Consider the following 72,089-nt stretch of genomic DNA (forward strand, 5'->3'; position numbering starts at 1 on the left):
TGTTGACAGAAGTTGGGCTCCACAGAATGTTTTGTAAGTGTAATGTTAGCATAATTTTAGCAAACAATAAAGCAACATCTGCTATAGACATGGCCAGAGAAATCATTTTTTAAAAAAGCACAAAATGACCTGGGAGAGAAGAGGTAAATCTGAGAACTATGAGCCCTATGGTTGCTAACATTTTTATTGGAAATTTACAGAGAAATGAATGTTCAACCAACCCCCGACTCCCCTTACCCCGACCCCGAAGAGTAACTCAGGGAACATCTGAGCCACCAAAATTATCTAGCATGAAACCTCTATTTCTTGCTTCTGAACAGCCCAGGTTTCTTGTTATCTGACAGGGACACAGCTTTACTGAAATGATGGGATCCATGTTTTACATCGGGGAAGGTATACTGAAATAAACACTGAAATAAGCACTGAAATTTTTTTTGTTTTACATGGGGGCAGGTATACTGTAATAAACTCTGAAATAAAAAATAAGCCCGGTATTAAGAGGGTGGCTTAAAGAGTGTTCCCCCACAATGTTTCTATGTAAAAAAAGTAAGCATGCCATTTAGATCATGACTAGAATATTGAATTGCTACCATTGCTTTTCACAATTTGGATAAAATATTAATATATGACCAAATCCTAATACTCATTATAAAAACACATATGGAAAATCCTTTTCATTCAGAGCAGACAACCAGGAAGCACTGTCTTAGCCACAAGAATGTGTCCCTATTAAGACACCAGAACCCTAGACTTCAGGGCTGCTGTAATTTGCCACACAAGAGCTATTATTTTGCTTCACATTTCTCACAGGACTTGAGTTTGAAGCTCTAAGGCAACAAGTGATGTGACAACAGCATTGTCTTCATAAAGATTTCAAATACGTGGAGGTTCCCACTGTTTGACCTATTTTTGCCTCGCATGTATTATATACTGAGAAAGTTTCAAGCATACAGTGAACTCATTCATGCTTAATGGTTCTTATCTCTGTGCATTCTTATGTGTAAGTATATAGACATACATATATTTTTTGTGTCCAAATGCATACTTCTTCTTAGATGACAGGATGAATAATCTAAATATTATCAATTATTTCAGCATTTTGATATAAAATTATAGTCAGATGTCTTGAAGAATTTATTTTTTTTTTCTAAAATGTTTTTATTGGAGTAGAGCTGATTTACAATGTTGTGTTAGTTTCAGGTGTATACCACAATGAATCAGTTATACATATATCCATTCTTTTTTAGATTGCTTTCCCATATAGACCATTACAGTGTATTGAGTAGAGTTCCCTGTGCTATACAATAGGTTCTTTTTTTTCTTTTGATTGAAGCATTTAATTCCATTTATATTTTTTATTTATTTTTTAATGACACAGCCACTGTGAACAGTATGCATATTCCTTTAAAAACTAAAAATAAAACTACCATCTAACCTAACAATCCCACTACTGGGCATATATGCTGAGGAAACCATAATTGAAAAAGACACATACCCCAGTGTTTATTGCAGCACTATTTACAATAGCAAGGACATGGAAGCAAACTAGATGTCTACCCACAGATGAATGGATAAAGAAGTTCTTAGTATATATACACAATGGACTATTAGCCATAAAAAGGAACACATTTGAGTTAGTTCTAATGAGGTGGAAGAATTTACTTTTCAAATCCAGAATTCTTTACGCAAAGAGAATTAGGTTTAAAATCCAAAACGCAAAATCTAAAACATAAAACCTCCTCAAACCAACAGGATTTAATGTATAAAATACAATGTGCCAGATTCTCTCTATCACCACCCTCTAGCTAGTCATGAGAAATGTACTTCGGAAGCTTTGTCAATTCTTTCAGGCCACTAATACATTAGTGTACTAATAGCCTAAGAATTGATACGACTATTAAGAGTGCCTAATTTACAACTCAGAGTAAGTTATCTAGTGACTGAATCTCTCTCAAGCATAATGTTATTGCCTGAATCTCAAAAAAAATCAGATAATTGTTTTCTTGATGAATTTAAGGCAATAACAGGGGGATAGGCTTCACCTACCCATTCTCCATCATTAATTGATTCTTTTATTTGACACGCTTTTTTGAGTGACTACTCTGGGCTCAGCACTGTTTTGTATTCTAGTGTGCAATGGTATGTTAGTTAGACAAATTCGTCTTTTAGGAGCTTATATTTTATCGATGGAGCCAGAACAACAAATAATTAAATAGACAAATAGGAGATGATCTCCACTAGTGCTGAGTGCTATGAGCAAAATAAAGTGGGGCCACTTTTTGTTGGGGGGATTAGGGAAGTTTCCCAAGGAAATAATATTTGAGCTGAGCTCTGAATGTTGGAACTAAACCAGCTTCATGAAGGTCTGAGACGGTGAATGGTTCTAAGCAGCAGGAATAGTAAGTTTCAGGCACCTGGGGGAACAGCCAGGCCTGAGTGGTGAGCAGGACGGGGTGTGGAGTGTAAGGTGAGGGCAGAGAGATGGACAGGGATTTGGCTCTCTGAACCATGGTGAGGAGTCTGGCCTTCTGTGACAAAAAGCCATTGGAGTGTTTTAGTAGGCCACAGGCTTGATTTATGTTTTGAAAGATTATTCTGTCTATTGGGTGGAGAAAGCAGTGTGTGTGTGTGTGTGTGTGCGCGCGCGCGCGTGTGTGTATGTTTCATTATGGTTTATTGCAGGATACTGAATACAGTTCCCTGTACTATACAGCAGGACTTTGCTGTTTATCCATTCTCTATATAACAGTTTGCATTGGCTAATCCCAAACTCCCAATCCATCCCTCCCTAACCACCTCTACCCCTCGGCATCCACAAGTCTGGTCTTTATGTTTATGAGTCTATTTCTGTTTCATGAATAAGTTCATTTATGTCATATTTAGATTCCACATGTAAGATGAATCATATGATGTCTTTCTCTGTGTGACTTGCTTCACTTAGGTTATAATCTCTAGGTCCATCCATGTTGCTGCAAATGGCATTATTTAATTATTTTTTATGGATGAGTAGCATTTCATAGTGTGTGTGTGTGTGTGTGTACCACATCTTCCTTATCCATTCATCTGTGAATATACATTTAAGTTGCTTGCATGTCTTGGCTATTAATAGCACATGTATCTTTTTGAATTATAGTTTCATCCAGATATATGCTGAAGAGTGACATTACTGGATTATATGGCAACTCTAGTTTTAATTTTTTGAGGTATCTCCATGCTGTTTTCAGGGGAAAATAATTGACATTCCCACCAATAGTGTGAAAGGGTTCCTTGAGAAAGCACTGTTAAGGGACAGAAGGATAAACAAAAATTTAAGTGACAGTCTATTGAGGTTTGCACTAGGGGAACAGCAGTAGGAATGGAGAGATGGATCAGTGGGTGGCATGGGTGTATTTTGGAGGTAAAGCCTGTGGGATGTTCAGTTCAGTTCAGTTGCTCAGTCGTGTCCGACGCTTTGCGACCCCATGAATCACAGCACGCCAGGCCTCCCTGTCCATCACCAGCTCCCGGAGTTCACTCAAACTCATGTCCATCGAGTCGGTGATGCCATCCAGCCATCTCATTCTCTGTCGTCCCCGTCTCCTCCCGCCCCCAATCCCTCCCAGCATCAGAGTCTTTTCCAGTGAGTCAACTCTTTGCATGAGGGGGCCGAAGTATTGGAGCTTCAGCTTTAGCATCAGTCCTTCCAATGAACACCTAGGACTGATCTCCTTTAGAATGGACTGGTTGGATCTCCTTGCAGTCCAAGGGGCTCTCGTGTAGGGTGTTAGGTTAAGGGAAAAAGCAGAATCTCATATGGCTTCAACAGCTCTGTGCATGGTGCTGCCATTTACTGACAGGGTAAGTTGGAGAAACAGTAGCTGGAGTGGGGGAAGATGGGGTCGATGATGGGTTGGGTGAAAATGCAGAGTTGTCTTGATTAAGTTACACTTGAGATGCTGGTGAAACCCTCAAGTTGAGGTTGGTGATCACAGGGAGAAAGCAGGACTCTTTGTTGCTCATCAGATCAGAGCACTGGGGAAAATCAGTGGCTCTCCCAAAGAGATTGAGGCTATCCTTACAAAGTTTTGGAATCAGAATTCCTAAATCAACTTCCCCCTCTGCCTTTTCTTTAAAATCTTTTTATCTTTAAAGTCCTCTCCTTTGCCTTACCTTTAAAATCATCTTGGTTCCCAAAGTGGCGTGAGTACCTGGGGCCAATGAATTAAGGCCGAGTTGGAAAGGTTTGTAGACTTAAATATAAAAACACAATTTCAACACAGTGTCCCCACCCATCTCTTCCAGAGCGCTTCCCCTACCAGTCGGGTTTTCTCTAATCCGTTTTGATCCACATGCCCATGACAAATGTGCAGCAAAGAGAGCTGGTTGTACGTGTATTGCTCATTCCACTCATCCTTCCAGGAGAACAGGCTGTATGTTTATAACAAGCCAGTAGAACTTTGGGTGGGAAATGTTTTTTCCCCTGTTATCAGAATGCAGCCAGACTTAAAGAAGACTGGTTATCTATTAGTCATTTGGTATTCTAAACACATGGGTGTGGGCTCCCCACCTGGCTGTGGCTTTCGTGATTTGTAACCAAGTTTGTTCCAATTAGGTTGTCTAAGTGCTGGAGAGATTAAGCTTTTTGGCAGTTCTACCAGAAGCCCAGTGCTTGGGCCAGAATCTTGATAGTGTTGTAAATTCATAAAGGACAGAACTGACTTCTATGAATGTAACAATGAAGTAACGTGAGTGCTTTAAAATGAACATTAACAACAACAAAAAAATAAACTCAGAAATGAGCTTGATTCTCTAAAGGATCATTAGGAGAACAAATGCAAATCCAAAGTGTGCTTTCAACTTCTTTTTTTTTAAAAAAAGGTTTTTTAGTAATGGTTTGGGTTGCAGGCATGAAAATTCTTTTTAAAACTGACATCTCTTATTTTTGATTGAAGTTTATCATTGTGGAAAAAAGATCACAGTCTTTAGAGAGTCATAGACCTGGGTCAAATCCAATCTATGCTACATTCTGGATTTATGACTTCTTTGTTCAATGCACTTCTTTGAATTTTTATTTACTCATCTAAAAGTTGGGGAAATCATGATAGCCACTAAATATATGTATGCATGTCTTGATTTCAGCAATTCTACTTAGAAAAATTATCTGAAGGAAGTGATCACAGGACTCCACAAAGACTTCTCTGTGAAGAATGGTCATATGAAATATTGAAATACTGGAGTAGTAAATACCCACATAAAAGAATACAGAATAGTAAGTAGAGTCCACAAAGACTTCTCTGTGAAGAATGGTCATATGAAATATTGAAATACTGGAGTAGTAAATACCCACATAAAAGAATACAGAATAGAAAGTAGAGATGATTTTGTAGAAGAAATTCAGTGTCTTGAAAATCTGTTCAGAATATATTATTAAGAGAATAATTATAAAATTATGTACTGTGTGATTAGTTTTGGGCGAAAGAGCATATTTATAGACTCAGTCATAGAAAAAGTCTCGACCAATAAGCCTGGTAATGTCAATAGTGGTTAGATCTGAGTGATGAGAACTTGAAGGAGGTTTGGTTTCTTTTTGCTACTTTTCTAGATTTTCCAGACTTCCTTCGGTGAACATACTCTAATTTTATAATTATTAAAGAGGTATTAAAAACCAACACTAATATCCATCTTACAGATTTGTGGTGAGGATTAAATTAGGTGAGATGATTTATAAAACACATTTAGCTTGCTGCTGCTGCTGCTGCTAAGTCGCTTCAGTCGTGTTCGACTCTGTGTGACACCATAGACAGCAGCCCACCAGGCTCCCCCGTCCCTGGGATTCTCTTAGCTTAGTGACTGACATTCAGGTGGCATTTTCCATTATTTTTATCCAATTTAATCACTCATCATGGATTTAGCTCAAAATGATTTTTGACCTAACACAAAACCAAAAATATTACATTTCTACCAGTAAAAAGTTTCCATTATTAAAGATATTCAAAAGAATGTATTGCAAACTATGAAGGCAATTTCAAAAGAGTTGTACCTGAACTGCTTTGAACAATGGAGGTAGGGGGTGGAGATGGACACTGAAATCAGCGTTTATACTTAAGGTGACTAACTACTTTGGGATGTTCATTTGGACATACTAGCTTTGTATTGTTTGTTTAAAAATCTGTCATTACTACATAGCCACATAGGGTACCTAGATAGATAGAACAATATCTAACTCAAAGTGAGCAATTAGTCTGTCATGATAAATGCCCTCTCTTCTTCAGGCTGATAAAAAACATCTTGTCAGAGCCTCTGTGTCTTTCCAGAAACACTGTGCTTGAGCCCTGCTGCTTTCTCTTAGCAACATTCTTCATCCTGCAGAAATGTAGAGGGAAGCTTTTGTGGGTATGGTTGAAAGACAGCTCATGTTGTCCATATCTCTCTTCTGAGACTATTTATCTTCCTTGTGTGCTGGGCTTCTCTCCCTCCACGCACGTCCCTCTTCCCCTCCCTCACACTTCTTCTTACCTTCCCCAATTCCTTCCTATCTCTCTTCCCTTACGCTGAGCCCCTCTTTTCTCTTTAAAAATCTCTATTTTGGTATTTACCATAGGATATCATCAACATTAGGTTGTTTATCTCAGTCCTGCACTAGAGTTCCCTGAGACCAACCACTTTCATGTCATCTCCCAGAGCCTTCCTTTCTTCTTCCTAGTCTTTCATTGGCAAAATGGAGCTTAATGCTTCATTTAGGGGTGTGTTGTGGGCCATTCCATTGCATAATGGAAGCAGAGTTCCTGGTACCTGTTAGGTACCCAGTAATAAAAGCTATTATAATGATCAATTATATTACTTATTTACTTTTGTACCCTTAGGGCCTGGCACAGTGCCTGATGTGTGATGGCTGCAAAAGAAATTTCTGGTGAATTAATTTAAAAGCTTACAGAATATGGCTTTAAAATACAAAAAGAATTCTCTTTGTAGCATTTATAGACTTGGGCAATAGTTCCATGCATTGCCCCTTCTCACATTTTTTCCCCCAAACATCCCGTCTGGTATCTATCCCAGGGCACTATCTTTCCTAGCCGTTGAGAAAATCAATGGCTACCAAGTCGGACATGACTTAGTGACTAAACCACCACCACCATATAGCTATAGAAAGTCTATTGACACATAGACGTAGATCAAGAGAGTTAAAGAGGAATTTTCTGCCTTGATCGTCACATCCTTCTTCTACATAATTTATTGCTTAAGGACCAGGGTTTTTAGTTTTGTTAACCTCTACAGTCTCTCTAAATCCAACAACTAACTCCTGGCCACAAATAATCTGATTGAGAAGAAATCCATTCTACTGATAACTCCAGACTCCCCCTGTTCTGTTAGTTCCAGTCTAGTCACCTGTCTCAGTGTTGACAAAACCTGTCAGCTCATTTGCATTCCACCTCCTATCTTTCTCCTACTTCCTTTGAGGAAGATGTTTGTGAATTATTTTAAGCCAGTTGAATCACTCTGAGAGTTAAGTGCTATATTTAAGCCTTTGAGGAACAGTTGAGAAGGAATGATTTAGGGATGTGAACCATTTCACAATAATATCCCACAGAAACTTCAAGTTTGTGGTAAGTTTCAGCATATTAAGATACTAGAGATAAGTAGGTCATTGTTCTCAGATGCAAAATACTAAGGTGCTGCTGCTGCTGCTTTGCTTCAATCATGTCCGACTCTGTGCAACCCCATAGATGGCAGCCCACTAGGCTCTGCCGTCCTTGGGATTCTCCAGGCAAGAACACTGGAGTGGGTTGCCATTTCCTTCTCCAATGCATGAAAGTGAAAAGTGAAAAGTGAATGTGAAGTCGCTCAGTTCAGTTCAGTCGCTCAGTCGTGTCCGAGTCTTTGCGACCCCATGAACCATAGCACTCCAGGCCTCCCTGTCCATCACCAACTCCCGGAGATCACTCAAACTCATGTCTATTGAGTCGGTGATGCCATCCAGCCATCTCATCCTCTGTCGTCCCCTTCTCCTCCTGCCCCCAATCCCTCCCAGCATCAGAGTCTTTTCCAGTGAGTCAACTCTTCGCATGAGATGGCCAAAGTATCGGAGTTTCAGCTTTAGCATCAGTCCTTCCAATGAACACCTAGGACCGATCTCCTTTAGAATGGACTGGTTGGATCTCCTTGCAGTCCAAGAGACTCTCAAGAGTCTTCTCTAGCACCATAGTTCAAAAGCATCAATTCTTCGGTGATCAGCTTTCTTCACAGTCCAACTCTCACATCCATACATGACCACGGGAAAAACCATTGCCTTGACTAGATGGACATTTGTTGGCAAAGTAATGTCTCTGCTTTTTAATATGCTATCTAGGTTGGTCAAAACTTTCCTTCCAAGGAGTAAGCATATTTTAATTTCATGGCTGCAATCAGCATGCACAGTAATTTTGGAGCCCAAAAAAATAAAGTCTGACACTGATTCCACTGTTTCTCCATCTATTTCCCATGAAGTGATGGGACCAGATGCCATGATCTTTGTTTTCTGAATGTTGAGCTTCAAGCCAACCTTTTCACTCTCCTCTTTCACTTTCATCAAGAGGCTTTTGAGTTCCTCTTCACTTTCTGCCATAAGGGTGGTGTCATCTGCATATCTGAGGTTATTGGTATTTCTCCCAGCAATCTTGATTCCAGCTTGTGCTTCTTCCAGCCCAGCGTTCCTCATGATGTACTCTGCATATACGTTAAATAAGCAGGGTGACAATATACAGCCTTGACGAACTCCTTTTCCTATTTGGAACCAGTCTGTTGTTCCATGTCCAGTTCTAACTATTGCTTCCTGACCTGCATACAGGTTTCTCAAGAGGCAGGTCAGGTGGTCTGGTATTCCCATCTCTTTAAGAATTTTCCACAGTTTGTTGTGATCCACACAGTCAAAGGCTTTGGCATAGTCAATAAAGCAGAAATAGATATTTTTCTGGAACTCTTTTACTTTCTCCATGATCCAGCGGATGTTGGCAATTTGATCTCTGGTTCCTCTGCCTTTCTAAAACCAGCTTGAACATCTGGAAGTTCACGGTTCACATATTGCTGAAGCCTGACTTGGAGAAGTTGCTCAGTTGTGCCCTACTCTTAGCGACTCCATGGACTGCAGCCTACCAGGTTCCTCAGTCCATGGGATTTTCCAGGCTAGAGTACTGGAGTGGGTTGCCATTGCCTTCTCCGATGGTGAAGTGAAGTTGCTCAGTCGTGTCTGACTCTGCGACCCCATGGACTGTAGCCTACCAGGCTCTTCCATCCATGGGATTTTCCAGGCAAGAATACTGGGGTGGGTTGCCATTTCCTTTCCAGGAGATCTTCCCGACCCAGGGATTGAACCTGGTTCTCCCGCAGTGTAGGCAGATGCTTTACCATCTGAGCCACCAGGGAACTCAGTAGCAAAATGAAAGCAGTGGTATATGGCGCAGGTGAGACACATCAGAAGCCACCTGCTCCTGAAGGGAGCGCATCCTTCCCAATATCTCTTTGCTCTCTCCTCTGCCTGGATGTAAAACTTTGTCCTTTTATTGGGACCACTGTCTCCATATTCCTGTCAGACTTCTTGCTCTCCTATCAGTCCGTGCCAACAGGTAGTCAGCTGCTACACCATCCTCTGCTCCAAAGAGTGTTCGATGGGTCTAGGGCCCCAGGTGGCTTTACCGGGGGAGTAGAATTCTGTCAGCCTATCATAAGGGGTGAGCCCTCTAGGCTGATTATCCCACTTGTTTTTATGATTTTTTTCTGAGCCCTCAGCCTACCAACCAGAGAACAAAACCCTACTGAAAAATCTAGGATGTCTTCTCAGATTCAGAGCTCAGATGCTTTATGTTATCTCAGAATTTCTAGACCTTTATATGGTTCCCATCTCAGTTATGTGTATAATTTACTGCACATCCTTGTGTGCCAGTCTATACCTTCTTGATGACTGGTGCTGTTTCGTGTTGCTATCTGTATGTCCCTAGCACACTGGCTCAGTGTATTATTCTAGTAATAGACTGTGTGCAGTTAGAAGGGAAAGGCCATGTTACTGTTGTTCTTTCTTTTTTCCTTCTAAGGTGATCAGTGAAGCATCAAGTCTAATTATGACTTAATAAGAGCTTTTTTGTTGTTGATGATGATGAAATGTTCTTTCATAGTTACAAACTGTACCTTCCTGTAATCCAGGTATTGGAGGTCATGGAGAAGCATGAGTGGAATATTAAAGTTGATGAAATCTGGAGTGATATCTTTGTTATTAACAAGCCTAAAATTTGGATAAATTTTTAAACAATTTCTTTATATACACTGAACCAGCTACTATCAGGGGTTGAGGATGAAAATAAGTCCATAGTTTTCACCATGGATTGTGGAGTTTGGATAAAGACAAAGGAGTTTCTAAAATGCCAAGATTCCTCCAACCTTCAGGGAAATAATCTACTCCAAGGTGGTAATTCTTTCCAGTGAGGGTACTAGATACTTCTCTAGACATGCAGTTTCTTCTGACATGCAGAATAATGGGAAAATCTCCCACTAAATTTTGGGGATGTTGCCATACTCACTAATTTCATAGGGAAGAAAAATGGTTGCAATAATAATTTTTCTTGTGTTGGAGCTGTTGTTCCTGGTAATAATTCGTACTTTTGTTGAATTAGGAGTTGGTATTTTATCCAGAATGATCAATAGAAATATGAGTATGGGGAATTTTAAATTAAGAGCTAGAAAGGAGCCCAAGAGTACTTGGGAATAAGGAAGCAGATGCTTAGAGAGATGACATTTAAGAATAGGTGGCTCACAGAACCCATCACCCCATGGGGGTGAAAATAAGTCCACAGTTTTCAGATTCCAGTCTAGTGCCCTTTCTAATGAATGGTGCTACCTTTATGAGCTATTGGCACTGAAAATAAGGTAGGACATATAAATGTTGAGAAATTGCTCCCAAGTTTTATCTGTTTGTATAGAAGTTTTCATCATATTTCACTGATGGCTTTACTTTTTACCGACATATTATTATGGACACAATCGCTATGCTTGTATATACAGAACATATATGTGTGTGTGCATGCTAAGTCACTTTGGTAGTGTGTGACTTTGAGACCCTATGAACTGTAGTCTGGCAGGCTCCTTTGTCCATGAGATTCTCCAGGCAAGAATACTGGAGTGGGTTGCCATGCTCTCCTCCAGGGAATCTTCCCAACCCAGGGATAGAACTCGCATCTCCTGCAACTCCTGCATTGACAAATGGGTTCTTTACTACTAGCGCCACCTGGAAAGCCCATGACACATATATGTTCAGTTGCTTCAGTTATGTCCGACTCTTTGTGAACCTATGGACTGTAGCCCTCCAGGCTTCTCTGTCCAGGTGTTTCCTGTCAAGAATGCTGGAGTGTGTTGCCATGCTCTCCTCAAGGGGATCTTCCCAGCCCAGGGAACGAATGTGCGTCTCCTGCATTGACAGGAGGATTATTTACACTGAGCCACTGGGGAAGTTCATGGCACATATATACCTGATGTGTAGTATGATGAGACACTATAATGAAAGCTTTAGTTTCAAATAATGCTGAGCCATCACTCGCCTGGCCTATAGGTCTCCATGAGTAAGTAAATAAATAAATATTATAGCAGCAAATATTTGGTGTGGGGTAGAAGGATTGAAGGACTTTCCAGGTGGTGCTAGTGGTGAAGATCCTGCCTGCCAATGCAGGAGAGTAAGAGATGCAGGTTAGATCCCTGGGTCAGGAAGATCCCTTGGAGGAGGAAATGGCAACTCACTCCAGTACTGAAGTGACTTAGCACACTTAGAAGGATTGAAGGTGGGAGAGAGGTGGAAAGAAAGGCTTTTAACTTTCTGTGCCTGTTTTAGGCCAGGTGACTCTAGCTGGGTGGCTCTGGGCTTACTGGCAAAGAAAGGGTGCCCCTTTTCTTTCATCCTCCTGTTCCCATGCTCTACTCCTCAGAATAGTTTCCAAAGCTCTTGTCTGCCGTCTAAGGGAAGAGATATATCATCTCTTCCTAAAAGGAAAATGTATTGTTTTATTTGTAGGATCTAGGCTATGGTGACGGTTATTGCTGTTCAGCTGCTCAGTGGTGTCCGACTCTTTGGACCCCATGGATGGCAGCACGCCAGGCTTCCCTGTCCTTCACTATCTCCCAGAGTTGTTCAAATTCATGTCCATTGAGCCTCTGATGCCATCCAGCCATCTCATCCTCTGTCGTCCCCTTCTCTTCCTGCCTTCAATCTTCCCCAGCATCATGGTCTTTGCCAGTTCAGTTAGTTCAGTTCAGTCGCTCAGTCATGTCCGACTCTCCGCGACCCCATGAATCACAGCACGCCAGGCCTCCCTGTCCATCACCAACTCCCTGAGTTCACTCAAACTCATGTCCACAGAGTCGGTGATACCATCCAGCCATCTCATTCTCGGTCGTCCCCTTCTCCTCCCACCCCCAACCCTTCCCAGCATCAGAGTCTTTTCCAGTGAGTCAACTCGTCGCATGAGGTGGCCAAAGTATTGCAGCTTCAGCTTTAGCATCAGTCCTTCCAATGAACACCCAGGATCGATCTCCCTTAGAATGGACTGGTTGGATCTTCTTGCAGTATAAGGGACTCTCAAGAGTCTTCTCCAGCACCACAGTTCAAAAGCATCAATTCTTCGGCGATCAGCTTTCTTCACAGTCCAACTCTCACATCCATACATGACCACGGGAAAGACCATAGCCTTGACTAGATGGACCTTTGTTGGCAAAGTAATGTCTCTGCTTTTTAATATATTATCAAGGTTGGTCATAACTTTCCTTCCAAGGAGTAAGCGTCTTTTAATTTCATGGCTGCAATCAGCATCTGCAGTGATTTTGGAGCCCCCAAAAATAAATTCTGACACTGTTTCCACTGTTTTTCCATCTATTTCCCATGAAGTGATGGGACCAGATGCCATGATCTTTGTTTTCTGAATGTTGAGCTTCAAGCCAACCTTTTCACTCTCCTCTTTCACTTTCATCAAGAGGCTCTTGAGTTCCTCTTCACTTTCTGCCATAAGGGTAGTGTCATCTGCATATCTGAGATTATTGATATTTCTCTGGGCAATCTTGATTCCAGCTTGTGCTTCTTCCAGCCCAGCATTCCTCATGATGTACTCTGCATATAAGTTAAATAAGCAAGGTGACAATATACAGCCTTGACGCACTCCTTTTCCTATTTGGAACCAGTCTGTTGTTCCATGTCCAGTTCTGACTGTTGCTTCCTGACCTGCATACAGGTTTCTCAAGAGGCAGGTCAGGTGGTCTGGTATTCCCATCTCTTTAAGAATTTTCCACAGTTTATTGTGATCCACACAGTCAAAAGCTTTGGCATAGTCAGTGAAGCAGAAATAGATGTTTTTCTGGAACTCTCTTGCTTTCTCCATGATCCAGCGGATGTTGGCAATTTGATCTCTGGTTCCTCTGCCTTTTCTAAAACCAGCTTGAACATCTGGGAGTTCACGGTTCACATATTGCTGAAGCCTGGCTTGGAGAATTTTGAGCATGACTTTACTAGCATGTGAGATGAGTGCAACTGTGCGGTAGTTTGAGCATTCTTTGGCATTGCCTTTCTTTGGGATTGGAATGAAGACTGACCTTTTCCAGTCCTGTGGCCACTGCAGAGTTTTCCAAATTTGCTGGCATACTGAGTGCAGCACTTTCACAGCATCATCTTTCAAGATTTGAAATAGCTCAACTGGAATTCCATCACCACCACTAGCTTTGTTCGTAGCGATGCTTTCTAAGGCCCACTTGACCTCACATTCCAAGATGTCTGGCTCTAGGTCAGTGATCACGTTATCGTGACTATCTTGCTCGTGAAGATCTTTTTTGTACAGTTCTTCTGTGTATTCTTGCCAATGAGCTGGCTATTCCCACCAGGCGGCCGAAGTATTGGAGTTTCAGCTTCAGCATCAGTCCTTCCAATGAATATTCAGGACTGATTTCCTTTAGGACTGACTAGTTTGATCTCCTTGCTGTCCAAGAGACTCTCAGGAGTCTTCTCCAGCACCACAATTTGAAAGCATTAATTCTTCAGCTCTCAGCCTTCTTTATGGCCCAACTCTAATGACTTATCTATAAATTCAAGACAAAAAACAGAAACAAGGCTCCTAAACCTTTTGTAAACTCTCCTTCTTTCTCTTTGTGTATATATCCTTTTGAGTAAATCCCTCTTGGCCTTGGCTGTGTCACCTGGCACATTTCATGTCACCACAGAAGTACGAAAGTGAAGCTAGCTCATTTCCCTTGAGCTAGTTAGGCTAACTCACTAGCTTTAAAACAAGGCTTTCTTCTTTGTTCTGATTTCAGGGCAATTCATTTCTCTGAAGCATAGGTCTCCCCTTCCCAAGAGACTTTAAAATGTATGTCTCCCTTCCAAAATTAAGGGAATCCTAATTTGTAATAAAATCACATGAATGAGTTGTGGTAAGTTTTTGGCAGGATCTAGAAAATAATGGTTTCACTTAAACATGAATCACTAAAACACTACTTCAACACAATTAACTCAAAGCAGCCCTTACTGTTAGAATTAAGAGATTTCCTCCACAAACCTCTCTTCCTTACACAAACTTCCAGTACGGAGGTCTAGGCACCATTGCACAGTAAACTGTTTCAACAAATCTTTTCCTCCAAAACAAAATAAAGATCCATTTCTTCTCACTGTCTTCCTGAGGACAGCTGCTCAGGTTGCAGAGTATTCATAGATTGATTAAGACAGGAATAAATATATCAAAAGTGAAAAAAAGGAAAAGTTGAAAAATGTTATTTCCTTTGAGGGGGATTTTTCAGTAATCACAAGAGGGGCATTGGGACTGCTTTCAGGTAGTATGGAAGGCACTTTGGTTGGGAGCTTTGCTAAGACTGGAGCTTAGAATGTGTACCCAAGTTGTCTCATTCTAAACAGAACTGTGCTCAGATGCATATGGCGGTCTTGAGCCCAGGGACACCCTGGGAATGTGAGGTTGTAACAAAATATCAGTGAGACCTTTGCTTTGCTGTGCAATCAATTGTTATACCAGATTGCTTCTGAGTCACATAAAGGATAACATTATTTTCCAGCAACATTTCTTTTAAAACATAAGGTAGCCTTGACAATGCTGAAGATGCTGAAGAAAATTGAAACCCTCTCTGCTTCAAGAACTTAAAGTCTAAAAGACAACATGTTTGCAGCCTGAATAATAACTTTTCTTTTCCAAATGAAGGACATGAAAAAACTTCAACTTTTTATCCTGGCCCCTTTCTTTCTTTTTGTTGCAAATTAGTGTTTGGTGATGAGGAAAGGGGAGGAGGAGGATGACCATGTTTCAGTGTAGAGTAAAACCATGGAGCTGACTGGAGAAAACAGAGCTGATTGGAGAAGAAGGAGGGGAAAGTTTGTAAGTATTTTTTGTTTTAGGGTAGGGTGGACCAATTATAAAATACCAAGGTACATTGACATATACCAGGTTTCCTATTAAGAAAATTTGTAATAATTGTTGAGTTTGATTTCTTCTTTCAAGTAGGAACCTGTGATCTAGTCTTCCTGGGGGAAGCCTTTCACACTAGTAACATCCAAGGAGCTGAGAAAAATTCTAAGTCACTCTTACTCCTATGGGAAAGATGAACACACAAAGTGGTATGGGTTTCAAAGGCACTTTAGAAGAGTAGAGTCACATTTTTTTTTCTTTGATTATATTTGTTGTTGTTGTTCACTTGCTAAGTCATGTCTGACTTTTGTGACCCCATGGACTGCAGCATGCCAAGCTTCCCTGTCCTTTACTGTCGCCCAGAGTTTGCTCAAATTCATGTCCATTGAATCGGTGATGCTATCTGAGCATCTCATCCTCTGTCACCCTCTTCTCCTTTTGCCTTCAGTCTTTCCCAGCATCAGGGTCTTTTCCAATGAGTTGGCTCTGAACATCAGGTGGCCCAAGTATTGGAGCTTTAACTTCAGCATCAGTCCTTCCAATGAATATTCAGTGTTGATTTCCTTTAGGATTGACTGATTTGATCTCCTTTCAGTCCCAGGGACTTTCAACAGTTTTCTCCAGCACCACAATTTGAAAGCATCAATTCTTTGGCACTCAACCTTCTTGATGATCCAACTCTTACATCCATACATGACTGCTGGAAAAATCATAGCTTTGACTATATGGACCTCTGGCAGCATAGGCTGTCTAGGTTTGTCTTGATTAGATTAAACTTACACAGCCTCAAAAAGAAAAAAAAAATTCCCTGGCAATCTGGTGGCTAGGACTCCATGCTTTCACTAATGAGGACCTGGATTCGATTCCTGGTCCAGGAACTAAGATCCCATAAGCGATTCCATACTTCCATTGCAGGGGGCACAGGTTCAATCCTGGTTAGGGAAGTTTCACATGCCATCAATGTGGTCAAAAACAACAACAACAAAACCCCCAAAATCTCTTTTTATTCTTCTAATAGCATCAGGTCATGGGGCCCAAATATTTCCCACCAGGGAAATGTGTTTACCCCTTTTCAGCAAGAAGGATGGGTGTGCAGTGCCGTACAATCTGAAAGCTAGGTATGGCCAACTCCATTTTCCAGATGAGAAAAACTGTGGTTCCAGAAAACCGTGCGATTTGCTGGGCCAAACAGGTTGTTACTGGTGGAACCAGAGTTCCCACCCAGGTGGTTTAAGTTCCCGGCCTTCCTCTTCCCACCCTGCATCTGAGTTTAACCAATCCTAGAGGTCTCCTTGGCCCCAGTTAGCCTTCTCCAGTGTGGGTGCAAATCTGTTTTACTCTTTTGAAATCGTGCTCCAAAACAGCTTATAAGGAAACTGTAATATTTTACTGACAAGCTCCAGAGTCCCAGCAACACATTGGGTACTTGAATACAGACACACACAGGTCCGCAACCCTTCCTGACCTCCTTGCGTCTCCCTCCCCAACTCTGATGACAAGTTTAATTGCTGCCGTGATTCACAAATATTTCTAAGGAAGAGGTTGAACTTGTTTCTTCTCTTCAGCCACAGGAAAACATCAAGAAAGAAGGTGGTTTCAGACAGACTTGCTGCAAGTGCCAGGCAACTGGTCTCCATTGTTGGTGAATTTTATCTGCAAAGTTGGCACACCCCACCTCCCAACTCCACCTGGAGGGCACCCCATTTCATCCTCAGGGTAGTGTTTCTGGCTACAAAAACCTCCAGCCATTGCTAGCTGTCAGGGACCCTGTCAGTTTCCAGTTGGGCTGCATTGGTTTGAGCATTCTTACTTGTGCATGTCATGATCTGGTTATCCATGGCCCAATTTCTTTGAGCTGCTCTGCAAATTTGGCCATGATGGATGCACAGCATCTATTTTAGACTCACTTTTTAAATCGTGATCATAAATAGTTTCGGAAGCATTAATAGGAGGACATGCTGTTCCTCATTTGTATCACTGTGTCACTTTGGAATGTCATTAATAATTGGCTTGCATTATCCGTGTACTACCCCCTACTCTCCAAAAGTAATAATTTTAGCTTTATTTTTAGTCTGTGCACATAGTTCTGAAAATGACCAAGGAGACGAGGAGTACTGTTTGAAGGAGATTCTTTCTGAGCATTAGCTTATCATCTGTGTTCACAAAGAATGAAGTATTCTGCCATTTATTCCTGATCTTACAACACTGAAACGTCCCTTATAGCTCAAAACAGGCACCTAAAAATCAAAGCCCATGACTATCAATGTATGTAGGATGTACTTTTCTTTTCTTTGTCCTGTTAAAAGCACAGAAACATGTCTGACCCAGATTAGTATTCCTCAGGATTAGAATGAATAAGATTTTTCAATTGCTTTGTAACTATATCAAAGTTAATTGGAACACACTATTAAATTTTTTCCTCTGTCCTCAGTTATGTAAGAAAGAATGTGCTTGAGAGTAATATTCCTCATTTTCAATATTGAAAGAGAAATTGTATACAGCATTTCAATTCTCCCCCTTTAGGCAGGAAACGTGCCTTAAGATAACATGGGATTTGTCATAGAAACTTGGACAGCGGTTCATTGGTGGTTGAGGCTGGGCAATGCTGGAGACCTCTCTGCATGCTGTCATGAAACTGGAGTCCTGGGGAAGAGGCAAAAACCACCTTCACCCCTCGAGCCACCTTCACCCATGACTGTGGTAGAAAAACTCTGGTCTCTGTGCACAGGCCAAAGCATGTCTAATGTTCACACCAGCTGCCATGGACTGAGGGTTTGTGTCTCCTTAAAACTCGAACGCTAGAGCCTCAGTGTGATGGTATTTGCAATACCATCACCAAAAAATACCTGTCTTCCAAAGGCCTTTGGAAGATACTTAGGTTTAGGTGAGGTCATAAGGGTGGAGCCCTGTGATGGCATTAGTGCCCTGATAGGAGGTGAAAGACTGAAGTTTTTTCTCTCTTCACCACGTGAGGACAGAGTGAGAATCCGACTGCCTGCGAGCCAGAAAGAGGGCCCTTGCAGGGGAACCGAATCACCTGGCACCTTCTGCTTGGACTTCTTAACCTCCAGAACTCAACTAAATAAATTAACTAAATGAATTCCTGTTGTTTAAGCCACCCAGCCTATGGTCCTCTGTGACCATAGCCCGAGGTGACTAAGAGAACTGCATACTTTAATGCTACCCTGACACTGAATGTTTTACTTATCATTTTATCTTTTAACTCAGCGCTGCCCTGTACTTTGATCTGGGCCAGTTCTTGCTTGTAACCTGGAGAGCCTCTCATGTCAAAAGTCAACGTGTTGTTCAGTGGAGACAGTTCCATCTCCAACATTTCCACATTCAAAACCTGATGGTAGATTTTCCTAACCATGGGTATTTAGTTTTCTCTGGTTTGTTTCTTTGATAACTCAGTCATAGCACTTAATACCCGAAACTGGGTAGAAATTATTACATTCCCCTCTATCCCCACCATCTGCGCTTCTCCACTAGGATCCTAGCTCTGTAAAGGTCAGGATGTGTTCTTTTTGTTCTTCATACCGTAACATGGTACGCAGCTCCAACAGGTTCTGACGATTGAATGAGGAGCATTGCTGGGTGTGATGAACCAGACAGCACCTCAGATTCAGTGCTTACTTGGTCCCTGGAAAGAATTAAAGAATTCTTTGGATGATGTATCTTTTCGAGGGTATTTCTTTCAATCCAACTCTCTGTTCTGGATACCTTCAAACTCATTTCCTTTCTTTGTTTTAACCTGACCATTCTAAACAACTTGTGACAAGAAGACTGAACTAGGAAATGGGATTCCCCAGAGCTCTGAAGGAGTTAATGGAAGCAGTAACTGAGGGACTGTTTGGCTAGATCTGTAATTTCAAGCAAGTGATTATTTATACTCAGAACCAGGAAGAAATCTCACCTGGACCCAGAAGATTATATTCTCTGTTTATCCTCTGTTTTAGGTAGACTATAAAGCTAGGATCATTGAATATTTGTGTGTAGAAAAGAGGGAGAAAAGATTTCTCCGATAGGCAATTCTGAACCCTTAATAATTGCCTAGCTTTGTGGTGTAAATTTGCATGCAGATAAGGAGAAAGCTGTGGGTGGAGTATATGTGGATTTTTACAATGTATTTGACAATTCATTGGAGTTTTTAGTGGAGTATCCCAATGATTTTCTCACTGGGGGAAAGAGGATGATTAGTCACACTTGGGGAAAAACAGGAAATGAAGTGTATGGTAAACAGACAGTTTCTTTCACATGGGGAAATATAAAGGAGGCAATGTTCAAGCCTTTGTTTTAACCAGATTCCTTATAAGTGAATTTTAGTGCCTAAATTTGTGAATGACACAAAATTTTAGGGGTTGGGAGGAAAGCTAAACAAAGAGATAAATGCAGAAGTTTATAAATGTTGGGCTTCACTGGTGGCTCAGATGGTAAAGAATCCACCTGCAATGAAGGAGACCCAAGTTTGATCCCTGGGTTGAGAAGAGCCCCTGGAGAAGGGAATGGAAACCCACTCTAGGATTCTTGCCTGGAGAATTTCAGGGACAGAGGAGCCTGGTAGGCTACAGTCCATGGGGTCGTAAAGAGTCAGACATGACTGAGCAACTAACACACACACACACACACACACACACACATCTGTTAAGTAGGGATAAAAATGGCAACTAGAACATGTGAGAGGTTTTTAGGTAATAACCGAAACCAGCATTTGTCAAGAGTCTGCCATGTACTGGCCCCTTTTTTAAAGCACTTCACATGTATTATTTTACTTGGCCTCTTTAAAACACCATATGAAGTTGGTTCTATTATTATCCTCATTTTATTAATGATGGAACTCAGATCAGAACTTACTAGAAGTGAAGTGAAGTTGCTCAGTCGTGTCCGACTCTTTGCTACCCCGTGGACTGTAGCCTACCAGGCTCCTCTGTCCGTGGGATTATCCAGGCAAGAGTACTGGAGTGGGTTGCCATTCCTTCTCCAGGGATCTTCCCAACCCAGGGATTGAACCCGGGTCTCCTGCATTGGAGGCAGAGGCTTTAACCTCTGAGCCACCAAGGATTGTAGAGCTGGACTTAGCCTAGGGAGCCTGACTTAGAACCTGTGTACCTTACCACCACTCTAGAGGACCGACTACATCAAATACATAGAAGATGAAGGGAATAGAAAACAGAAAAAGAGACTAAAAATATTGTTCAAAGCAAAACTTCTTCCAAGAGAAAAAAAAATGCCCAGCAGGAAGAGTGATGAAAACCCAAACCAAATATGATCCTATCACTTTATAATTAGAATGCATTTACACTTGCATTTTTGTGGGCAGCTGTTTAAATTAATTTAAGAAGGAACTAACCGACCAACAGAAGATTGGCAATAAAAATGGTAGAACAAATGAAAATGGAAGTTTGGGAGAAAGACTTTAAGAATAAAGGTTGAGAAAAGGCTGAGATTAATATCTATGAAATCGTAAGTGACATAACTAAAGTAGATACAAAAATTACTCATGAAATCGCTGGCAAAGTAAATACACAGCACTCATTTAATAATAAACCTATGGCATCACTACCCCAAGATTTAGTGTAGGAAGAATAGACAATATCTATCGCTGTGTTTAAAATTACTAAGAATAATTATAAACAACTTCTGAAAACAGAGATAGATCCAGCATACAAATGTGTGATGCCAGGAAGAGTAGTCGTGAGCCTAACCCAGCCAAAAAAAAGAAAGAGAGAAGTTGTACTGCAGTGGTCAACTGTGGCTTTGAAGTCAGACAGACTTAGGTTTAGATTCTGACTCTACAGTTCACTGAGAAGTTATTTAATCCCTCTGAGTCGTAGTCTCATCACCTGCCAACAGCAGATAATTATACCTCACTGGGCAATTGGGCCCGGCACATAATTGGCACTGAAAAAATGTTGGCTGTTATTATGATTAATATGACCCCATGTATCTCTGTGCAATGTGCTCAAAAAAACTTCTTTCTTCCGTTAGGCTGAAGGATGTTGACGGTTTCAATTTTATTTTACTCTGAGCTGAGGTTCTTAGGCTCAGCTTTGAACAGAAATTCAGGTCCCTCCATGTAAGCTGGGTAATTACTGTGACCTCCCTTAATCTTGGGAAGATATATACTTGTGTGGTATGCTCTTATAAATTAAAACAGCTTATACTTTCTTGATTACCTCTTCTTAAGAGTTTACAATGATACAGTGATCTCTTATGTATCTCTTTTGAATTTTATTTTCTGGAGGCTTGGTTTGTTTTTGATGATCTTTTTCTGCCTATCCTGTGAGAGGGGAAGGACTTTGTGTGTTTGCTCTTCTTGTGAGAGTAGATTCCTTTTGCTTGCTGTTTCTTATCTCCTGGATCGAGAACCTTCCAGTCCAAGGACCAAACATACTGTAAGTAACAACAACAATACTCAAATAAGCCTTCTGCTCTGAAATGACAAGCTGAATAAAAGGCAAAGTAGTGTGTGCTATGACTCACATGTTGCCTCGAACTTCAGAGCCTCTGCCCTATTTTGTTTAAATCAAACACATCATGTGATCTGGCCACAAGGGCTGAGTATGACAATGATGTGCATTTTGCTGAAACAAGGTCAGCAGTCAGAACTGGAGAGCTACACCCTGGGGAATTCAGCTGTGACCATTGCCCAGAAAATTATAATTTAGGAAATTATTTTCTAAATTCCAACAACATTTCATGTTTCTGGGCAATGTCATTTTATTTTATATCTTTTTTTTTTTTTCCTATTTGCCTGATGAGTAGGTAACTCTTTTTCAGTGACAACAGTCAGGCTTGACCTAAAAGAGAAACAGGAAGAAAGAAATTGTCCAGAACTTTGAAATTATATATTTCCATTATATTTATAGTGCCCAAGAAATAAACAGAAAATAATTTTAAAAAGGGAGCACCAGCCAAAATAAATTTATAAGGGGGAATTAAATAGTTGATTAGAATCTGAGATTATGAATATTGCTTTTTATTTTAAAATGGGCATCCTCCTTAAAGACATAGCATTAGAAAAATGTATAAAATTGAAAACACATTGACAATAAAGCATCTCACCCCATCCTCCCTGTACTTTTAGCTCAGCTTCAAATTTTCTGATTATAGTCACAAACAGGAATGAAAGGTCAAAGGAGAACTGTAGCATTTCATTTAATCTTTAAAACTTCTTTACATATTTCAGATGGCATCTACCTGGAGCCTGGGGCCACCACCATAGTCTCCTTGCAATTGTTGCTTTGGCATGTCTGTCATCAATGGTTTCTGAGATGTAATCCTCTCAGAAATGTAGTCGACATTCTTGTTAGCTTTAGAGTAGAAAAACCTCTAATTCGAAAAAAATGCATGTATCTCAATGTTCATAGCAGTGCTATGTACATTGGCCAAGACATGGAAGCTACTGTCTGTCAACAAAGGAATGGATAAAAAAGTTGTGGCATATATATATATATATATATATACACATACAATGGAATATTACTCAGCCATAAAAATGAATGAAATAATTCTGTTTGGACCAACATGGATGGATCTAGAGGTTATTATACTAAGTGAAGTGAGTCAGATAGAGAAAGACAAATATTATATGATATCACTTATATGTAGAATCATAAAAATAATACAAATAAGTTTATTTACAAAACAGAAACAGACTCACATAGAACACAAACTTATGGTTACCAAAGAGAAAAGGGGTGGGGATTGATGAATTAGAAATATGAGATTAATAGATATGCGCTACTTTATGTAAAATAAACAACAAGAACCTATTGTATAGCACCAGGAGCTATATTCGCTATCTTGTAATAACATATACTGGAAAAAATCTAGAAAAAATATATATATAAAAGGGAATTCCCTGACTGTCCAGTGGTTTGGACTCTGTGCTCTCATTGTGGGGCATGGACCTGATCCCTGATGCTGGTCTTCCTGGGTTGCCTTAGTGGTAAAGAATCCACCTGCCAATGCAGGAGCTGCGGGAGAAGCAATTTCGATCCTGGCTCAGGAAGATCCCCTGGAGGAGGAAATGGCAATCCACTCCAGTATTCTTGCCAGGAAAGTTCCATGGACAGAGGAGCCCTGTGGGCTGCAGTCCATGGGGTCACAAAGAGTCAGATACAACTGAGTGACTGAACATGCACGCATGGGGAACTATGATCACGCATGCATGTAGCATGGCCAATATATATATATAAAACTGAAACTTTGCTGTATACTTGAAACTAACCTAATTTTGTAAATCAATGAGACTTCAGTAAAAAAATTTTAAGAACAGCAAAAAAAGCTAGATATTTTTCATCAATCAGGTAAATATATCACAGAAAATTTCAGCTACAAATTAAAGTGTATTTATTTTGAGAGCAAGAGGTATGTTCAATTCAGTTCAGTTCAGTCGCTCAGTCGTGTCTGACTCTTTGTGACCCCATGGACTGCGCATGCCAGGCCTCCCTGTCCATCACTAACTCCTGGAATCTACTCAAACTCATGTCCATTGGGTCACTGATACCATCCAACCATCTCATCTGTCACCCTTTCTCCTCCCACCTTCAGTCTTTCCCAGTGTCAGGGTCTTTTCAAATGAGTCAGTTCTTCACATCAGGTGGCCAAAGTATTGGAGTTTCAACTTCAACATCAGTCCTTCCAATGAACACTCAGGATTGATCTCCTTTAGGATGGACTGGTTGGATCTCCTTGAAGTCCAAGGGGCTCTCAAGAGTCTTCTCCAACACCACAGTTCAAAAGCATCAATTATCTGGCACTCAGCTTTCTTTGTAGTCCAACCTCTCACATCCATACATGACTACTGGGAAAACCATAGCCTTGACTAGATGGACCTTTGTTGGCAAAGTAGTATCTCTGCTTTTTAATAGGCTGTCTAGGTTGGTCATAACTTTCCTTCCAAGGAGTAAGCGTCTTTTTATTTCATGGCTTCCGTCACCATCTGCAGTGATTTTGGAGTCCCCCAAAATAAAGTCTGTCACTGTTTCCACTCTTTCCACATGTATTTCCCATGAAGTGATGGGGCCAGATGTCATGATCTTAGTTTTCTGAATGTTGAGCTTTAAGCCAACTTTTCACTCTCCTCTTTCACTTTCATTAAGAGGCTCTTTAGTTCTTCTTCACTTTCTGTCATAATGGTGGTGTCATCTGCATACCTGAGGTTATTGATATTTCTCCTGGCAGTCTTGATTCCAGCTTGTGCTTCCTCCAGCCCAGCATTTCTCATGATGTACTCTGCATATAAGTTAAATAAGCCAGGTGACAATATACAGCCTTGATAAACTCCTTTTCCTGTTTGGAACCAGTCTGTTGTTCCAGTTCTAACTGTTGCTTCCTGACCTGCATACAGATTTCTCAAGAGGCAGGTCAGGTGGTCTAGTATTCCCAGCTCTTTCAGAATTTTCCACAGTTTGCTATGATCCACACAGTCAAAGGTTTTGGCATAGTCAGTAAAGCAGAAATAGATGTTTTTTCCTGAAACTCTCTTGCTTTTTCAATGATCCAGCAGGTGTTGGCAACTGGATCTCTGGTTCCTCTGCCTTTTCTAAAACCAGTTTAAACATCTGGAAGTTCATGGTTCATGTATTGTTGAAGCCTGGCTTGGAGAATTTTGAGCATGACTTTGCTAGCATGTGAGATGAGTGCAATTGTGCAGTAGTTTGAGCATTCTTTGGCATTGCCTTTCTTTGGGATTGGAATGAAGACTGACCTTTTCCAGTCCTGTGGCCACTGCTGAGTTTTCCAAATTTTCTGGCATATTGAGAAGTATATGATTAGGACTAAATGTCTGTATTGAGACAGTAGGCAGCTGCACTACCTGACCACCGCCTCTGGATTACTCAATGCATGCAACTACTGTTTTCCTTATTCTCTACAATTACCAAAAAAAAAAAAAAGCCAAGGTTACCCTTTTGCCTTCTTTCTCCTGGATTCACTCTTCTCTTTTTTAGGCTGATTTTGAAGCATATTTGCTACACTTTCTGTCCAGCAACGAGAAAGGGGGAAACTGGATAACAAAGAGCAAACGCTCTTCATTCAGTGGTGCTGGGTCTAGTCTTTTGTAAAAAATGTATTACACCCATTCACGTAATGGGTGAAGCATTTGTAAATCAAGGCAAAAAATGCCCGAGTTACAATGTTTTAGCATTTTCACACTTATTTTTTAAAATCAGTGTTGATTTTGGAGAGAGTAGATAATATTGCTAGTGTTCTTTAGTAATGAGGGAAGGTCCTGGAATGGTCCCTGACTGCTTCTTTCAGAGAGGACACCTGCTTGGGGATGGTATACCAGTTAAGTTCAACTTCCCATTTCCTTGTGCAACTTTTGTGTGTGTCAGTCGTTCAGTCATGTCTCACTCTTTGTGATCCCATGGACTGTAGCCCGCCAGGCTCCTCTGTCCATGGAATTCTCCAGTCAAGAATACTGGCGTGGGTTGCCATTTCCTCCTCTAAAGGATCTTCCCAACCCAGGGATCAAACCTAGGTCTCCTGCATTACAGGCAGATTCTTTACCATTTGAGTCGCAAACTTGAACACTCAAAAACTGACTGCAAAGGTTCCCTCCACTTTTTCTGTTTTGTTTTGCCTTGTTTTTAATCATCTAATTGAAGAATTCTGGGTACATATTAACTTCTCTCCCTCCACACCACTCCCCCACCCTGCCCCACCCCAAGTGTTTTCCTGCCAGGGACTGAGCGCCACAGTGCTTTGATGGATTTCCTATTTTGATAGTAAAATCCTTGTTTTCCTTACAAAACAAGATTTTTCTCTGCTTCTAACAGTACTCTAATCTTGCCCTTCTGACTACCCAGTGCCTGCATCCCTTCCCCTCTACGTTTCAGGAAGGAGCAGTTAAGCAATCCTGTCCTGTTTCTTCTGAACGCGGCAAACAGCGTGGCATTAAGAGCTGTTATGCTGAATCATGACATAGACATGTTTTCGAACACCATCCAGACCATTTTGGATTAAGGCAGGAAGGCTGATTCTGAGCCACTATTGAACTCAACCCAAGAAAGACAGAAGTGTGGAAGAAGGTTGAAGGAAAACAACCTTATCTGAGTCAAAAGTCCAGTTTTCCTTCCAGTGTATGGTTTTAAAGTGCTGATTCATTGGAATGAACTTGAGGTTGGGGTTACAATTTTTTTTTACAGCAGATTTTTGGGTGAAGCTCATTAAATAAACCCTTTTAAACCTGTTACGGGGCTTCTCTGGTGGCTCAGATGGCCACGAATTGCTTGCAGTGAAGGAGACCTGGGTTCAATCCCTGGGTTGGGAAGATCCTCTGGAGGAGGAGATGGCAACCCAATTTAGTATTCTTGCCTGGGAAATCCCATGGACAGAGGAGCCCAGCAGGGTTGCAAAGAGTCAGACATAACTGTACCTATTACATGAGGTATACATAGAAATTAAATTATGTACCTTCTGCACTTACTTCCCTGCCTCCACATCCATTAAAACCACTAATCTCTAATTTGTTTGTTTGTTTTTCTGCAAAGGGCCCCAGGAAATATACTTGCATTGGAGTCCAGAGCACTTGGACAGCTGTGGGAGCCATCATGCTCCAGCCTCTGGGACAGGAAGCTCCTGTGTCCAGGGAAAGGACATTCCCTTGGGGGTAAGGCCCACATCCAGGCCACACCTTCAGAGTCAGTGAGACTGGAGGGAGGTAGAGATAAGATTCAAAAGGGAAAAAGATCCCCATTCTTTGCCTCCACCCACATCTCCTTCCTCAGGTGGAGAGCCCTAGGCTCTGCCATTATTGTTCCTTTTGATGAAAAGAATGTGGCACTTGACACACTCCTCTCTTCTCAAGACTCGGTAAAGAGTAAAGAGCCATATCTTCCTAGAGGGGGTTCCTGACTCCCACTCCTACCCACCGCTGACTCCCCGACTTCCCTCCTTGGTCTGCTGCTTTTTTATCCCCTCTTCTGCATCAACTGGCTTTCTTGTTGATCTCTCCAGACAGGGAAGCACCTCTAGACATTGGACTTCGGGAGTCCTGGTGAATGTTTGTAGCTTCCTGTCTCGCACTTAGTAGATGCACAATTGTCGGCTGAGCAAACAAGCTGTGGAAACCCACAGAGCTCTCTGACCTCCCGACCGTATAGATAAAGCCATATCTGCTGAGCCAGGTAGACCAAGGCTGACATGTCTTAAAACAGGAGGTACTTTGGAGGAGGGAGAGGAGGAAAACAGCGATAGAAGTGGTCTCCTGGTAAACAAAGTAGGGCCTTTGAAAGGATCAGCAAATAAAAATTAACTAGGAATCTCTGTTTTACCACAATTGAGTTTTCTAAATTCAGATTCAGGGTTGCCTTGCTTTATTAGCCTCAGGCCGTCACAAATCCAGTTGTGTCAGTTTCTGCACATATTTTTTTCCTTCCAGTTGTGGTATAGATGAAGTCATCAAAAAGCCAGTACAGTCTGTACCAATAAACTCCAAAGATTTTAACTGTATATTCTATCATTGTAAATAAAATATATCAACCCCCATCTTCTCTTTCTATATAGCTATAAATTACGGTGGTGGTTGGTTAGTCATTCAGTCATGTCTGATTCTTGTGCCCCATGGACTGTAGCTTGCCAAGCTTCTCTCTCCATGAGATTTCCCAGGCAACGATACTGGAATGGGTTACCATTTCCTTCTCCAGGGGATCTTCTTGACCCAGGGATCTAAACTGCGTCTCCTGCAATGCAGGCAGTGTCCTTCATTGCAGGCAGATTCTTTGCCACTGAGCCACCAGGGAAGCCCAGCTATAAATTATATGTATGCACTTTTACTATGCTAATATATCATACACATTATAAAATATTATATATATACATTAAAAGATGAGATAAAAATATAAATAGATATTCCAGCATTTTCTCCCCTGGCCTGAATGGGTCACTGCTGCACCCTATGTAGATGGCACACCCAGTCTGGAAGGGCTTCTCCCACCTCTCCCACCTGTGACTTACTGATCTGGACAAAGTCAGAGCATGCAGGTGTGGGCTACACATTATGCTTCTCTCTGCCTCAGTCTCTCTCTCCCAGTGAAACAGCCTCATTTATCTCACAGAAACGTAGAGATCAATGACTGGTACACTTGACTCTAAGAGTGATGTCATTTGTTTAGTATACTGTATGTTAATTTCTTCTAACCTCTGCTGTTTTCTGGGCTTCTCTGATGGCTCAGTGGAGAAAGAATCTGCTTGGCGTGTAGGAGACACAGGAGATGCGGATTTGATCCCTGGTTTGGAAAGATCCCCTGGAGTAGGAAATGGCAATCCACTCCAGTATTTTTGCTTGAAAAATCCCATGGACAGGGGAGCCTGGCAGGCTACAGTCCAAAGGGTTGCAAAGAGCTGGACATGACTGAGTGCTTTGCATGCACGCACTACTGTTTTCTGGGGAAATCTTATGATTTCATTAAATCATGCTGATTCTCCCATTAAGTGGTGGTGGTGAGGGAAAGAGTCACCTTTGTCTTTGAATTGTGGAATTTTAGCAGCTGGAGGAATCTTAGTGGTGACCTCTAGTCTAGTCTTTACCCAGTGATATGAGGAAACCTAGTCATAGAGAAGACAGAAATCTCCTTGATGTAGCAGATAATCCCTGTTGCCTGGAAAACTGACCTTTCCTCTACTTTTGTTTATTCTCCTCTGAGTGCCACATGCTCAAAGGCCAGCTGGACCCACTCTTAGGCTGCAGGGATTGTGTCTTGATTAGGGCAAGTCAGTTATGAAGATTCCATCCATAAGCCTCGTGAAGTAGTTGGGTTTACACTTAGGTGTGTGACCCTTGATTAGGGCAAATCAATTATGAAGATTCCATCCATGAGCCTTGTGAAGTGGCTGAGTTTATGCGTAGGCGTGTGACCAAGCTTCTTGGAAAGTTTCTTTCACTTTGAAAAAAGAAGACATCTGGCAGACATTCCCTTGCTTCCTCTGGATCTTATCACCTCCATGTGACATGGACGCTTCAGCAGCTACCTGAGGGCCTTGGAGGGAGCTCATTTACTGGCTCAACCTGTCCCGGATGCATGTCAGAGTACAGAGATGGTTGCAAGTCACAGAGCTTTCAACTTAGTCATGCTGGGACTTAATCATTCCGGGCTTCACACTATGAAAAGTAGTAATTTCCCTCATTGTTTAAACCACTGTTAGCTGCATTTTCTGTTATTTGTAACCAAATGCTTCATAACTAATATACAAGGAGTTTGGAGACAGCAGAAACAGAACAAGATCTTTAAAACAGCAAGTATTACACTGCTTGGTTTTTATTTACAAATGAGAGCTTAAGAGAGTTCACTCACCCTGCGCGATAAGAGCAGTTTGTTCCTTTCTCTTTAGGAACTTTTGTCCCTGTATACTTGGAAGGTTCTGAGAGAATAAAACTATTTGATTATAAGAATGTTCTGCTTCTTCGCTTTCATTGAATGTTCAACTCTGGTGACATCTTGATGTATTTCTTCTAAGAATACATCATTACTTTTTAAATAATAAGTACCTTATATAGAGATATCCAGTTACACTATGCATTTTGTATATTGGCAAATATAATTTGCCTTCAGAGGCTTGGGCCAACAGTCTCATGGTGAATTAGTGGCAAAATGCCTGAGTATGGAATCAGGTTGGCTCAGATGGTACAGAATCTGCCTGCAATGCAGGAGACCTGGGTTCCATCTCTGGGTCAGGAAGATCCCCTGGAGAAGAGAGTGGTTACCCACTCTAGTATTCTTGCCTGGAGAATTCCCAGGGACAGAGAGGCCTGGAGGGCCATGGTCCATGTGGTCGCAAAGAGTCAGACATGACTAAGTGACTAACACTTTCACTTTTTCATGGAATCAGCATAGTTGTATGTTCAAACTAAAACTCTATCCACTGCTGGTCTAAGCTGCCCTCGCTGCTGCTGATTATTTGGGACACTCCGAAATAACCTAGGAGCTTATAAAGGTAATGAGTGGTTCCAAATCACCCACAGACACCCATAGTAAATGGAAAAGCTTTTGTCAACATGTTTAATGGTTTCAGTTGGTAAATTATTAACAGAATATATGTGGCGTCTTCAGCATTTCAAATATATTTACTTTCTGAGTGAGAACATTGGAGAACAGTCTTTCCTGCCAAATCCCCAGCTGCAGGTGCCCACTCTTCTGCCTCTCCTCCCTATTCTCCCAGATGGTGTAGAATCTTCCTCGTCTTACACCACGGGACTTCCCCTCATGCTGCCGAGGGCTCTTAGTTTTTCCAGCGCTTCCGCTTGGCCAGGTCCTATCATGGGACTAGTTTCATTCCATTCCACTCTTCTTCTCCTGGAATGTGGGGGAAAGATCACAATTTGAAAGAAATAAAAACATGGATTCTGGTGACTGCGCCACCACTCTCTAAGCTATATTCAGTTCAGTTCAGTTCAGTTCAGTCGCTCAGTCGTGTCCGACTCTCCGCGACCCCATGAATCACAGCACGCCAGGCCTCCCTGTCCATAAGCTATATGAACTTTCTGTAATTCATTTACTTCTCTCAGCCTCAGTTTCTTCACCTATAAATTGGGGTCAGTCATTCTATGGGTGTTCTGTACATCTCGGGAATGTTGTCAGGACCCAGTAGTAAAATCCATGTGGATAGGCTGTGACCTTTATGATCCTTGGTATTTACAAATTGTATTGTTTCTGCTGGCAGTTTTCCTTCCAATAAGGTTGACACATATCCACTCAAGTGTACCAATTCTGACTGACTCAGTAGGCAGGAAGAACAGGTCCACATGCCAATGAGTGAAATGATCTACATGACACATTCACTTGAGAACATAGAGTGTGGTGTTGTTTTTACACAAATGAACTCTGAGAAGCAGATCCTATTATTATTTTTCATGGAAACATATCCTGACATATACCTGTCATGCTAGGTGATGTCCTCATGTTGGGAACATTCAATATTTGAGGGAGAAAGGGAAAAGGTTGAAGAGATTAGAGGAGGGGTGGGTGGGAGAGACAGATTTTACTTCATTAAGATTTTTTTAAGAGAGCACTATCTCTTACCTTGTCATGATTACATCTATGGGACAGGAGACACTGTCCTGAATTAGAATACAGTAACAATGTTCGTTGACTCATTGGAAAAGACTCTGATGCTGGGAAAGGTTGGGGGCGGGAGGAGACGGGGATGACAGAGAATGAGGTGGCTGGATGGCATCACCGACTTGATGGACATGAGTTTGAGTGAACTCCGGGAGTTGGTGATGGACAGGGAGGCCTGGCGTGCTGTGATTCATGGGGTCGCGGAGAGTCAGATACGACTGAGCAACTGAACTGAACTGAACTGAACAATGTTCGGCAAAATATATAACTTCTCTGAGCTAAATTTTCCCCATCATCAACTGTGTGCTAAGTCACTTCCATTGTTGTCTGACTCTCTGCAACCCCATGGACTGTAGCCCGTCAGCCTCCTCTGTCCATGGGATTCTCCAGGCAAGAATACTGGAGTGGATTGCCATGCCCTCCTCCAGGGGCTCTTTCCCACCCAGGGACTGAACCCACATCTCCTGCATTGGCAGGTGAGTTTGTTACTACTAGCATCACCAGGGAAGCCCCAATCTTCCGCATTGGTGAAATGGAAATAGGAATGGTACCTACCTCATAGGGTTGCTGTGAGTATTAAAGGGGATAACGTGCAAAGTAGCTAGTGATGATGCTATGTGTATTTGTGTGGGCATACTTTAATATTACCCAGTTTCTGGTTTACTGAGAAGCCATAGTTTTGACTGAGAACATATATATCACAGTTCTGAACTTCAAAGCAGTGAACTCTGAAGGTCTTCGAATCTAAACAAAAGATAGAAAAGACAAGGGCACAGAAAACAAGAGTAAAGATGCAAAATAAGTACATTAAGATGCTAAATACAGACCATCATTGACTATAGATGCTGAGAATAGTACCCATTTCTTGAGATTTGAAAAATTCACAGAGATTTTATTTCATAAGGGCTTCCCTGGTGGAACAGACACTACAGAATCTGCCTGCAGTGTAGGAGACCCAGTTATAATCTTGGAGTCTGAAAGACTTCCTGGAGAAGGGAATGGCTACCCACTTCAGTATTCTTGACTGGAGAATTCCATGGACAGAGGAGCCTGGTGGGCTATACAGTCCATGGAGTCACAAAGAGTAGGACATGCATTTCATAGGCAGAATCATGGAACTATGTCTTTATTTTTTAAAATAAATGTATTTATTTTAATTGGAGGCTAATTACTTTACATTATTGTATTGGTTTTGCCATACATTGACTTGAATCCGCTATGGGTGTACATGTGTTCCCCATCCTGAACCCCCCTCCCACCTTTCCTCCCCATCCCATCCCTCTGGGTCATCCCAGTACACTAGCCCTGAGCACCTGGACTGGTGATTCATTTCACATATGATAATATACATGTTTCAATGCCATTCTCCCAAATCATCCCACTCTTGCCCTCTCCCAGAGTCTAAAAGACTGTTCAATACATCTGTGTCTCTTTTGCTGTCTCGCATATGGGGTTATCATTACCATCTTTCTAAATTCCATATATATGTGTTAATATACTGTATTGGTGTTTTTCTTTCTGGCTTACTTCACTCTGTATAATAGGCTCCAGTTTCATCCACCTCATTAGAACTGATTCAAATGTATTCTTTTTAATGCCTGAGTAATACTCCATTGTGTATATATGTACCACAACTTTCTTATCCATTCATCTGCTGATGGACATCTAGGTTGCTTCCATGTCCTGGCTATTATAAACAGTGCTGTGATGAACATTGGGGTATACATGTCTCTTTCAATTCTGGTTTCCTCGGTGTGTATGCCCAGCAGTGGGATTGCTGGGTCATATGGCAGTTCTATTTCCAGTTTTTTAAGGAATCTCCACACTGGAGCTATGTCTTTAAATGGGAAGGAAATTCCATGTGTAGAAGCTCATAAGAACAATGGTATGCTGGGAAAGGGGGAAGAACCCCAGGCTGACCAGAATGGCCAGCCTGTGGGAACTGGTTGATAGTAAGGTAGGGTCAAGCATCTTTTTCATGGATGCTGTCATTGGCTCCAACAACAATAGAGTCCCCCGGTCATTGCTCATTCGTTCTTGCTTCTTAAGAGGACAACTGCTATAAGTAATGTCTGAAAATACCTCTTTAACACACAAAATACAGTGTGGCCTGGCCTTTCTCTTTGTGAAAATTGCTGTTGATCAACAACATTCACTGGGTGGGTTTGGTGTGCTAGGCAGCAAGAAAGATTATGAAGAAAGTAGGTAGTGTGCAAGATACCGGGACAGAAAATCATTATTACTGTGGGCATAGAATAAAATGCAAACATAAAGAGAATGGATTTTTATAGACTAGAATGGCTACATGTTTTAATATAGAACATCTTTTCTTAAAAAAACAGCCTACCAAAAATAGAAAACTGGGTTGTATTCCCTGTTGTCGATAGACGTGAGACTGTTGTGAAGTTGGTGTGTGTGCAGAGCAGCGTTCAGAAAACCTGAAATCATGATTTGACTGTGCTTTGCCTGAGGCCCCCTCAGCCCTGGGGGAGCGGTTGGTATGCCACAATATTTCCTGTTTGCCTGGCAGGTTACCCATCATATTTTGATCTTGCTCCATCAAAGCAGTGATGATGTGTACAATGATTTTTTTTAATCCTCTTGCTCATTCTCATTTGTATTTATGGATCATGTGTCTCCACTTCTTCCTCCTAACCTGACTCTCATGTAAGTTTAATGTTTAACAGTTTCTCCCCTCAGTTGTGGACAATTCTTTCTACTTCTCAGAACTTCATTAAGGTTCTAGAAAAGGACCTCTGGCTGCTCCCTGTTTCTTGCTAAACATTAGAGCAAAAAAACCCCTGAGAGGTGAGTTGGCTGCATCTGTAATTTAGAATTGGAAGGAGAGAAAATAGAAATGGATACAAAAAATGATGTCAATTTTGGAAAATGAAATTGAATCATTGCTATGTAAGGTGGCAGAAACAAAGAAAGCCACCTGCTTCCGATAAGATACATGCCAAATCTTCAAGAAAGGGAGGGGGAAAAGATGATGAAGGTGGCTAACACAGCAGCTCCTGCCAGTTTGAACTCTGTGAGGCGAGGTGGGTACTGCATGCTAAGTTGCTTCAACCATGTCCGATTCTTTGCAACCCCATGGATTGTAGCCCGCCAGGCTCCGGTGTCCATGGAATTCTCCAGGAGAAAATACTGGAGTGGGTAGCCATTCCCTTCTCCAGGGGATCTTCCTGACCCAGGAATCAAACCCACGTCTCTTATGTCCCTCGCATTGGCAGGCGTCTTCTTTACCACTAGTGCCACCTGAGGCGGGGACTGTGTCTTTTATTCCTTTGGCTTCACGCAGTGCTGCGCACATTGGAGATGCACCGTTGGAGTTTTGTGTGCATAAATAAATGAACAAATTCCAAGAAAGTTTCATAAATAGGTAGTAGCTTCAAGCAGACCCACAGTCTTCTGAAACTTAACTTCCGGGTTTACCAGAGAATCATTGTGACTCTCTGTTGTTCCTTGACCTATCTTAAGTTTTCGTAATTTAATGTTTCCTTTGGAATAAACCCACTATTTGAGCTACAGAAAGTAGCTGTGTAGCTTTTACTCAAGAATTACTGCTGGTGGTTGCAGAATTTTGTATTCCCTGAGTTCTCTTCTCTCAGACACCTTGCCACTAATTATTAGACTTAGCTGTAAAACACTTTTGGAATTTCAACATTTTGAATTTTAGATATAAATTATGCCATATTGCATATGAGCATTCATAATCTGTACCTATTTACTCTCTACCTAAAATGTGTATAATTTCTCACGGGGCTAAATAGAAAATAGTATTACACCAAAGAAAATCCACATTGTAACTTTTTCCTAAGAATGACCTTGGGGCTATCTTTGTTTTTGAGAAAAAAAAAGTCTGTTTGTCTCAGTAAGAAGGGGAAGAGGGTACTGGCACCTTCTTTGACTATAAAGGAACCCATTTGTGTCATTCCTGCATTTTTCTCTCTTCTCTTTCCACCAACCATAGAACAGAACAAAGCAAAACAAAACAAAAATTCTAAGAGCAAACAAACTCACAACAATAGCAGCAGCAAGAACAAACCCAAAATTTAAGTGGAATGATTCTAAATCAGCAGATGAGATTTGAAGATGTCACGTGGTTATATAACTCTAGGAAAGAGATATTTTATGTGTTGCTACCAAAGGAAAGTGGGAAGAAAGGAGAGATAAAAAGAAAAGGAAAGGGAAAGCTGTTTGTCTGGGTGAGTGTTTCTTAGCAGGGACACTAATAGCGTTTGGGGTAAGGTGGTCAATCATATTTTATAAATACAATGAAGAATTTTGATAGGGGCTTAAAAACGTCTTGGACTTTTCTTGATTACTTGTACATTTTATTCCCACTTCCAAAATTCCTAATGTTTTAAACTTTTTTGAAAGAAGATTTTTTTCCTGTTACAGTTCATAAATGCCCAAAGTGTGGGCATGTGGCAAACCATTCCAGATTTATCCTGGGAGGAATATTCTTTAATTTTTACTTTTTTGGTTCTCCATTTGACTTTTGCTTGAGCATCTTCAGCTCACTCTGCTCTTCCGTCTTTAAACTCTCTCTGGGAGAACGGATTAATTATCATGGTTTTGATTGTTGTTGATGGCTTAGTTTTAATACCCACCCCTGACATTTCAATTGCTCTTCAGCCCCATATCTTGAATAGGGGTAAGACATCTGCATTTAGATCTATTTTCCTCATCTAAGAAAAACATGATAAAAATCAAACTTACTACTTCTCCTTAGCTCCCTCAATACAATCGATGACACCATTATTTATTGAGTTTTCTTAGTTTCACAAATATTTGAATTTTTTAATGCTAAGTTCTAATGACCAAACTGGCAGAGTCCCCAGTCTCCTGAAATTGTATCATATAGGTGTAGAAATGTATTAGTAATCACACAAATGTATAATATCTAATAGAAATAATGGCCATGAAAAACGACAAATTTCTTCAAGTGTCTCATATAAAGGCCTCAGTTAGTCTGAACAATTAAAAATGACTTTCTGGGCTCCATTTCCTTTACCCCCCATATACACGCAACCTCTGAGTCCTGTTGGCTGCACTGCCATTTTTACAGTTGCAATTCTATTGGTGGCTGTTTCTGCATTTGGATTACTCCCATTGGATCTTCAGTTGATTTTCTCTATTACAGACTATAGGCACATGGCTGCTATGTTAATTTTCTTAAATTCTCATTTTTATCCCATCACTCCCCAACTTGAGACTCTTCAGAGTGTCCCCTATTGTCCATTGACTCTACTTCATGTAGATCACTTTTTCCTAAATGCTTTTGTTGTGCTAAATCAGAACATTTCTATCACCACTTTCTTACTCAGCTTCATCATGCTACCCTCTGCACCTGGAGGGCTATCTTCTCTCTTTTCTGTACCTCATACCTTCTAGATTTCAGTGATTGTTCAACTGAGAGCCATTTAAAAGAGAAGAATAATAGGGGAGAAATATACGCAGTGGACGGGTTAAGAGGTGAGCTCTGTTCTTATTGCTCCCTCCATTGGATTTCATGTGCAAGATTCCAAGTGAAAGAAGGGGTTTAGGGTGAAAGAACACTTGGAAATCTGTGTATCACTGAAGTTTCCCCTTGGGATTTGTCTTCTCTCAGAAGTTCGTCCTTCCTAAGTTTCTCTCCTCCACACTGACTTTTCCTTCTACCTTCAACACTGCACTCCTAGTACTTGCCAACTTACTGCTTTGTTTTGTAGGCTTGATAAATTTAACTCCATAGACCCAATTTTTAAATTCTTTTGCATTCCCTGAAGTGTTTTATGTTGGTATAAATGTTTTATGTTGGTATAAATGGATGAATAAATTGAACACACAAATACTTTGTGGTTCTTTCAGGAAGTGGGAAATTTCTGTCTACAACATTATGCCTTTAACCTGTCTTCACTTTTTTAGCAACAAAATAAATAAAAGTAATCAGTATATCAAAAGTGACGTTCTGCCATATGAGGGTGAGTCCATGTACATGGTCAAAAAATAGGGAAGAGGATTCAGGAAAAGTGCTGAGAATGTCGTCTCTGAAAGCCTTTACTCACTGGGATTGACCTTCTGTCTTGCTCTGTCCTTTTTACTCCCCCAAGGCAGACGGAGTCTGTTGGCGAGTCTGTGATATACAGGGTCAAACTTTGTATGTACCTCTCTTAGGGCAGAATGGAATCTCTTTTAAGACCAAGGTTTACTTGATTAAGTTGAAGTAATGTAAACGTAATTGGATCACATATCCTGTTAGCACTTATTATTCAAGCCTGTTCTTGAATTAAAAGAGGACCCTGACACAGTCCAAGTTCCCAACTGGGAACAAGCAATGAAGACAAGTCTCTGCTGTGGCTTCTCCACTCAGCCCCTCAAACCACATCTGATAAGCTACGTAATTTGTTCTCACAATTAGTGCCAAAAACAAAGGCACAGTTTTGTAGAGTCCCACATTTCTTAGAAAACCTGAACTCCGCCTCACGCTAATCCAGCTCCTTTTCTTTCTTTTTCAAACTTGGTGTTCATGGAGATAAAATACCACGTCGCACTTTAGGTCTGATCGACCCACGGCCAAATGGCTAGGTCCGTCCTCCTCCACTCTCCCCAACCCTGTCTCGCTTTCACATAGAAACCTAAACCTGGAGGACAGGCAGAGATGCCTGCAGTGGTCTGTTTTACAACACCCCGATAACAGGATGTTTTTAGCAGCACAGCAGATTCTTGGCCTATGGCCCTGGTTAAAGGAAGAGAAGCACAGAATCTTTGAAGTCATCAATTTTAATGAGGACTGCAACTATTCCAGTAAACTAGATCCCTTCATTTTTGTTTGCTTGATAAAGAAACCTGATTCATCCAAGACATTTATTTTATTTAGTTCAGCATTAGGATAGGAACTTGCTGTTTCACCACCAGTATTAGGTGATAAAAATTCCTGTGCAGTCTTTTGGAGGGGAAGAATAAAAGAGTCTACAAGGGGAAAAAATGAACACCAAACAAATGCTAAGTTTTGAAAAATTCAGGCTTTTCTTGGCTCAGAGGTTAAACATGAATTGTTAGAGTTCCCTTTCAAAGTTGGAGTCTGCCAAGGTCTCTCATAAACTTGGATAGTTTTTGTGGAAGTTATAATAGAAATAAGAAATTTCATCTGCATTTTCAAAGGTGATGAATAATGCCTTTTAATAGTAGGGTGTGTGTGTGTGTGTGTAAGAGAGAGGCAGAGATGGAAAGATACAAGCAGATAAATTGAGCCAGGAGAAGATGAGCATTCAACTAATTTGTTTATAACTTAATAAATTAAAAAAATTTGAAGAAATATTTCTGAATTTTCTAGGAGAGGTACACTGGAGGTGCTAAGTAATTTCTATGGTTCATGGTGAGACAAACAAACAGGTAAATTGCTCAAGAAGTTTGAGTATCAGAGAACTCAGCCTTTGCTTCTAATCTTTTCATCTCTGTGTAAACTCACTGAACTCTTATTCCAGATCTGAAGGCACCAGGCAGGCATGTGTTTTAACCCCTTAAGTAAATTCAAGTTCTAGAATCACTAAGGTTGAAAGTCCTGGTACAACCTCTAAATCTCCCTCCTCATTATTAAGGGATTCACAGCAATGGCAATCTGTGAATTCATCTCTTATGAATCTTTCAGTCAAAAGAAGTTTCTCCTTTTTTTTCCCCCTGTTACAAAATTCTTTAAATAGAGTTAAAAAAAAAAAAAGCAAAAAAATTAAGCAAATGGCAAGGTAGTGACAGGACATCTATCAAAATGGCTCTGGAAATTCCAATTTTTAAAGTGCTATAAAAATATCATTATTAATGATGATTGACTGGGTTTTCAGAGCCAAGCTATTTCAAGGCTGCTAAGTTAGCATTGAGTGCAAAAGCAGGGGTGCTGAAATGGCTTCAGGGTGCCCTCACTGTGTTTCTTCATTGATTTTTAAGTAACATATGAGCATGCTCAAACTGATGATTTTCATTTTGAATTAGTTTGGCCTCTGTCGTGGAGAGCTTTCCATCTTTTCCTGACTGTCAGTGTCTAATTCATCTTCATCAAGTCCCCAGCAGGAAGATTTGGATCTTATTACTTTTTGTTTTACAGTTTTATCATTTACAGGAAATTGGGACACAGAGAAAAACAGAGGAGAATGTACCTAAGTTTTCAATAGAACTACTCAAAGGGAGAAGATATACCTTCACTCATGGACTTCAAGGAAACTCCTGGATTGTGGCAGTCCCACCAGGCAGGAGAGAGAATTGGAATCTTTCCTGGTGGCTCAGATGCTAAAGAATCTGCCTGCAATGCAGGAGACCCCAGTTTGATCCCTGAGTTGAGAAGATCCCCTGGAGAAGGGAATGGCTACCCACTATGGTATTCTTCCTTGGAGAATTCCATTAACAGAGGAACCTGGCGAGCTACAGTCCATGGGGTCGCAAAGAGCTGGGTATGACTGAGTGACTAACACACAAGAGTCCTGAAAAATCTTAGCTTCCAGTTTGTGTCAACCTGATACCTTGTACCTGTTGTTTTTATGAGCCTAGAATTCCTGTCCTCTTCTGTCCATGGGATTTTCCAGTCAAGAATACTGGAGTGGGTTGTCATTTCCTCCTCCAGCCCACTTTACAGATGGGAAAACTAAGGCTGAAGAAAACCATGCACAAGATTGGCAAAAACCATATTAAATTTCAGTACAATCAGCTGTTCTTGTGAAAATCTTATATTTTGTTCTATTTTCACCCACTGCCAAGACTAGAAAAAACGACAAGTTTTTTTTTTTTTTTTTTAAGTGTGACTAAAATGTGCTTGAAAAACATCACGAAAATATCATCCTGTTTAGGCCCAAGGCCCAAGTTAAAGGACCTGTTTAAAGGACACAGGGAAAAAAACATCAACACCAACAAAACCAATCATTTACTGAGCAAAACTCATCTCTTTTCTACCCCCTGAAGCTCCTCAGCGCTCATCCCTCTGCTTTTCACAGCGAGCATTGCGGCTGCTTCTCTGAAGACTCACTCACTCTGCAGTCCTCAGGGAGGACACAAGTTTGCCTTTTTGACGGTGTGCCAAAAATGGAAAAAGGAAGAATTTAAGCAACTGTCAACCAGGAAATTTTTTGTTTGTTTGTTTTTTTAAAAAAGGAAATTTGCCAACCTAGCCACGAAATTCTAAGTTACAGACTGTCAGTCTTTATAAACCCTCTTTGTTCCTTTTCTTTTCTGAATCCCACATTTTCACCGAGGGTAGATAATCTTTGGCATTATCCTCATTGGCTCAGCTTAGCTTTCAGTCCCTTGGGGTCCTGCTGACTCCATAAACTTTCAACTCCTAAATCCAGTGCTGGCTCACCCAGGAAAGAAAAAGGCAAATTGAACAATAAAATTCAAGCTGTAGCTTCCGTTGTGACTCAAGAGCAGAAAATGTTTTTAATGGCCAAGAGCACGTAAATGTCATTAATCACCAAGAATGTGTGATTTCTCATTGGAGGCTTCCAACAAACACTGTTTTGTCCAACTCCATTACTATCTGGAATTTGAAAATTATCTGATTGAATGTTCACCTAGAGTTGAGCATTTTGGAAATCCTTTCACAGAAATGATATCTGCCAAGTAGGAGAAAGGAGCACTTTTTATTCCCCTTTCTTTTCTTTTTCATCCCTCCCTTGTGTTTCTCTTCCTTTACTTAGGCTCTTTTGCTGTGTCAGCCCTTCTATGCACGATCGGTTTTCTGTGATCTATGGAAAACTCCCACCTCAGGAATTTGAAGCCTTCTGTTAAGTCTTTTTATTTTGTTGAGTCCAGGCTACAGATTTTTGTTTTGAAAAAGTCTTAGAGGCTTATATTGTAGCCACACACTTTCATTCTTTGAGCCGCATAGATAAATTAGACCGTTTTTTAGGCGGGGCTTTGCAGGCATACTCTCTGGAATACTTTTCAGTGTATCACTGAAACATTAGTGTTGTTTGGGGGTTCACATAGTAAGTCGATGGGATGTTTTCTTTTTTCTCTTTTTGTTCTCTCTTCTGATGTTTCTAGATCAATAAATAAATATAAGTGGTTGAAAGAATGTTATAAATTAATTTGTTGATGCTTCTTAGAATAAATTAAAATAATTCATTTGGGGACCCGAGTAAATATTTATCATAACAAACACATATTCTAATTTCTTGTGAAATAGAGCTGCATTTTCCTTCAAACACAGAGATCAGATCAAAAGCTATGTTGAGCAATTTATTGTTGTTTAGTCACTAAGGTGTGTCCAACACTTTGAGACCCCATGGACAGTAGCCTGCCAGGCTCTTCTATCCTTGGGATTTCCCAGGCAAGAATATTGGAGTGGATTGCCAGTTCCTTCTCCAGGGGATCTTTCTGACTTAGGGATCGAACTTTCATCTCCTGCAGGCAGATTCTTTACCACTGAGCCACCGGGGATGCCCCGAGTTGAGCAGTTCAGTTCAGTCGCTCAATTGTATCCGACTCTTTTTGACCCCATGAATCACAGCACGCTAGGCCTCCCTGTCCATCACCAACTCCCGGAGTTCACTCAAACTCATGTCCATCGAGTCAGTGATGCCATCCAGCCATCTCATTCTTTGTCGTCCCCTTCTCCTCCAGACCCCAATCCTTCCCAAAATCAAAGTCTTTTCCAGTGAGTCAACTCTTCGCATGAGGTGGCCAAAGTATTGGAGTTTCAGCTTTAGCATCAGTCCTTCCAATGAACACCCAGGATTGATCTTTTAGTATGGACTGGTTGGATCTCCTTGCAGTTCAAGGGACTCTCAAGAGTCTTCTCCAGCACCACAGTTCAAAAGCATCAATTCTTCGGCGATCAGCTTTCTTCACAGTCCAACTCTCACATCCATACATGACCACTGGAAAAACCATAGCTTTGACTAGATGGACCTTTGTTGGCAAAGTAGGGGCTCCAAATATATTCTCTTGCCTTGGGGGACATAACTTCTTAGGAGAGGTAGACTACAGTTTAACTACAATATTTGGAATGCAAGTAAGAATTTTTTTTTTTTTTTTTAAGATTCTTCTTTTTCTGGGTTGGTATTAGCAACTTTAATAGTGTGTCCTTTTATAGCTCTGTTCAAATAGAGAACTAATGGGGGAAGACAATTGCATTTGTTGAAAGCCTGAGTGCCCCAGCCTCCACACACATTCTCCCATAGCCCTGCAGGGTGAACATGATTTCCCCCACTTCACAGAGGGAAAAAACAGAGGCTCAGAAGGGTTAGGGGATCAACCCAGAGTCAAAAACACAGTAAGTAGCAAAGCTCAGAAGATTCATGTGACTCCAAACCTATGCTCTTTCCATTTTAACCTATTGCCTCTAGTAGATAAGAATGTTAATTAGATATTTGCCATTACTGCCTATCTAGATCGGTGCATTTCACAGAGAATAGTAATTCTTCCTCCGATTTGCCAACCAGAGGTAGGGGAGACCATTGCCTTTGGCTAACTGTTCTCTTCAGAAGTCTTGAGGATGAGCAGAGTGTCTTTTCCTTCTCAATGTATAGCCCCGACCAAGCTCCCCAAATGGACAGCTTAGAGAGGCCAGTCCAGACTTTAAGTGGATGTCAAAGATTCAGGGTGAAGAGAAGTCATATAAGCACCACTGTATCAGGTAATAGTAAAAAAGCCCGAATCAGCTTGAGTTCCCCTGTGAGCTTCAGCTTGGGGTCCTTGCATAGGTCATTGAGTAAAACTTAATTGACAAGATCAGAACAAGTTCTTGGTGAGATGACACTGGTTCTGCCCTGTAAGTGCAGTCATGAAGTGGGTAGACATATTTCCTGGGATACCTGCTTCCCCTTCAGCGCTTTTGTCTCTATTATGAGAATTCTCTCAGGCACCCTAAACCTTTACACTCTTTCCACTTTTCCCTCAACACAATCTACTCTGGTGAGCTATCACTTGGAAATAATCTTATCAATTAATCATCACTTGCAGGAATGACCATACTGGTGGAATTTCAGGAATCAGGGCAGGCAAGGGAAGATGCAATTTCAGAGCAACAGAGGTTTCTTAACACCCTTCAGTGTATGGGACATAGATGACTACCTGCTCATAGAATGTTCATGGATCAGGCTGATCTGGAGAGAGACAGAAGACTAATGTAGACGGCTGCAGGGTGCTTGACCACAGCAAGCAGCAGGAAAAGACACTCTCACTGGTGTGATATCTCTCTGTTTCATCTTCCAGATCACTCTACTAGCAACTGTGGCATTTAGAAAGAGGTTGGGGCTGGGGTGGGGAGTAGGGGAACATTTTTTTTCCTTTAGATTGCCTCTCAGCCTCTTTAGAGGAAGGCCAAGATCATTCTTTTTAACCCTTGTAACTTGGTCAAAATAGTTTCTATAGAAACAAGGATGATTACAAAGACATAGTCTAGGCAATGCAGCATGAAAATGCAACATATTTTTGAAAAACAGTTCATTGATTGGTTGTAAGACCAATAGAATTTGATGAAGATTTCCCTAAAGCTGTTTCCATGTATACCGCTTATTAGAAGCTTTTTTGAAGGCCAAAACTTTTGGTTTTGGAGTTGAGGAGGTTTCCTGTAGTGTCAGCAATTTGCCTTCTCCTTACTTATTGTAGATACTCACTAGGACAGAACGACATTGCAGGTCTATAACATGCTGCAGTTCATAGGGTCGCAAAGAGTCGGACACGACTGAGTGACTGAACTGGAACTGGAACTAAACTGGAACATGATCTATGGTATAAAAATACTAAGAAGGAGGTCTCTTCCATAGCTAGTTCAGAAGCACCACTCTTTTATCTGGAGAGCCAAGGAATATTGGACTGTTGCAATCTGTGGCAGGGTAGGTAGATGATAGGTTTCTTTAATGCTTGAGGGGTTGGCCAGTTATATTTGTGGTACTTGTAACTTGTTTCTCTCAAAATGGAGGTGAAATGGCTCAAGGAGCACCTCAGTATATTCCATGGAAAACAAGAAGAGAGAGAAGAAGGAATGTCTATGTCAATGAATCAATGTGATGAATTAAATACCTTTTTCCATTGGTAGAACTTAGGCATATTCATAATTCTTTTTTTTTTTTTAATTTGCATCCTTCTGATAGAGCACCACTCTAGTTGTTTTCTAATTATTTCACCAAGTCTGCTAATCCTCATGAGGTTATAAACTAAATCAGGGTCTGAATCTTCTTTATTTCTGTGTTCCTGATGTCAGATATACCTGGGCACAAAATAGTTCCTCAACAAGTTATTTTTAAATGAGAAAAAATATTTTTATGTAACAAAATCTTCATTCTAAAATAATTGCTTCCCTGGGAATGAGGCACTGCTGTGAGTCATTTCAGAGAACTAGGTGCATGAAACCAAAAACCTGGCCTGAGAAAGACATGATTGCATTGACTAGCAAAGAGATGTCAGTCTTTCTTACTGTAAATTAACTGAATCTGAAACATGAATACAGTGAAGTTGACCAAAGAGGATACCTTGGGGCAAGGAAGATCACACAGGATTGACGACTAGGTTGATGGGAGCCACAGAGGCCAAGATCAGAGAAGCTGCACCCAGATAGTATCTGAGAAAAGCAGGTGAAGATGCAAGCTTTGAACATAAGAAAGACTTATGTTACCCAGCTAGTGAATTGCTGCAGGCACTGTACAGGATAGATTTCCCAGGACTGCTAGTCAGGATAGGACAAGCACCTTTCCAGGGGAAGAGTCTTCAGGGAGCACATAAGAAAAGCTTATTTTCTTCTGGGGTGATAGGAGAGATGAAAAGCAGGACTTACTGGTTTGGAAGACTATAAAGAAGAGTGAGGACATATTTGCAAATTCAGATTAAAGTATCCTGAAATACAGAGAAGGAATCTTTAGGTATTCCTAATCTTTGTCCCCAAATATAGATCCAACCAGTCCATTCTAAAGGAGATCAATCCTGGGTGTTCATTGGAAGGACTGAGGCTAAAGCTGAAACTCCAATACTTTGGCCACCTCATGCGACGAGTTGACTCACTGGAAAAGACTCTGATGCTGGGAAGGATTAGGGGCAGGAGAAGAAGGGGACGACAAAGAATGAGATGGCTGGATGGCATCACCGACTCGATGGAGGTGAGTTTGGGTGAACTCTGGGAGTTGGTGATGGACAGGGAGGCCTGGTGTGCTGTGATTCATGGGGTCGCAAAGAGTCGGACACAACTGAGCGACTGAACTGAACTGAACTGAACTGATGGCCTCTGTAGTAATGCCAGATCAGTCAACCTGGGAAGCGTCACCCTGGGAAAAAATATTAGCATGTAAGACACTGACAAATCAGTTCAGTTCAGTTGCTCAGTTGTGCCCAACCCTTTGCGACCCCATGGACTGCAGCACACCAGACTTCCCTGCCCATCACCAACTCCTGAAGCTTACTCAGACTCACGTTCATTGAGTCAGTGATGCCATCCAACCGTCTCATCCTCTGTTGTCCCCTTCTTCTCCCACCTTCAATCTTTCCCAGCATCAGGGTCTTTTCCAGTGAGTCACTACTTCTCATCATGTGGCCAAAGTATTGGAGTTTCCGCTTCAGCATCAGTCCTTCCAATGAATATTCAGGACTGATTGTCTTTAGGATGGACTGGTTGGATCTCCTTTCAGTCCAAGGGACTCTCAAGAGTCTTCTCTGACACCACAGTTCAAAAGCATCAATTCTTCAGCTCTCAGCTTTCTTTATAGTCCAGCTGTCACATCCATACATGACCACTGGAAAAACTATAGCTGAAGAATAGAAGACACTAAATATTCATAAGCCCTCACCCTGGTTTCTGAGTATACTAGATTCAAAGGAAGTCAGTCAGTAATTATTCAGTTCAGTTCAGTCGCTCAGTCGTGTCCGACTCTTTGCGACCCCATGAACCACAGCACGCCAGGCCTCCCTGTCTATCACCAACTCCCGGAGTTCACTCAAACTCATGTCCATCGAGTCAGTGATGCCATCCAGCCATCTCATTCTCTGTCATCCCCGTCTCCTCCTGCCCCCAATCCCTCCCAGCATCAGAGTCTTTTCCAGTGAGTCAACTCATCTCATGAGGTGGCTAGAGTATTGGAGTTTCAGCTTTAGCATCAGTCCTTCCAATGAACACCCAGGATTGATCTCCTCTAGAATGGACTGGTTGGATCTCCTTGCAGTCCAAGGGACTCTCAAGAGTCTTCTCCAGCACCACAGTTCAAAAGCATCAATTCTTCAGTGATCAGCTTTCTTCACAGTCCAACTTTCACATCCATACATGACCACTGGAAAAACCATAGCCTTGACTAGACAGACCTTGGTTGGCAAAATAAAGTCTCTGCTTTTTAATATGCTATCTAGGTTGGTCATAACTTTCCTTCCAAGGAGTAAGCATCTTTTAATTTCATGGCTGCAATCAGCATCTGCAGTGATTTTGGAGCCCCCAAAAATAAAGTCTGACACTGTTTCTACTGTTTTCCCATCTGTTTCCCATGAAGTGATGGGACCAGATGCCACGATCTTTGTTTCCTGAATGTTGAGCTTCAAGCCAACCTTTTCACTCTCCTCTTTCACATTCATCAAGAGGCTTCTTAGTTCCTCTTCACTTTCTGCCATAAGGGTGGTGATAATAATAATAAGTAATTATTAGGAAAGGAAAATTATTAGGACCACTCTTAGATATCTTGATATTTTGGCTGACTCTTTCACATTTGTTGTCATTCTCTCCCTCTAGTTTCCCAGAGTGATTTATGACATTATCTTAAAATGGAAGGGCCAGTGTATTTATTCTGGGATGTACCATGGTTGCAGGGGCAGGGAGTAAGCATGTGGGAGAATCACATGATTTTCTCTCCTCTCCTCTACTCTGGGAGAGCCTCCCTTGGAGAAAAATCAGAGGATACAGAGTAAGAGGGGACAATTTTTTTGTTGTTGTTAAGAAGACCAGTTATCTGGAAGGAAGATGTTTGGGAGTATAAAGTAACTCCAATTTTGTCACAGGGAGTAGATTGGAGGACTGTGACACAGCTAAGAATAAGCAAGAAGAAATTAGGCTGTGTAGAGATGCTTTCTCCCAGTTCAGTTCAGTTCAGTTGCTCAGTCATATCTGACTCTTTGTGACCCCATGGACTGCAGCACTCCAGGCCTTCCTGTCCATCACTGACTGCTGGAGTTTACGCAAACTCTTGTCCATTAGGTTGGTGATGCCATCCAACCATCTCATCCTCTGTCATCCACGTATCCTCCTGCCTTCAATGTTTCCCAGCATCAGGGTCTTTTCAAATGTGTCAGTTCTTCGCATCAGGTGACCAAAGTATTGGAGTTTCAGCTTCAGCATCAGTCCTTCCAATGAATATTCAGGAGTGATTTTCTTTAAGATGGATTTGTTGACTCTCCTTGCAGTCCAAGGGACTCTCAAGAGTCTTCTCCAACACCACAGTTCAAAAGCATCAATTCTTCAGTGCTCAGCTTTCTTTATAGTCCAACTCTCACATCCATATATGACTACTGGAAAAACCATAGCTTTGACTAGACGGACCTTTGTTGGCAAAGCAATGTCTTTTTAATATGCTGTCTAGGTTGGTCATAAATTTTCTTTCAAGGAGCAAGCATCTTTTAATTTCATGGCTGCAGTCACCATCTACGGTGATTTTGGAGACCCCCAAAATAAAGTCACTGTTTCCATTGTTTACCCAGCTATTTGCCATGAAGTGATGGGACCAGATGCTCTGATCTTAGTTTTCTGAACGTTGAGTTTTAAGCCAACTTTTTCACTCCCCTCTTTCACTTTCATCAAGAGGCTCTTTAGCTCTTCTCCAGTTTCTGCCATAACAGTGATGTCATCTGCATATCTGAGGTTATTGATATTTCCCCCAGAAATCTTGATTCCAGCTTGTGTCTCATCCAGCCCAGCATTTCTCATGATGTACTCTTGTATATAAGTTAAATAAGCAGGGTGACAATATACAGCACTGACGTACTCCTTGTCCAATTTGGAACTAGTCTGTTGTTCCATGTCCAGTTCTAACTCTTGCTTCTTGACCTGCATACAGATTTTTCAGAAGGCAGGTTAGGTGGTCTGGTATTCCCATCTCTTTAAGAATTTTCCACAGACTGCTATGATCCACACAATCAAAGGCTTTGGCATAGTCAATAAAGCAGAAATAGATGTTTTTCTGGAATTCTCTTGGTTTTTTGATGATGCAATGGATGTTGGCAATTTGATCTCTGGTTCCTCTGCCTTTTCTAAATCCAGCTTGAACATCTGGAATTTCATTATTCATATACTATTAAAGCCTGGTTTGGAGAATTTTGAACATTACTTTGCTAGTGTGTGAGATGAGTGCAATTGTGCAGTAATTTGAGCATTCTTTGGCATTGCCTTTCTTTGGGATCTGAATGAAAACTGACCTTTTCCAGTTCTGTGGCCACTGCTGAGTTTTCCAAATTTGCTAGTATATTGAGTGCAGTACTTTCAAAGCATCATCTTTTAGAAATTCCAAGAGATTCCTAAGCATTCAAAAAATGATAGAACTATGTTATCTCTATCAAAGAAAAGCAGTCATAATGACTGGATGATGAACTCTGCTTTTGGGAGGAAGTTGCTTTGTAAAACCTGGCATGCTCATGGGTGCACGAGCTACATCTTCTTGGTGCGGGCCTCTAGATATGAAAGAGAACCAGCCAAGATCACCCGTTCCCACTACTTGAATGGTTCCTGTGGGAACAAATGTTCCAGTCATAAGGAATCTTCAGTGAACCTTTAGGACTAAGTAGGAAATTGAAACCATTTAGAGGTTAGGTAGGATATTTTTTTTTTTCTTCCTCTTCCAGTTTGTGGACCTGACTCTAAAAGATAGGAACTTAATAATTGGTTACATAAAAGGCATCCAAAGGAAAGAATTTTTCTTCTGGATCATGACAGAAATGTCAGGAAGATGTACTACTGAAAATAGAAAAGGGCATTGGATCAAAGTGGAGAACATATTTAACAAGGATAAATGGATGAATGGGAGGGAGAAAAATCAGGACCCGACTACCAAGTAGGTAATGAGGACAATGGGCATGACAGAGAAAGAATCTGGATAGTGGAGGTGGTCCTTAGTAATTAGCATTCTTTCATTCATTCAACAAATAACAGACGTTCACTCAGAATAAGATTTGTGACCTTAGAGAACTATATATGTCAACACAGAATAGGAGGTGACAAAATAACTCAAAGTTTTAAAGCAAAAAGGTAAATATAATATTATTGAGAGCACTAAGATTTGATGAGCTAAAACTCAAGCTAAAAATATCAAGAAGAAGATGTACTTTATTAAAAAACTTATCTAGCAGAAGAAAAATAGAATAGTGCTATATATAACTAAGGATACATCCGTGCCGAAACAAAGGTAAAGCAAAGAAAGCACAGGAGAAATAAACCAATTATACTGCTGTGAGAATATACGTTAGACCACTTAGGAAGAGAAAAAGATGGATATTATATTTTTGGTGTTAAATCTTGGTAGCCCTTTGCAGTAATGGGAGACTAGGAAATACTTGACTTTTGGAGAATTAACTTTGATAAAATTAAGGTGTTTGATAAGCATTTAACTTTTAATGTTGACATTTTTAACCTCTAAAAATGAGGGAGACTATGCAAGAGGTAAATGTCAATATGGACATTCTGAGGGGCAATAATAATGAGGGAGTAACCAGAATCTTGGCGTTCAGACCACTGTGAAAGTTACCTGTGTCCCCTGTCCAGGGTTCTTCAAAATGAGGTTCCTGGACACAACAGTACCACAGATTGTTATTGGTCTGCAACAAGTTTAAAGTAAGTATCTGGAAACATTTGTAGCAATTTTCATCTTCACAATATTTTTGCTTTCCAAAATTAAAGCCGATCCCTTGCTCTCTTCCATTGGAGGCCCACACACCACGTTTCTGGAAAAGACTCTGATGCTGGGAGGGATTGGGGGCAGGAGGAGAAGGGGACGACAGAGAATGAGATGGCTGGATGGCATCACCGACTCAATGGACATGAGTTTGAGTGAACTCTGGGAGTTGGTGATAGACAGGGAGGCCTGGCGTGCTGTGATTCATGGGGTCGCAAAGAGTCGGACACGACTAAGCGACTGAACTGAACTGACTGAACTGAATCCTCCACACCAGCATCAATAAATGATGGAAGATTGTCTTTACCCTCACTGCAATTAAGGATATGGGGCAAAGCTGAGCTCGTTTCGTGTTGAAGAAAGTGGACTGACCTCAGCAAGAGGGCGGGAGAGCTCACTGGGCATGAGGTGGAATGTGTGATCACCGTGATGCAGCATCAATGGTAGTACAAGATCCCAGAGAGAAGAATGTGAAGGATGGAAAATACAGCCAGGTCCTGGCTAGTAGTCTGGACGACAAGCTCCGTGGAGACCTGGAGGGACTGAAGAAGATTTGGGCCCACAGAGGGCTATGCCACTTTGGGGACATCGGGTCCAAGGTCAGCACCACACTAAGACCTCAGGCCACTGTGGCTGCACTGTGGGTGTGTCCAAAATAAACTTGTGGGCATTGTCTGTTAATAAATTGTTTATATATTAAAAAAAAAAATGGATCCCTCAATTACAGATGCTCTGAAAAGCACTGTTCTAGTTTACAATAAAGTATAATTCAAAATGTGTACTGCTCTTTGTCCTAAAAGGAATATAGCTTATTAAGGAAAAGAATCTAAAGACAAAAATGAAAGGGTAAGGGAATTTGAGTGTACAGTTGGGGATTATTCCAATGGGACAAATGAAGGAAATCATCTAAAAGTTCTCTCGATGAGAAAAAGGGGTGAAAACCTTTTATTGAGCACCTGTTTGCTATTGAACACTTTTATTTAGATTATCTTATTTAATCTTCTCCTTTTAGATGAGTGATGCTATTCCAATTTTTATGGAAGGAGGTTTGAGGCTCAGTAACTTTAGTGGGTTGCTTCTACATGCATGCGTGCTAAGTTGCTTCAGTCGTTTCTGACTCTTTGCAACCCCACGGTCTGTAGCTCACAAAGGTCCTCTGTCCATGGGATTTCCCTGGCAAGAATACTGAAATGGGTTGTCAGTTCCTTCTCCAGGGGATCTTCCTGACCCAGGGATTGAACCTGGGTCTCCTGCATTGCAGACAGATTCTTTACTGTTTGAGCCACCAGGGAAGTTTATGTCTACACCTTAATCCCCAGAATCTGTGAATATTACCTTATATCACAAAGTATGGTGAAGTTAAGGATCTTGAGATGAGGTGCTTATCCTAAATAGATACTAAATTCAATCACATGTATCTTTATAAGATGGACATGTAGAGAAGATAAGGAGGCAACATCACCATGGAAGCAGAGATAGGAGTGATGCAGTCACATGCCAAGGATGGCCTGGAGCCATTTGAAGTTGGAAGAGGCCCAGAGCCTTCGGAGTCTGTAGACACTTGATTTTGGTTTCTGGTCTCTGAAACTGTGAGTGGACAAATCTCTGATGGTCTAAGCCACCCACTTTGTGGTAATTTGTTATAACAACCTCAGAAACCTAATACAGTGACCTAAAGTAACTTCTCTTCCCTGGTGGCTCAGTGATAAAGAATCCATCTGTTAATGCAGGAGATACGGGTTCCGTCCCTGGGTTGGGAAGATCCCATGGAGAAGGAAATAGCAACCCACTCCAGTATTCTTGCCTGGGAAATCCCATCGACAGAGGAGCATGGCAGGCTATAGTCCATGAGGTCACAAAGAGTTAGACACAACTTAGGAACTAAACAACAATGAAAACAAAGTAACTACTACAAAATGAAAAAAAAATCTGATATTTAACCTTAAACTAACTCTAAAGCCTTTTACTCTGATCTATCAAAAAGCAGCCTTCCAGACTTTATAATGCCTAGATCAAATGATTGGGAATATATTGAAAAGATAGAGACAATACAGAGAAATAAAGAGTGTAAGTTGTATTAGGTGGAAATCCTGGTTCCTCTATTCACTTTACTTGTCTTCTAAAATTCTCAGTTCCCTCAACTGAAAGCAAAACATCATAAACCAAATTAATCACACTATTCCCCTTCATGGATCACAGCTTTGTGATGAAGAGGTTTGGAAGGAAAGTTATGACAAACCTAGATAGTATATTAAAAAGAAAAGATATTACTTTGCCAACAATGGTCTGTCTAGTCAAAGCTATGGTTTTTCCAGCAGTCATGTATGGATGTGAGAGTTGGACCATAAAGAAGGCTGAATGCCGAAGAACTAATGCCTTTGAATTGTGGTGCTGGAGAAGACTCTTGAGAGTCCCTTGGACTTCAAGGAGGTCAATCAATCAATCCTAAAGGAAATCAACCCTGAATATTCATTGTAAGGACCGATGCTAAAGCTGAAGCTCCAATATTTTGGCCACCTGATGTGAAGACCTGACGTACTGGAAAAGATCCTGAATGCTGGGAAAGATTGAAGGCAGGCAGAGAAGGGGGCAACAGAGGATGAGATGGTTAAATAGCATTGCCAACTCAATTGACATCAATCTGCACAGACTCTGGGAGACAGTGAAGGACAAGAAAGTCTGGTGCGCTGCAGTGCATGGGGGTCGCGAGGAGTTGGACACGGCTTAGCAACTGAACAACAACAACCACGCTATTGTGAAGTTTGAGTATAATGATGTACATGTAAATTGCTTTGCTCAGTGCTAGTTACCAAGACCTATTCTTTTCTCAAGAGAGTCTGAAGAGATGCTGTTGGCAGTGCCCTTTCTGTTCGCTCTGTTGCAGATGCAGTGGCACTGGGTTGCCCACCATCCTGCCACAGCAGATGGAAGGTGAGCATCCTCCAGGCTCTGGATGCACAGTCCTAACATCATGTGCCGACAGGAGCAACAGAAAGCCCCTGAGCCTGTTGAGCAGTTTCTACTTGAAAGTAAACCTCAGCTGCTACCAGGCCAAAGCAAAACAGTTGTTTTTGGCAGGTCTTTTTTTTTCAGGATTCAGATGGACAATACTAAATAACTCTATTCAACAGGCCAGCTCAGTTTTACTTGTTTACTTACACCCTGCCTTGTTCCAGAAAGGATTTAAGGTGGATTACCTATTAATACCACACAAGATAAAATAAGTGAAAAATAAGTGGTGAGGAAAGTAGGACAACAGGAAAATGAGACTCAGAAAAATAAGTGAAAGCAGGAATGACTTAAAGTTACCATGTTCTGTGAGGATTTTTCCTTCACCAGAAGTGGCCATGGGTGTGTCTCTAAGCTTTCTTTATGTTAACACAAAAAAGGGCTCTAAAGCAAGGTCCCCAGCAACATCCTCTTTAGGATGTAATTTGAGTCTGCCCAGAGCAATAGCTATGGGAAATCAAGGCCCTAAATATCTTGACACTGGGCGTAACAATCATCATTTCAGCCTGGATTAAAAAATAAACATCATAGTATCAATGAAATCTGTGTCTTTGAGGAACATAGCTTCCTGATGTCCTGTCTAATATAAACTAGCTATAAAGTTTATATTAAAATACATTAACTAATTTAAAAAGAAGATGGAGAAAGCAAACAAAAAATGTATACGTGCAGAACTGTTGACTCACTGGACAGGATGGATGGTTAATTATGAATTAGGGAAACAAAAAAATGACTGGTTTTAGAACCATTCATCTGTAACCTTACTTTCTGGAGCTGATCAAGGCAAGCTTGATCTGTAGCCTTCTCTGTTCATGGTAATAAACTGTGTCTGTTTATAAGACAACAGGGGGAAATGCATTCAGTGTGTCGAAAAGTGTCATTAAATTATTAAGATTCAAATTAAAAGGCAAAGAGCAGTTGGACCACATGTCTCTATTTTTACTTCACTGAAATCACTATTAAAGATGCATTCAGCTAGATTTTGGGGAGTGAATTGTGTATCTAATTTATGGGATGGGCAGGGGGAGCCCTTCATGATGATGCGATGCTTAAAAGAGTTTATAAGGGTTAGACTAAGGTATTTTATAGTGAAAAGTGATGCCACCATCACTATGGCCCTTGTCCCCCTTTAAACCTGAGTTACTCTCTCTGCTCTCTGGCAGAAGTTGGTAAATTTTTTCTCTAAAGGGCTAGATGGCAACTATTTTAGGCTTTGTGGGCCTATGTTTCCTGCCATGACTGTCCAACTCTGTAATTGCAGTGCAGAATCAGCCATAGACAACCAGTAAGTTAATGGGTGTAGCTGCGTTCCATTAAAACTTTATTTAACAAAGGCACGTGGCAGGGGAAATGGCCCCTGAGCTGTAGTTTGCCAAATCCTGCTCTGTGAAGTACAACCATGGGGTTTTAAGTCCTTGTTCAAAGTTTTCACTGTGTTCCGAACTGTTTTCTGAAAGATAAGTTTGGTTTGACAGCCTGCTTTCCTGAAGATGACGGGATGGTCCTCCTTTTAAACAAGACCTTAATTTTCTTTCTTTTTTTTTTTTTGTTTTGAACTTTTTATTTTGTATTGTGTATAGATGTTCCTTGGTGGTTTAGGGTTAGGATTCGGCACTCTCACCGCTGTGACATGGGTTTGATTCCTGGTCAGGGAAGTCTTATTCCTCTCCCACTGCCACCTACCAACCTCCCCAGCACGACAATACCACCTTTTATAGCCCAAGTGGTGCTAGTGGTAAAGAACCTACCGGCCAGCGCAGGAGAACTAAGAGATGTGGGTTTGATCGCTGGGTCTGGAAGATCCCCTGGAGGAGGGAATGACAACCCACTCCAGTATTCTTGCCTGGAGAATCCCGTGGACAGAGGAGCCGAAGCCACTTAGCATGCACATTCAGTTCAGTTGCTCAGTCGTGTCCGACTCTTTGCGACCCCATGAATCACAGCACGCCAGGCCTCCCTGTCCATCACCAACTCCCGGAGTTCACCCAAACTCATGTCCATCGAGTCGGTGATGCCATCCAGCCATCTCATTCTCTGTCGTCCCTTTCTCCTCCTGCCCACAATCCCTCCCAGCATCAGAGTCTTTTCCAGTGAGTCAACTCGTCGCATGAGGTGGCCAAAGTATTGCAGTTTCAGCTTTAGCATCAGTCCTTCCAATGAACACCCAGGATTGATCTCCTTTAGAATGGACTGGTTGGATCTCCTTGCAGTCCAAGGGACTCTCAAGAGTCTTCTCCAGCACCACAGCATGCACATAGCTAATTAAAAATGTGGTAGTTTCAGGTGAGCAGTGAAAGTGCTCAGCCATGCATACATGTGTATCCATTCTCTCCCAAACTCCCCTCCCATCCAGGCTGCCACATAACATTGAGCAGAGTTCCCTGTTCTAGACAATAGGTCCTTGTTGGTTATCCATTTTAAATATAGCAGTATGTACATGTCCATCCCAAACTCCCTGTTCCTTCCCCCAGGTAACCATAATTTAAGTCTGTGAGTCTCTGTTTTGTAAGTAAGTTCATTTGTATTGCTTCTTTTTAGATTCCACATTTAAGGGATGTCATATGATATTTCTCCTTCTCTGAAGAAGACCTTCATTTTTTAAATAAATCGTTGCCACCTATATACCAGTTTTCTAAAGCATGGAGCTCTCCAAACTATATTCTCAGCCGCCAGCCTGGCTTCCACCTCCATGTCTCAGAGCCCAGTCACGTGTCAAGGTCTGGCTGAAACACAGATAAATGAGATAACTTAATGGGCACAGTTATAATCCATGACTCTTGATTTTAAAAAGTTTAACTTTGCCTCAAGCTGGCTTATGAGAACACAAACATTTGTACGTGTACAATGTTACCTTCTTTTTTTCCTGAAGACTCTCATGAAATGAGAGTTGGACACTGCTCCTTCATCTTTTATTAAGGATTTCATACAAATGTGATCATTTGGAGAACAAGTTTCCTCCTTTGTAAAATTGCTAGTGAAGACACTTCTCACTAGATTGTTTTGCGTTCTTCATGTACAACTTAGTAGTCCCTCTTAGAGTTTAGAGGGATGACAGAAGTGTTTCTCTTGTTATGCTTCCTGCTGTTAACCAGGCAGTGCAGTATAACTCCTCCTATACCACCTTTCGTCCTATTTTTTAGCTCTGTTTCCAAAAAATAAAGCTAAGTACATGCTCCATTGCACAGATTATACAAAGTTGAGGTCTCATCTATCTGTCCCTTTTGATTCTTGGTCTGTTCATCTTTTTCTTTTCTTTTTTTGTGGGAGTCTGATTGTATTTGTATCTTAAAATAGATTACCATAGAAATATTGTATAAATAAAAAATAATAAATTTGGGCTTGTTGAAAATGTTAAAGACCACAAAAGGACATTTTCAACTGTGTTTGAAACTAGAAAAACAAGGAAGTGATCACCAAGCTGCCTGGGGCAGATGGTGTAATGATAACAGATCACAAAACTATTAAATTTATATTTTGCTTTCAAATTCTGCTGTAAAGAAAGTGATCTCTAGGCTGGAAGGATAAGAACAAATAATACCTTGAATTATTTTTTTGAGTTCCTTGTTTTCTTGGAATTTATTTAAAAAAAAATTTTTTTTTTTTTTCTTTTCTGAACCTTGTCTCATTGTATTTTCATCCTGGGAAGTAGTCAAAGTAGTTACTATTATCCTGCTTTACTGAGGAGGAAACCGTGACTCAGTGTTAAACGACTTGTACACATTCACAAACAATGCAAAGAGGGAGTTGACTGCAGCTCTATGTAAATAAGTGGACAGTAAGGCAAAACCTGGTCATGTTAAGTAAATTCTGATTGCCAGCACTGGATGCAAGTTTTGCCAGCCTACTGAGAAAATTGGGGTGTGGGGCAAATAGGAGATGCACAAAATATTTTTTTTTAATATGAGCTGAACATTAATCTTAGTAATTCCTGAGGTATTGAGAAGACTAAAAGATAAATGAATAAAGGAAATGTCGGTCCATTTTTTAAAAAGAGGGAGAGATTCCACAATCCATAAACGGGTCAAGTATTCTCAGAGGTGATTCCAGAAAGAGTCAAGAATGGATTTTCAAGTTGATGGTTTATGAGTATTAACAGAGGAATGTAGTGGTTACTAGGAGTGAACATAGGTTTATAAGGAATACCATGTTATGCTTGCTTTATTTTTTTACTTTTGAAACAGAGCTACCATGAGATCAGAGGATTGATTAGGAAAATTTAATTTTCACAATATCATAAAAATAGCAACCGCTTGTTGAAATCTAACTATATGCCAGGTCTTATTGCCTTATTTCATTAATGCCACTTGCGCTTAGTTGCTCAGTTGTGGCTGACTCTTTGCAGCACTGTGGACTGTAGCCCGCCAGACTCTTCTGTCCATGGGGATTCCCTAGGCAAGAATACTGGAGTGGGTAACCATTCCTTCTCCAGGAGATCTTCTGGACCCAGAGATTGAACTGAGTTTCATTGAGTTCCACAGTGGTCCTAATATGTAGCTATCTTGCTGTCTCCCTTATTTCAGATAAGACAGAAGTTCAGTGAGAGCAAGTAATTAAAGTCACATTGCTAGCGAGTGACTGAGCTGAAGTCAAAGCCAGATTTATCTGACTCCAAGTCGTTGGTGGTAAGTAACTACAGTACCATTTTGTGTTGACACACAGCTGGGCTCATGAGATTTTTTAAGGTGAAGGTGAACTAAGCATGTACAGATTGGTCATCATATCTTTACATCATAGATTTACAACAGGTTGTAAATAAATCTATGGCATGTTGATTAGTATTTTGGTCTTAGTCAGCTTAACATTTGAATCCATAAGCTGGATAAAGACCTAGAAAACATACTTATCCCTTCTGCAGTGGGCAAATCAAGAAGAAAAGACAATCTTATCACTGCTATTAACTAACACTTGTATGAGGTGTTTCATTTTACAAAATACTTTCACTTAGCTTGTCACATTTGATTCTCTCTCACAATTCTATAAAAAAGACATTGCTAGCTCCCAAACTCTCCTTCTTGCCTCCTCTCCTTTTTTTTTTTTTAACAGAGAGCTGAAATGAGGTTCAGGGAAATCAAATGACTCAATCAGAGTCAAAATCTGGGGACTTCTGATTTCTGTCACAATGCAACAGATATGGAGTCATGCTTAGAAATAATATCAAGATATGCAAATATGAGATCAAAATCATTAAGATGAAATATTGATAAATATTTAGTCCAATACTGAAGGAAAAAGTGTGTTTCACTGAATGCTTAATGTTAGTGAACACTTCACATTGATTGCTAATAATACTAATTTAATTTTAGCCTGGATTAATGGGAACGTAATGTCTAAGTCACAATAAGCAATATTTCCACTGAAAATATAACTTTTCAAAACATACATGGGACTATATTTCCTCAGCCTAATATTTATTAAAAACTCAGACTAAGTAAACTCTGTTTGTGTGTGTTGTCACACAGTTGTGTCTGACTCTTTGCAACCCTATGGACTATACCTCACCAGGCTCCTCTGTCTATGGGGATTCTCCAGGCACGAATACTGGAATGCGTTGCCATGTCTCCTGTGTCTCCTGCATTGCAGGCAGATTCTTTACCTCCTGAGCCATCAGGGAAGCCCAAATAGACTGTACCTAAAGGCCAAGAAATACTTCGGAGACCATGGGCTACATTTGAAGGTAGAAGGGAAAGAGGAAATGCATAAAAATTCTAGTTTGTTTCAAAGCTTTAAAATTATCACATGGAAGAGGAAAAATTAAGATTTGTTCTATGTTGGCTGATTTTCCAGTAGGTGTTGTTGTGTAATAAGACAAGAAGCACAAAAGTGTGACTGCCACACAGTAAGATTTTGGCTCAACCTTAAAAAAAAGTAATTCTAGCAATGGAGCAGTTCTTGAGGAAATGAACATTATTTTGTGTTTTTAAAATTTAGTTAATTTAAACGAAAAAGAAAGCCAAAAACAATGCACCATTTTCCCCATTTCCCACAGCTTACTTTGGCAACTATCAGTCTATCTTTCTCCGTATCTGTGAACTTGTTTTTTTGTTACTTATTTGGCTTTTTAGATTCCATCTATAAGAGAGATCGTATGTTTGTCTTTATCTGTGTTGGTTTATTCTACCTAGCATAATACCCTCAAAGTTCATCCATGTTGTGTAAAATGGCAAGATTTCTTTTTAATGAGTAAATAATATTCTATTGGCTAAATATATCACAATTTCTTTATTCATTTATCCACTGATGGACACTTAGGTTATTTCCATATCTTGGCTATGGTAAATAATGCTACAGTTAACATGGGGGTATATATATCTTTCCAAATTAGTGTTTTTATTTTCTTCAACTAAATAACTGTAAGTAGAATTGCTAGGTCATATGGTAGTTTTATTTTTAATTTTTGTTGAGGAATATCCATAATATTTTCCATAGTAGCTGCATCAATTTATATTCCCACCAGTAGTGCATAAAGGTTCTCTTCTCTCCATATTTTCATTAATAATTATTGTATCTAGTATTTTGATAAAAAATATTTTACTGGGTGTGAGGTGATATCTCATTGTGAGTTTGATTTGCATTTTCCCAGTGATTAAAGATGTGGAACATCTTTTAATATACCTGTTGGCCCTCTGTGTGATTTCTTTGGAAAAACATCTGTTCAGAACTTCTGAACATTTTTTAGTTGGATTGTTTGTTTTGTTGTATTTGCTGTTGAGTAAATGAGTTCTTTATATATTTTGGATATTAACCCTTTATTAGACGTATGATTAGCAAATATTTTTTTCCATTCCTTAGGTTGTTTTTTCATTCTGTTGGTGGTTTTCTTAGCTGTGCAGAAACTTTTAGCTTGATCTAGCCTGACTTTTAAATTTTTGCTTTTATTGCTTTGCTTTTAGTGTCAAATTAAAAAAAAACATTGCCAAGACCTATGTCAAGGAGACTTTTGCCTGTGTTTTTACTCAAGAATTTTGTGGTTTCAGGTCTTGCATTTAGGTCTTTAAACCATTTCAAGTTAACTTTTGTGATTGGCGTAAGATAGTAAAATTTTTTCATTCTTTTTCATGAGGCTGTCCTATTTTTCTAGCATCATTTATTGAAGAGACTCTCCTTTCCCTGTTGTTTATTCTTGGCTCTTTTTTGTAAACTAATTGACCATATATGTGTGGGTTTTGTTCTGAGATCTTTGTTCCATTGATCTATGTGTCTATTTTTATACCAATATCACATTGTTTTATGTAGATGTTTGGTTGACTTTTGTTATAAAATATAAAAATACCTCAATGATAAATGATATTCTCTATCCCTTCTCCTGATTTTCTCTCTCTCTCTCTCTCTCTCACACACACACAGTGTCTCCTATCTTTCCAATATTAGGGTATTGGTACCAGGGATTTTGTTTTGCTCTTGCTTTTCATGAGTTGAATTTTTTCCTCTCGAAAGTTACATGTTGACATCTAAACTCCAGTATCTCAGAATGTAATCTTATTTGACATAAGGCTGCTGCAGATGTAATTAATATGAGGTCATACCGAAGTAAACTGAAAGTGAAAGCAAAAGTCGCTCAGTTGTGTCCAACTCTTTGTGACCCCATGAACTATATAGTCCATGGAATTCTCTAGTCCAGAACACTGGAGTGGGTAGCCTTTCCCTTCCCCAGGGGATCTTCCCAACCCAGGAATCAAACCAGGGCCTCCTGCATTGCAGGTGGATTCTTTACCAACTTAACCCTCAAGGAAGTCCATACCGAAGTAGGGTTAAGTCCTAATCCAATATGACTCATATTACTGAAGCAGGGTGCATCCTAATCCAGTATGACTGGTAAAAGGGGAAATTTGGACAGGGAGAGTGCCACGTGAAGATGAAGGCAGAGATCTGGGTGATGCTTCTGCAAGCCAAGGACTGCCAAACATTTAAACCATCAGTCAAGAGAAAGGCATAAACAGTTTCTTCCTCAAAGCTCTGAGATGGAGCCAATACTGTTGACACATTGAACTTGGACTTCTAACCTCCAAAATTGTAAGACAACACATATCTGCTGTTTCAGCCACTTGGTTCATGGTATTTTGTTATGGGAGCCCTAGAAAACTAATAATCTGCTGTATCCCTGTATCTAGAACTGTGACCAGATAGAGGATGCATTCAATGAATAATTTTTGAGTGAATGTTGAATGAATAAATAAATGGGTGAATGAATGAATATATATCACCTCAGGAAAGTCATTTATTGTTTCCAGTCCTCTGTGTTGTCATTTGTAAAATGACATCCACGACAGTGTAGAAGATTTATTCAGTTCTCATCTATTCCACTGCATTCATAAAAAGAATTCTTATGACAGAAAAATTGATCATATATTAGAAGTTATCAAGAAAGCTTATTTAATCAGAATCTCTATTAAAAAATACAGGCAGACATGGCTTTCAAGGATGATTGAAATTTTAATTTGACCTGAGGCAAAAGTCTGAAATGAATAATTTCCTGAGTTTGCTTTCAGATTGTGATTCTGTGTGTTTTTCCTTGACAAATTTATCTATTTATAGAAATCAGGTCAGTGAGACTGTGTGAGTTATAGGCAAAGTGATTTCATTGCACTCCAGGCTCAACTCTGTTTCAGAATAGAATCTTCCTTACTGTGGAATTGAGCCATCAGCAAAGAAATGGTACAGGAATTGAATTAGGGCTGAATGCAGAAAATTGTCTTTGTGGTCGAGAAGTTTGGATGTGTCATTACCTGAGATGATATTAAATGTAGCCATATGCCTTCAAATAATAAGCTTTGAAGAAGGAGCTGGATGAACAGACAGTGAACAGACCTCAGAGGATGATGTGGATGTGAGGAGATTTATTAGGCTGGATGCTAGCTGGAAGGCCCCAGCTAGCCAGAATGAGCTTATGTTTTCAGTTCTTCAAGACTGGCCTAGGTGGGCTCTCTGAGGCTGATCTGCAGGGGTGATTTTTCCAGAAAATGAGCCCACTGGACAGAGCCTTGGTTCTGTCCTTTACGGATCCTTTACCTTTCTGTAGTCCTGCAGAACCCTATTCCCGCTCTTTCTCTTGGTCTCTGTCTTTCTCTGGCTCTCTCTCTCAGCATTCAGAACCTTGGATTCCTCCTATGTGGAACTTTTACAAGTGTCCTATCATTGTAAAGGGCTTCCCTGGCGGCTCAGCTGGTAAAGGATTTGCCTGCCATTGCAGGAGATGCAAAAGACACAGGTTCGATCTCTGGGTGGGGAAGATCCCCTGCAGAAGGAAACCTGGAGAAGAAAATGTCAACCCACTCCAGTATTCTTGCCTGGAAAATCCCACAGACAGAGGAGCCTGGTGGGCTGTAGTCCATGAGGTTGCAAAGAGTTGGATAAGACTGAGGACTTACTCATTGAGATTGAGATTATCATAGAAAGTTAACATCCTCTGTGTATGTGTACTCAGTTGTGTCCTGCTTTTTACGATCCCATGGCTTGTTGCCTGCCAGGCTCCTCTGTCCATGGGATTTTCCAAGCAACAATACTGGAGTGGGTTGCCATTTCCTACTCCAGGGGATTCTCCCGACCCATGGGTGGGACCCACAACCCAGGGGTGGGACTCATATCTCTTGCAATTCCTGCATTTTCTGCATTGACAGGTGGGTTCTTTACCACTGTGCGACCTGGAAAGCCCCTTCTTTTTCTTTCTACTCTTCAGAAACTCACATTTCCTGAGATGGATCTTTACTCCCATAAAAGACATTGACACCTTGGTGTGCAGAACTCTTTGAGATTTATAAGGGATGGGTGACAAGGGCCAAAAAGATTCCTGTTTTCTCATTAGTGGTCTGCCGCACCCTATGGGAAAAAACTTCTGGCTTCACTAACTCTTGGGTTCTTTTAGGTATGGACCGCAGTGTTAAATATATGAAATGAAAATCAGCAAGGAGCAGAGCAGGGCTTTTACTTTCCTACCCCTACCCCAGTTTTGCAAATGGGTCAGTAAAAATCATGTCCTTGATATGGGCAAGGGTATAAATTCATACAGTGAAAACTCACAGGGAAAACAAATCTCAAGAACAGAGGCTAGTTTTCAAGTCTTTGGATTATAGAGAGCAGTTAGAGAAGACATCTTAAATGTCATCTAATTTAGTTCACTTATTTTACAGATTAGGAAAGAGAAAGCTCTGAGCAAGAAATCTGCTGACTAGGAGACCCTGTATTCTTCATGGACTTCTGTATTTTTGTATCTTTTGGATTTTTGTTTGTGTGTTTGTTATTCTTCCTTGCATTATCTCTACCTAGTCTAGGGAGGAAAAAGTTCATAAAATAATAGGGTGGGTGAATTAACCAAGATCATAGAGATAGCAAAGTGAAAGAACTTGGATGGGACCCCAGGTACCCTGGTTTTCAGTTCGTTGCTCTGTGATTTGAGCATTAAAGCAAATCAAGCCTAAGAGAGGATTTGAATTTGTGTCACTAGATCCTTGGGTAAAATAGACTGCTGTGTTATTCTCTATACTGTAGTCTGATGTTTGCTATCATTCCCTGTGGCAATGGTCCTAAGTTTCTTTTGGAGAATAGAGCAACGATCCTCATTTAAGAGTCTGAATATCAGGGATCCTCTTCTCAGAGAAAGATGTACACGTGGGTATCAGTTGATTACATAATCAATGACACACCCCTTCACTACAAACTAATTTTCAATATATTCATGTTAACTCATGTCTACTGAGTGTTTTCCACATTCCAGGCATTGTTATGAGGACTTTACACGTGCTGCATCATTTAAGTCCTGCAGCGCTTTAAGGCAGGTTCCATTCTTATTTCCGTTTTACAGGAAAAAAAAAAGACATTTACACAACATCTTACTTAACACTATTTAGAAAATACTGATGATGCCAGGTGCTAAGGATATAATCATGAAAAAAAAATGGGCACAATGTCTGCCCCCATCAAGCTTAGACTCCAGTTGAAGCAGACTGATTGCATGTTTACAGAGAAATGTGCCATGAAGCAAACAAACATGGGCAAGTGTGTCAGGCAGTGATAATAACACATACAAGTGGAGTGTTGGAGGAATCTAGAGGAGGAAGTCATGCTTGGATCACGAAGAGAAACAGATGTTAGGTGCACTTAATGAGGGGCTGCGTATGTGTCAGACCCAGTGAATATAGGAAAAAAATTTGGGGTATAATCCCTTGCTAGAGGTCAGTTCCAAAGTACAGGTCTCAAACTCAAAGCAGGTCCATCTGCCTCCAAAGTTAGCCTTTACTCCGTCATTGAAACAGTTGAGTTCTTCTAAGTACAATGACTCTTGGTGTTATTTTATAATATCCCGTCCTGATCTCCTCCATGCTTGTGAGATACACTTTCCTAAAGTGCCCAAGTGCTTCTTGGCCCATCTATGGTGAAGTTCCTAGTGTTGAAATTTTCTGTCTGTTACACCGTGCTCTGATACTTTTATCATTATCTTCTGCTGAGGATCAACTGCTTCCCCAAAGCGTTGGCCCCCAGGCTTGTCCCCATGTCTGGATGGACTCTAAGTAGGAACACAGAGAATCTTTTGTAATTATGGCTTCATGTCTGATCATTTCTGCCTCATCCTAAATATTGCAGGATTATGCATCTAAACTGGTGCCTTAATTTGGTGGGAAAAAAAAATCACTATTTCTAAATAATTACCTAAAAGTGCTTCAAGTTCTCCCTGTTGCCCTCACATCTGCAAAGCCCTGCCCCAAACAATTGGGCCTTTATTTCTTCTTTCCAGCTTGCTGACACACGTGATTCCCAGGTCCGGGGCTGGAGACCTGCCCAGAGTGACAGGGGTAGGTACCCAGGCCATGTTTGACTTGCAGTCTGTTGTCCAGCTGATGCACTTGATGTGCCATTGATAGCAAGTATGCCACACACAACAAACAGAAACATAGTACTAATTTCAAGGTCTGTTAGGGACACAAGGCAGTAGAAATAATGGTTGTAGAAATGGTAGGAATTGGCAGGTTAAGAAGTCCTCTTCTGAAAGCTTCTAGGGGATGGCGGCAAACACTGGGAAATAAATGCTCTTTACGGTCATAAAACTGTACTTGACAAGGGGCTTTTGAAGGAGCCCAATGAGGGACTAAAGTGGACGATATGTGACCATGTATTTTTGCCTCATCAGCCTGAACTACTGATCGGGTCAGGCTGAGAACAGGCATCTGTGCATGAATATAAAAGCTATCGGAATGCAGAGTGCTTCCAACTACTATATTAGTAACGTTCAACAATTTTCACTCCTGGACATGATGTAATTAATTTTTGAATTAGGAAAGCAAGATGGTCTGTGGTCTGATATTTTCATTTGAAAGCAAGTGGGAAGACAAAAGCAAACAGGCTTTTTGGCTCTGAGGGAATGAATGACCTTCCACACAAGGAATTTAAACCAGAGCTTTCGCCTTCAGAGGGGACTGGGGCTGGAGAACATTTTTGAAGCAGAAATTTAAGGTGGAGGCATGGTTGTGGGTTACAGGCTCTCCCCGCCTCCCCAGCATGTGTGCCCTTCACCATTACACATGCTCCTCTCAAGGGTTCTGATGGCCCTGAGCCCCTTTTGAAGGGAAAAACATTATTGCTAACAGTTTTTTAAAACACAGGGCTGGCATGCCAGCACATGCTCGAATGCTGTCATAGTTACATATAAAGTTAAAAAGAGGCCCCTTTCCCCCACGCCTGACTCATACTCCATGCATCATATAACCAGTGTTTGGAAAGGCTATGCTCAGGGCAGTTGGATATACTGATATTTTGTCCAGTTGTGGGAGTGATATAAACAGGTGATCTAGAAGAGGGTAGGAGTATCAAGAGGGAGGGTGCATGTCGGGGGGAGGGTCATGAGTCTAAGTTGGAAGGAAAGCTTGTCATACTTCTGGACTATTCCTTCAGACATTTAAGATAACAGAACCATGGTATTTTTCAGGTAGACTGCTTCCTCTTCATTTGTTTGGTCTTGTGGATTTTTACCATGTTCCTGCATCTGCTGCGTGTTTCTCTGTCTTTTCATTTTGTTTAATTTACAGTGTTTGGGGTCTCCTGTCTGCAGACTGGAAGGTTGCAGTTCCTCTTAATTGCATTATCTGTCCCCCATGGGTGAGGTTGGACCAGTGCTTTGTGAAGGTTTCCTGATTGGGGGGCACTTGTGCCTGTGTTCTGGTGGCTGGAGCTGGGTCTTGTCTCTCTGAAGGGCTGAGCCATATCCAGTCGTGTGTTTTAGGGTGTCTATGGGCTTGGAATGGCTTTGGGCAGCCTTCAGAACCATTGTATTTTAAAGATGGAAGAGACACTAGAAATCTGAAATGAAGACTCAGAGGTTATTCACTGCCAGTGCAAAATCCTACAGCAAGGAGAAGCTAACCTTCAAACACCCTCTGTATAGCATAGACCCCATTTAGGACCACAAAACCCATTTGAGAATGTGATAAAGTCTGTAGACACTTTCTCCTGCAAAAACAAAACTGCACTTAATATTTCCTGTATAGTTTCAAAGGAATTATACACTTTTTATGTTCATCAGTGAACCTGAGGATCTGATAAATTTTTTGTTATACTAAGGTTATCAACCAAGCATACAAATAATGTACAGACTGTTTTAAGTCCCTACTTTTTTATTGGCTATTTGAGTACAAGTAAGCAGGCAATATTTCTAGGCCTCAGTTTCCTGATATATGAAATATGTATAGTAATGGTACCTATTCCTAGGTTATCTTGAAGATGAAATGCCATAATGAGTTTAAGGAAGGTTGACAGTGGGAAGGACAAGCCTTATTGCCATGGCAGTGGTTGTTATTGACCTCTGTGCTCATTGAGCCCTGACCTCTGTGGTTGGCTGCTGATGGGCTCCTCCAGATCCAGGTCTCCTGAGTTTCTTCCTGTCCTTTGCCTTTTGCTTGCTTCCAGCATAAATCTATTTGCTTCCTGGCCATTCTCCTTTCCTTAAGGGTCTCTCCTCCTCACCACATGAAAGGCAGCCTGTGTTAAAATGTCTTGATAAATTTGTTGTGCGGAAATCCATTAGAAGGAAGTGCTAGGAAAATAAGATTGTTGGAGAAGAGAGTGCACCTGTGAAGTGCTTCCTTACTGCAGTTGAGATCAAACAGTAGAACAAGTGGAAATACCAGGTCTGCAAGAATGGTTTGCAGTCTGTTATTATTTCATTTCTTCTTTAATAATAGCAGGGGAAATAATCACTTGTTTTGTTTCCTTTTTACACAGATTACTTTTTTAAATCTAAGTTTTCAGTGTGGAAAACTTCTATTTTTAATATCAATTTCTCTTGCTGATGTACCTAAACTACTTGAAATGTCCAGAGAGTTCCACCACCTGGCTCCACCCCAATCTCTTCTCAGCTCTGCACTAAGAAACATAAGGGTAGCCTAAGAAGAAGGAATAAGGATGTTAAAAGTACTGCTCATATCACCCTCTTTCTAATTCAAGTTGTCTATTTTTCAATATTGCAAGTTCTCCTGAGAACTGGTGTAGGGTGAATTATATGAAATTTTGGAAACCAAGTCTCCAAAGGATAGTTTTAGAGTAAGCCCCAAAGATTTCCTTCTACCTGATCAAGGTGGATCAGAAGATGGATAACCTCTCACTTTTTTTTTTTTTTGGGTGCCAGTACAACTCCCTCAGAAACCAGAAAGCAGACTTTAAATATTGCTAGAACAGCACAAATCTCCATTCTCATTAGGCTAACAACTGAGTTTACCTTCCCCGGCTCCAGAATTATATAATAAGAGCCAGAACAGCAAGTTTCTGGCTTCCTGATGCTTTGCAATTAGAGATAGTCATTCTTTTCTATTAATATGTTGTCCTTTCACTATTTACATGGCAGGAATGAGAATGAAGTGCCAATGAAGTGCTAGTGATTGATCTTAGGAACCAAGTCTTCCTCCTGGTAGGGATGGTGGTCATGTCATGCTTCCCTCAAGAGCTGCATCAGAGGCTGGGCATTAAATGAGGCTGCTTTGCATAAAGTGTTTGAGGGATAATTCTGTCATTTTCTTTGCTCTTAGATTTGGGTTCAAAGGTCTCTTTTACTATCTTCTAGCTAAAAAATCGGGGCTTCCCTGGTGGCTCAGAGGTTAAAGCGTCTGCCTCCAGTGTGGGAGACCTGGGTTCGATCCCTGGGTCGGGAAGATCCCCTGGAGAAGGAAACGGTAACCCACTCCAGTATTCTTGCCTGGAGAATCCCATGGACCGAGAAGCCTGGTAGGCTACAGTCCACGGGGTCGCAAAGAGTCGGACACGACTGAGCGACGGAACGGAACGGAACGGAGCTAAAAAATCTGGGCAACTTACTGACTTCTAGATTTGTAAACTTTTGTTTCTTTCTCTGGGGTCATAGGTCCATTGGTGGAATCAGTCTATCTACAGTCTCTGGCACATAGCGTAAATGTCCTCATCTCAAGACAGGGAATTTCATCTTGGATGGTGACTAACTGTCATGGGGGATAAGAACATGCCTTTTGGATAATGATGTAATCTCCAGAGTTAGTGGAGATGGCAGATTCCAGATTGGAGTGTGTGTGTGTTGGGAGGTGATGTTTCTACTCATTGAAGATAATGAGCTTTTCCTTTAACTTGTTATAAACATATACTGGAGCCTTTCTTTGCTGTTTTTTTCTCAGTGTCTCATAAGACTGTCTACAAAGAAATCAGTTAGATTGGTACAGGGCCAGCTCATCACCTTTGTCACTGAGGTGATTTGTTAATAGAGACAGCATCAATTTATTACTAACTTCAGCATGATATACTGTAAAGAGAATTGAACTGGACAGTACAAGGAGAAACATTTATTCCACAAATACACATTAACACCTACTCTGTCCCAAGTGCTGGGCTAGGTGCTAAAGATACAAAGGTGAGGGAATCCAGTGTCACATTGCTGAGAGATTATTAGTGCAATATTTCTCACCTAGAATCCAAGGATTTTCAGAGATTGGAAGTTCCAGAAGAACTCTGTTTTTTTTTGTTTTTGTTTCAATGTGTGTGTTAGTTTCTCTGTTGTGTCCAACCCTTTGCGACCCCATAAACTATAACCCACCAGGCTCCTCTGTCCATGGAATTCTCCAGGCAAGAATACAGGAGTGGGGAGCCATTTCCTTCTTCAAGGGATCTTCACAACCCAGGAATCGAACCCAGGTCTCCTGCATTGCAGGCAGATTCTTTACCATCTGAGTTACCAGGGAAGCTCCTTTGTTTCAATAATTAATTTTAATTGTCATTTACCTTATGTTTCAATGAACATGGAGATGTATGTGTCTTTTTGAATTTGTGTCTTTGTTTCCTTTGCATAAATGCCTAGAAGAGGAGTTGCTGGATCATATGACAGTTCTATTTGTAATTTTTTAGGGAACCTCACACTGTTTTCCACAGTAGCTGCACCAGTTCTAACCAACAGCGCACAAAAGTTCCCTTTTGTCCCCATCTTGCCAACACTTGTTAACTATTGTCATTGTGATAGCAGTCATTCTAACAGGTGTGAAGTGATAATTCATTGTGGTTTTGATTTGCATTTCCCTGATGATTAGTGACATTGAGTGTCTTTTCATGTATTGGTTGGCCATCTGTATGTCTTATTTTGAAAAATGTCTATTCAAGTCCTCTGGCCATTTTAAACTCAGATTGTTTGTGCTTTATTTGCTGTTGAGCTTTATATATTTTGGATTGCTAACCCCACATATATGGTTTGTAAATATTTTCTCCCATCCTGTAGGTTGCCTTTTCCATTTTGTTGGGTATTTCTTTTGCTTTGCAGAAGCTTTTCAGTTTTCTGGAGTCTCATTTATTTATTTTTGCCTTTGTTGCCTGTGCTTTTAGTATTATATTAAAAAAAAAATTGCCGAGATCTTTGTCAAAGAGATTTCCCCCGCTTTGCTTTCTTCCAGATATTTTATGCTTTTAGGTCTTATATTTAAGTCTTTAACCCACCTTGAGTTAATTTTTTTTAAAGTGATGTAAGATAGGGGTATAATTTCATTTTTCTGCATGTGGCTGTCCAGTTTTCTGGGCAAAACATTTTAATAATAATAAATCAAATCTGAAAGATACATCCTAAAATTATAGATTAAGTTTCTTAATCTGATATCTAGCAATAGATGTAAGAATATGCCTACATGTTCTCAGAATCCTTGAGAAGTTTCCTTTTATTGCGGGTTTGTATTTTAATCAAAGAAAAGCACTGACATTAGGGACCTGAGTTTTTGTACCTGTCTCTAACTAGATGGTGTGCAGTCTTAGTTAAGACACTCATTTAGACTCATTGACCTTAGAATCTTCCTCTTAAAATAAGGTGCCTGAATCAGGTGAGCTCTGAAGCTCTTCCAGTTTTAATAGTCTACGCCTCTCTGACTATCCCTCTAACTTGGTTATAACCTGGATTTCTTTGTAATTTCCGTCTCAAAGGAGAGGGCACTAGGCAGACATAAGATCTATTCTAATTCTGCCTTTAAAAATGATTGCCAGGAAAATGCTGATGGAATCACTTTTCTGCCTTGTGTTTTAGGTTTTCCATCTGAAACTTGAAAACGGTAACCTAAAAAAGTACTTGAAAATAAGTGGTAAAATATGCTTGAAAACTTTGGAATATAGCAGCAACGCTATTATGAAAATGAGCTCTGCAGTGATACTAAGTGAAAGGACAGACTGTCATCTGCCAATTATTAGTCAGGATCATACAGATTATGCTGTAACAACAAAGAACCCCAAAGATTTACTTGTTCTGTAAGTCACTGCAAGTTGTGCTGGGTGCGATGGAGATTTGCTCATCACGATCACAAACCAGACATTGTAGTTTCATCATTTCATTGGCTAACACAGATCACAGTTTTGCTAAGTTCACAGTGGGTGGAGGATAGCATTTCTACCTGGACCCAAAGAAGAATATCTTAAATATTTGTGAAATTATTATGATACTAGATCTTCACAAATACATCATTATTATGTTCATTTTAAAATTTGGAGACTAAAAGGCATATTATAATTCCAGATATTGATCATTCTAAGATGCACAACAATGAACAAACTCAGGTTGATTTTGGATTTGACTGTATATACTTCTCAGAAGAGAGAGCTTTCCTGGAGAGGGTGAAGGAAGTGAAAGAAGACATTTGGCAGTTGCTGATTGGTGGATTGCCTCACCAATGGAAGAACTGGCAGGTGTGATTTCTTAGCAGTGAGAATGTGCACCAGGAACAAAGCAAAATTAACTGAGGTTCAAGTTCATGGAGCAAGAAAGAACACGAGCTGAACTGTGATCAACGAAACATGTGGCTTATATCAGAACTTTTTTATTTAGGATTCTGAAATGGAAGTCGTGTTTGTGTTTAATATAGAATAATCCTAAGTGGGTCATGGGGAAGCAGGTTTGAAATGAAAGAAGTATGGTCAAACTGGAAGAACTGTGACAAACAATAGGAAAGTCAATACAGAAATCTGTATTTCTATGTCTGGTCGTACAAATTGGTTTCATCAGTAATGTTCAGTTCAGTTCAGTTCAGTCGTGTCCAACTCTCACTCTCGCTCAGTTGTGTCCAACTCTTCGCGACCCCATGAATCACAGCACGCCAGGCCTCCCTGTCCATCACCAACTCCTGGAGGTCACTCAAACTCATGTCCACAGAGTCGGTGATGCCATCCAGCCATCTCATTCTCGGTCGCCCCCTTCTCCTCCCGCCCCCAACCTTTCCCAGCATCAGAGTCTTTTCCAGTGAGTCAACTCGTCACATGAGGTGGCCAAAGTATTGCAGTTTCAGCTTTAGCATCAGTCCTTCCAATGAACACCCAGGATCGATCTCCCTTAGAATGGA

This window comes from Moschus berezovskii, chromosome 10 (assembly GCF_049115385.1).
Source record: "Moschus berezovskii isolate FMDL1 chromosome 10, NW_MosBer_1.0, whole genome shotgun sequence".
Taxonomy (NCBI): domain Eukaryota; kingdom Metazoa; phylum Chordata; class Mammalia; order Artiodactyla; family Moschidae; genus Moschus; species Moschus berezovskii.